The sequence below is a fragment of the Dasypus novemcinctus genome, chromosome 30, assembly GCF_030445035.2.
Source record: "Dasypus novemcinctus isolate mDasNov1 chromosome 30, mDasNov1.1.hap2, whole genome shotgun sequence".
In the NCBI taxonomy this organism is placed as follows: domain Eukaryota; kingdom Metazoa; phylum Chordata; class Mammalia; order Cingulata; family Dasypodidae; genus Dasypus; species Dasypus novemcinctus.
This window is the reverse complement of record NC_080702.1, coordinates 45,142,664-45,214,752: the sequence shown is the minus strand read 5'-3', so window position 1 is coordinate 45,214,752 and position 72,089 is coordinate 45,142,664. Positions and strand designations below refer to the sequence as shown.

Genomic DNA, 72,089 nt, shown 5'->3' with positions numbered 1-72,089 from the left:
ATCAATGACAGTATCTTTCATTACTAGAGTCACATTAATTCTATAGTAAAATATCAGTAAGTCCACTCTAATCCAACTATTTCTTCCGTCCTGTGGAGCCTGGGATGGTGATGTCCACTGCATCTCTAAATTGCGAGGGCTTAAGTCCCACATAGTTGATGGATGAGATTCTTCTCCCTTCAGTTGCAGATTCTCTTTGTTCCCTGGTTTGGTGTTTGACCAAAATCTTGTTTGCTTTTAGATTTGGAGATTACAAATACAGCTCTTGTAAACATTCATGTGTAGGCTTTTGTGTGAACTCCAGCTTTTATATCACCCACATATATACTAAAAAGCACAATTGCTGGATTGTATGATAAGACAAAGTTGTTTTACAAGAATCTGCTGAACAATCTTCTGGCAGAAACATTTTGCATTCTCACTAGTAATGAATGGGAGATATACTGCTCCACATACTCAACAGCAATTGGTATTGTCAGTGTTTAGGATTTTATCTCTTCTAATAAGCATGTGAGGATATATCATTGTGGTTTTAATTTTGCAATTCCCTCATGACAAATGATGTTTAACTTTTTAAAGATGTTAATTTACTATTTATTGATTCATTTATTTATTTATTTAAATTTTTAAATCTTTAAAGTAGGTTTAGTTCACATAAATGTTACATAAAAATATAGGGTGTTTCCATATGCACCATCCCTTCTCCCTCCCACTCTTTCCCATATTAACAGCATCTTTCATTAGTGTGGTACATTTGCTACAACTGATGAACACATATTGAAGCATTGCTACTAACAACCGGCTGTAGGTTATATTATAGTTAACAGTCTGTCCTGCACAATTTTAGGTAATGACAAAATATATAATGACTTGTAGATGCCCATGCAATGTCACACGGGATATTCCCAGCATTCTGAAAATGCCCCTATGTTACACCTATTCTTCTCACTCCCTTCACTCAGAATCTCTTGTGGCCATCACCTTTAAATCAAAGATAAACCTAATTCCATTGTTAGAATAATAATGTCTTTAATAAGAAAATAATGTCTATTTTATCCGTTGTTCATTCCCCAATCTTGAGGATTTTGTGGTGGTGATTCCCACACTCTTTCTAATTGAGAAAGGGTTCAGATCCCATTGCTCAGGTGGATTGAACTATCTTGCTTGCAATTGCAGACACTTTAGTTCCTTGGGATCAACATTGTCCATTATTACTTCTTTGTTAGTTGTCCTTGGTAGTTCCAGTGAACTGGAGAGTAGGTGCTGAAACTCAACTTAGATTCAGGTCTCAACTGGCACATGAACAGCCCAAAGATTTAAGACTCTGGTACATATGTTTAACAAGTTTAGTATGAAAACTTGCCTCTTCTGCAAATAAAATGTACAGAAGAGCCACATGTTGGGAATTTACAAATGAGCCTAACTCTTTAATGCTGGGCAACAACAATTCCAAAGTAAGTCTCACTGACAGAATGTGAAATTCGTGGCATTCTCTGTACGTTTATAGTGTCTGGATGTCTCTTCATAAGTGTAAACTCTGGAACGACCTCCAAACATACTTTGAAATCTCTTAGTCATAAAAAATAATCTGTATCTAATATTTCCCCTTTTGGTCAAGGTCTTTTTCCAGATTCATTGCTGGCTGGTATTTTATAATAATACCTAGGTGTCAGTGAGTTTGAATTTTTTTGTATGCTTATTTGGGACGAGTATATCTTCTTATATTAGGAATCTTTGGGAATATTATATCTTCATATGTTAGGATTCTGTCCAAATATTTTGCCCATTTTTTAGTTCAGCATTTGCTTTCTTTGTGGTGTAACTAGTAATTTGTGCATTTGCATACAAATCATTTATCAGAGATGTTTTAAAAATATTTTTCCAAATATGTAAATTTCCTTTACAACCCTTTATTGATGTCTTCACAGAGCAGAAATTTTACATTTGAATTAAAACTTATAAGTTTTAATATCTCATGGATCATGCTTTTGTTGCTATATCTAATTCTCATTACCATACTACAGCCCCCTAGATTCTCTTTAAGATATAGTTTTGCACTTTTACAATGTATTCACCTTAAACTGATACGATTCATTTTTATTTAATTTTTGTGAAATGAATACAATCAGTGCCAAAGTTCCTTATTTGTTTGGCATGAGTGTTTCCTATTGTTCTAGCAGCACTTCTTAAAAAAAAACACACTTTCTACATCAAGTTATCCTTGTCCTCGGTAAAACATCAACAGACTGCTTTGTGTTAGTTCATTCGTCCACTTTTTCAACTAGATTTTTTAAAAATTATTTTGTTTCTATAGTGAGTGTCATAACCAGGTAATATGGTTCCTAAAATTTTGTTCTTCTTTACGGTTTAGTCACTGGGTACAATAAGACTGGTCATAATGTTTGCCATTTAAAATAAATTCTGAGAGAATTTATCATGGAAAATATTGCTTGTCAAAGTGTTTTCTATTGTGGACAAGGATTTCTAGTCATTAAAATTATCATGAAAAGCAGAAACCTATGTTTTCCCTGACATTTTCAGATAAGGGTACTAGATCTATATAAAGTCTATAAAAATAATAACTTAATGTATATACAATAAAATCATACAATTTATTATATTTTTCTGATCACTGCTTGTGGCAAAAATTGCATTGCTCTGATATCTATTCCAGGAAATTCATCATGTACATGGAAACAAATAACCAAACATATGTTTTAGAATTTATTCTCCTGGGACTCTCAGAAGAAACAGACATGCTGTCCCTCCTCTTTGGGCTGTTCCTGTCCATGTACTTGGTCATCCTCATTGGAAACCTACTCATCATTGTGGTCATCATTTTGGACTCCCAGCTCCACACACCTATGTATTTCTTCCTTTGCAACCTGTCATTTACAGATATCTGTTTCACCTCCACCACAGTACCAAAGATGCTTCTGAACATCCAAAAAGGCAGCAAAATCATAACTTTTGAAAACTGTCTTAGTCAGTTGTATTTTTTCATACTTTTTGCACAATTAGATGACTGCTTCTTGACTGCAATGGCCTATGACCGCTTCGTGGCCATCTGTCACCCCCTGCACTACATGGTCATCATGAACCCCCGACTATGTGTCCTTCTGCTGCTGGCATCTTGGTTTTTGAGTGTTTTGAACTCTGTTTTACATGGCTTAATGGTTTTGCAATTGTCTTTTTGTGCAGAGTTGGAAATTCCCCACTTTTTTTGTGAACTTAATCAGGTAGTCCAACTTGCTTGTTCTGATACCTTCTTAAATGACCTAGTGCTGTATTTTGATGCTGGATTTATGGGTGTTATTCCACTCATTGGGATTCTTTTCTCTTACTCTAAGATTGTATCCTCCATTTTGAGAATTTCAACAGCCGAGGGCAAGTATAAAGCTTTTTCTACTTGTGGGTCTCACCTCTCAGTAGTGACTTTGTTTTATGGTACAGGTCTTGGAGTTTGTCTTAATTCTGCTGCTACCAAAAACTCCAGGGCAAATGCAGTAGCCTCAGTGATGTACACGGTGGTCACTCCCATGCTGAACCCTTTTATCTACAGTCTTAGAAACAAGGACATAAAGCAGGCCTTAAAAAAGATGATAAATATTCCCTCTATAAAAGGATACTTTGCCTCAAGTTTACAAAAGTGGTCATGATTAACAGAGATCAAACACTAGGAGTTCTTAACCTAGGTACTTTTTAAGCGTTTAGAGAAATAATCTGTTATTTGCCTAATAAAATAATTCTACTTCTTTAATTTTTATATATCAAGGTCACCTGTTTCTTTTGTATTATTTTACTTAATGTGTTCTCTCATTGAATTCACTGGAATCAATATTGAAGTTAGAAACTGCTGCCTGGATTGTCACCAGTAAAATATTTCATACAGGTTATTCTGTACATTTAAAATTATAGTAGTTGCTGGAGGCATGAAGGTGTATTTCAGTCATTGCCAAATGAAAGAAACCTCGTGCATTTTATGGTTTTAATGAAAAATAAACTCTCTTAGCTTTGTACCAGCTACCAAGGCTTTTGCTCATAGATTCAGGAAGGGGGTCACATCCTGAACTGGGGACATCATCTGACTGGTTTAAAATAATCCAATTCCATCTCCAGTATGAAGCTCTCTCTACCACATTCCAAAATCATAAGTTAAGTGAGGTTGTAATCTACAACACAATCTCTGATTTTCAAACAGTAATTGTCTCAGTAATTTCTATCATTCTTTCAGTGACATAAGGTTGCCTTTTAAGAGTTATTTCCATAGTTAATGGTGTTATCTGGAAATTTCTTTCAACACTCCCTACAATAATAGTAAACATTTACAGATAAAAAAAGCAATATGTGTGTTTTCCCCATTTCCTACCATAACTTATTCTACTATTAAACACAGATAATAGTACATAATTTCAGATTATTATGTAGACAAACTCTTTTCTTTCTGAGGGATACTAAGGTAAATGGTTCATTCATCAACTGATTTTTGTGACATCACTACAAATTTCAGACCAGTTTGGAATTAGTGATTTCTCGGAGCTAATGGTCATTTTTGAAAATATTAATAATTGCTTATGTACTTGTATTCACTTCAGTTTCTTTGGGAAAGCTGTGAATTCATTTTCAATTGTAATTTATTAATGTACAGGTTCAGACTTTGATGTTAGTCGTACACACATCAGAATTGCATTTTTCAGGGAAAGATATTTCAGTCATGCAGTCTTATAAAATGTCTGTTTTGATTACACCATAAACTGAGAATTTAAAATCCTCAGCTTGTGTTTACTTTCTGGAATTCTCTCTAGTGCAAGTAAGAGCCCATCTTATTCTACATTACTTGACTTACGATTCTTAGTAAAATCACTTATCACATAAAACAGTCAGTTTGCAAAATTATTCCTTTGGCACTGTCTTTAGATATTACTGCAAAAAATATTTTGTGAATCTTTTTATCCAAGCTATACATACACAATTGTGTACATTTATCCCATGGAAATAGTGCCATTGGTGTTCTCACTCCCAACAATTTGATGTAACAATTTCTAGATTGCTACCATGCAAGACTGTTCTTTGGCAACCAGTTCTTGTATAAAATAGTTTACACTAAAGGCTTATGCTCAAAAAGAATTTCTCTTTCCAAATAAAAGCTTTGAAAAATTTTTACTTAGTCCATTGTTCATTATAATAATTAGACATTACTATTCTATTATAGCCTAAACTTACGATTCTAAGAATGGAAGAACTTTTATCATTGATATAAAGGCAATGGTCACCAGTGGTTCTGAAGGGATGGAGAGGGGAGAATAGGAATAATATGGGGACATTTGGAGACATGGGCATTGTACTTCATGATATTGCAATGATGGAAGTAGGCCATTATCCATTTTGTCATAAACTATAAAAGTGTTTGTGACAGAATGTAACCTATGAATTATATTTCATGGTTAGTATCAATGCTTCAATGTGTTTTTATCAATTGTAACAAATATACAACAATAATGAAACATGTTAATTTGATAAAATGTGGGTGGATGAGGTCATGGAGCATATGGAAATCCCCTGTATTTTTCATATAACAGTTATGTAATCTAAAGTTTCTTTTAAAAAAAAATAATCAAAAATATTTTTAAAAATAATTTTTAGAAAAAACATTTTAAGCATACATATTAATTTTATTGAGGAAGCTAGAATTATGTCTTCCAATAATGGAAGCTATAGAAAACACTGAAAAGCAGGCCAGCTGAGAAAGGTGACACTTCTGTTACTATCAGGAATACTGTATAATTAGGAAGAGTTCACTGAAATTGTTGGCTCAACAAACATGCTCCATTCCTAATATCAGGTAGAAGGCTCATGCCATTAGTATTGTTTAATAAGCATCATAACTGCTAGTTCCCCATATTCTGGAAGACAGGAACACATGCCAGAAAGAGGGAGAAAGTCTGCTAAAAGCCATGTACTCTACTGAACTCACACCAAACTATGAAGACTCAATTGTGGATGCTAGAGGTGGGGCAAGGTGGTGTCAGAGTTAAAGCCCCCATATCATTTCTTGTACAAAAAAATATGGCAAACTGGGGACAAAATCATGCCTGTGTGGACTGTTTTGGGAACCCACAAAGCAAGAAGCTGCTGGACATTGATCTGGAGAGATCACATCAAGAAGAGTGATAGCTCAAGTTAAAACCATGGGTTTCTGCCCCTCCACAGGGCAAGAAGCCACAGCTTTTCCCAAAACTAAACAGTCATACAGCTGGAAGTGATCAACTATGAGAGTGGGAGGCTTCTGGTGAAGGGTGGATAGGGGCCCTATGAGTGTGGGTTCAGTTGTCTGGATCTCCCTTTTTGAGCTTTGAGGAGCATACAAGTTGGCTTGATGAGAAACCAGGAAAAGGGGATATGCGAATCTGCTGAGGCAGTACAAATTACCTAAATTCTGTGGTTACATCTAAGAGAATGTGGAGACAAGCAATTAACTTATCCTTTGCAACACACATAAGGGAGAGGGACAGTAGGATGTGATTTGCAGGCTATCAAGAGCATATTTAGGGTCCCGAGATAGGTGTGGGTACTCTCCCTCAAGGAGACAGAGAGTCATTATTTTCAGTGGTGATTTGAGCCACCAGGGTCCCATTTGAATTTTGGAGGGGATCTCTCATATGCGTTTCCTGCTTCCCTGGGAAAGAGGGAAGTGAGAAAGGGAAAAAGGGATAAAGACAGATTTCTGAACAGTTTATTCAATCCCAAAGAATCTATAATGGCCCTAGAAAGGGGTGTTTTGAGACAGGGGAAACTTAGATAATATCTTTGTATTAGCTTCCTTTGGGTCTCATATTTTCCCTAAATAAGAGCTTAAGAGGCGTGTTAAGATGACATTTGAGTCAGTACACCATCGTCATCTCTCTTACAAAGTACCGCTAGTGTGGTGATGGAATCCTGCTGAAGAAGGTTGTTTCATGAATTTGTAGGGTGGGAGGTGTCTGAACATTGATCTGGACAGACTGCAGCAGAATTGGAGCTTTCTCAAAGTAGAACTGCGAGTTTATAACACTGATCTCAGAAGCCATGTGTAGGTAAATCCCTACCCCCTAGGTCAAAGAGCCATGGCATTCACTGAGAACTTTAGTTTTGGGGTAGATTTTCTAAGCCCCATGCTCTCCAAAAGAATGAACCCCAAGCTTGTATACCCTGAGCCCCTGTGGCTCATTTCCAGACCTATATACCATGAGTCTACATTCTCCTGGGCCTCTGTTTCCTGAGTCCAGCACTCCCAGAAATCCAGTATTACCCTACCCCTCCGGTCTCAGACTATCTCTGGGAGTGGGTGAGTTTATGTGGGAAGTGCAGAGGGGCCAAAGGAGTGCAGGTTCAATTTTCTGGTCCCCCCCCCCACTGCTTTTTTTTGAGTTTGGAGGAGCATATCAGCTGACTTGGGGAGAGTCTAGGAAGAGAGGAGAGGCGAATCTGGTGAGACAGACCAATTTATCTAAATGCTCTGGCATAGGAAACATGGTCTGGGAGAAGGTAGAGTCAGAAATTTAACTAGCCCCCTTGTAGGACACCTAAGGCAGAGGGGTAGTGCAATGTGTTTTACAGGCTTCCAATAGCATATTTAGGGTTCCTGGCAAGGGATGAGTGCTCTCTAAAGAAATTAAAAGACATTATTTTCTCAGGTGAGTTGGTTCACAGGACTCATTTGAATTTCCCACAGGAGCCCTTAAACAGCCTTCCTGCTGCCTTGCAAAAGAAGGACATGAAGAAGGGAAAAAGGGGGAAGGTCAGACTCCCAAGCAGTTTATTCAATTGCAAAAAGAATTCTTCACCTGAGGCCTTAGCGTGTCTTTTATGTTGGTTTGTTTTCTTGTTTTTCCTTCCTCTTTATCCCCCCCACCACACACACACTGCCCTTTCCTTTTTCTTTATTTTTCTCCCTTCTCTTTTTCTTCCTCCGATTTTTTTTCTTCTCTCTTTCTATTTTTTTTTTATATTTTTGTTGCTGGCAAAATTTCTTATTTGCTGTGCTTCCTCATCCTCAGTTTCCTCAGTACTCTTGTGTGTACTGATTTTGGTTACCAAAACTACTTTCCTTTACATCATTCTCTCCTCCATTATTTATTGTTTCTCTTACATTCCACCTCTCTCTATTTAGCCACCAATATTTTGATTTTTTATCTCTAATACCTCTAATCTCTTTTCTATTGTTTATTCATTCTTTAAATTATTGTGCTTTCTTTTCTTTTTCCCTCTCTCCTGACTACACAATATTTTAATTCATATTATATTCCTCCCCATGTTCAGTTTACTATCTCATTAAAGGTACTCCACTTTTTTACAGTTATAACTATACACAACTTACATGAGTTCAATATTCATTCTCCTAGATCTCATATGGTTCTTCTACTAAAATTCATTATCAACACTGCTATTATATTTTTCTTTTCTTACCCCTTTTGCTTTCCCTGGAGCTAATATTTTCCTTCAGTGGAACTTTGCCAACAAAAAGGAAAGAGAAAGATGAAAAAAAGTGACAAAGGGTACACTTAATGGGTAAACAAAAACAACTAATTACACCCTAAGACTAGATGTAGAAGATAATCAGCAGAATAAAACCAACAAGATAAAATGATAACCAGGCAGCAACAAAAAATACAGACAATACCAATAATCAGGAAATCATGGTCTAATCCAATGTACTAACTAAAAACCAGGAGGAGAATTGGAGCATTGAACAAGTAATTAAAACTCTCAAAACATTTATCTTGCACCAATTCAATGCAGTGAAGTTAGAGATTAAGCATATTAAGAAAACACTTGGAGAGCATACAGAAGATATTTTGATCATGCACAAAAAGATCATGGATATGACTGAGATCAATAGCAAAATCCAAGAAATCAAAAATACAATCTCAGCAAATAATAGCAGATTTGAAGAGGTAGAGGAAAGAATAGTGATGTGGAAGACAGTACATCTGAAATAAAATAGTTGAATTAAGCTATAAAAAGATAGAAAAAAATCCAGCAGGGACTTAGAGACATGAATGACAATGCAAAAGTCACAAATATACACATTATAGGCATCTCAGAAGAAGACAAGGGAAAGGAGACAGATGAGATGTTGGAGGAAATAATGGCTGAGAACTTCCGAAACCTATTGAGGGAGAGGCTTGTACTTGTCCAGGAAGCAAAATGCATCCCAAACAACATAAATCCCAAAAAACCTAACCCAAGATATATACTTGTCGAACTATCCAATGCACAAGACAAATAGAAAGTACTAAAAGCAGCAAGAGGAAAGTGAACCAACACATACAAGGGAGGCTTCCTAAGATTAAGTGCTAATATCTCATCTGAAACCATGGAGGCAAGAGAGCACTGATTTGACATAGGCAAGGCATTAAGGAAAAGAATTTCCAACCAAGAATACTCTATCCAGCAAAGCTAGCATTCAAAAATGATGGAGATTTCAAAATATTCACTGATAAACAGAAACTAAATGAGTATGCCAACAAGAAACCATCCTTTAAGCAATACTAAAGGGAATTTTGCAGGAGGAAAGGAAAAAACCAGAGAGACAAACTTGAAGGAGAGTGTAAGAACAATTAAAATTACAAAAAGAGAAACAAACAACATATGACAAACACAAATCCAAATAAAATATGGCTATTATAAGTAATTTCTTGAAAGCAATAGCAATAAATATCAAAGGATTAAACTCTCCTGTTAAGAGAAACAGATTGGAAGATTCAATAAGGGAATATGACCCATCTATATGTTGTCTACAAGAAACTCATTTTAGACTCTAGGATTCAAGGAGATTGAAAGTGAATGGCTTGAAAACAATCTTACAGGCTGCCAAAACCAAAAAGTGGCAGGTGTAGCTATATTAATATCAGGCAAAATAGACTTGAAATGCAAAAATATTATGAGAGAAAAGATGGACTCTACATTTTAGTGAAAGGGATAACTTTTTAAGAAGAAAAAATAATCATAAACATTTATGTCCCTAACAAGGGTGACTCCAATACATGAGGCAAACACTGGAGAAATGAAGTGAAGGAATAGATGCCTCTACAATTATAGTGGGGGACTTTAACACACCACTATCACCATTGGACAGAACATCTCAAAATACAATAAAGAAACAAAGACTTTGAATAATATGTTAAAGGATCTGGAGCTAATAAACATATACAGAAGATTGCACCCAAATACAGCAGTATATATAATTTTCTCAAGTTCACATGAATCATTCTTCAAGATAGACCACATGCTAGGCCACAAAGAAAATCTCAATGAATAAAGAAATATCAAAATCATACAATGTAATTTCTCTGACCACAAAGGAATGAAGCTGGAAACCTGTAAGGACTAAGGACCCAGATTTGGAAGTTAAGCAACACACTATTATATGGAAGTAAAACAACACACTATTATACAAACAGTGGGTCAAGAAGGACATCTCACCTGAAATCAATAACTACCCTGAAACTAATGAAAATGATAACACAACATATCAAAACTTATAGGATGCAGGAAAGCTGTACTGAGAGGGAATATCTTAGCCATAAATTCATACATCAAAAAAAGAAAGAGCTAAAATTGAAGAACTAACTGAACAATTGGAGGAATTAGTAAAAGCACAACAAACTAATTCCAAAGAAAGAAGAAAGAAAGAAATGACAAAGATCAGAGCAGGACTAAATGAAATAGAAAATAGGAAAGCACTAAAAAAATTAGCAAAATGAAGAGCTGGTTCTTTGAGAAGATCAAAAAAATTGACAAACCAGTCGACAGACTTACGAAGGAAAAAAGAGAGAAGTGCAAATACACAAAATAAGAAATGAGGAGGGTGATGTCACCACTGACCCTACTGAAATAAAGGCTATCATAAGAGGATAGTTTGTTGAAAAACTGTATACCAACAAGAAAAACAATTTAGAGGAAATGGACAAATCCCTAGTAATACATACGGAGCCTACATTGAAAAAAGAAGAAAACAATGATCTCAACAAACCAATCACAATTAAAAAGATAGAATCAATCATTAAAACCTCTTAAATAAGAAGAGCCCTGGGCTAGAAGTATTCATAGGTGAATTCTACTGAACATTCTAGAAAGAAATAACACCTATTTTGTTTAAACTCTTCAGAAAAATAAAAATAGAACATTGCCTAATTCATTTTTTGATGCCAACGTTACATTAACACTAAAGCCAAAACGAAGACACCACAAGTAAGGAAAATTACAGACAATCTCTCTTATGAACCTAGATGCAAAAACCCTCAACAAAATATTTGCTAATCATATTCAATAGCAAATTAAACAAATTATACACCACAAACAAGTGGGTTTCATTCCTGGTATGCAAGGAAGTTTCAACATAAGAAAATTGATTAATGTAATACACCACCTAAACGGAATGAAGGGAAAAAAATTACATGATTATATCTATAGATGCAGAAAAAGCATTTGAAAAAAATACAGCACCCTTTCTAACTCTAAAAGATAGGAATAGAAGGAAACTTTCTGAACATGATAAAGGGTATATATGAAAAACCCACAGCTAACATCATTTTCAATGGTGAAATCCTAAAATCTTTCCCTTTAAGATCAAGAACAAGACAAAGATGTTCACTATCATCCCTTCTGTTTAACATTGTGTTAGAAGTATTTCCTCGAGCATTGAGGTAAGACCCAGATATAAAGGGATAAAAATAGGAAAGGAAGAAGTCAGATATCACTCTTTGCAGATGACATGATCCTATTCATAAAAAACCCTGAGAAGTCTACAATAGAGCTTTGAGAATTTATAAATGAGTTCAGTAAAGTCACAGGGTATATTAGTAGCATTTCTGTACACCAAGAGTGAGCAATCTGAGAAGGAAATCAAGAAACAAAAATGATTTACAATAGTAAATAAAAAAATTGAATATGTAGAAATAAATTTAACCAAAAATGTAAAAGACTTATACATAGAAAACTACAGAAAACTTTTCAAGGAAATAAAAGAATCCCTAAATGAATGGAAGAATATTCCCTGTTTATGGATAGGAAGACTAAATATTATTAAGATGTCTATCCTACCAGAACTGATATACAGATTCTATGCAATCCCAATAAAAATTAGCACAGCACTCTTTAATGAACTAGAAAAAACTAGCTATGAAATTTATTTGGCAAGGAAAGAACCCCTGAATAGCCAAAGACATATTGAAAAAGAAAAATGAATCTGAAGGAATTACACTACCTGACTTCCACACATATTACAAAGCTACAGTATTGACATGGCATGGTATTGGCACAAGGATAGACCCACTGACCAATGGAACTGAATTGAGAATTCTAATAAATATCCTCATATATACAGTCATCTGACATTCGACAAGTTCACCAACACCACTCAATTGGGAGAAAATGACCTCTTCAACAAATGCTGCCTAGAGAATTGTATATGCATAAAAAAAAAAAGGAAAAAGGATTACCATGTCACACCTTATACAAATATCAACTCAAGATGGATCAAAGACCTATTTTTAAGAGCCAAGATCATAAAGATCTTGGAAAACAATGTAGGGAAGCACATATAGGAACTTGTAATAGGAAATGCTTCATGAATTTCACACACAAAGCACGAGCAGCAAAAGAACAAATATATAAATGGGACTTCCCCAAATTTAAAGTGTTTTACACCTCAAAGGATTGTCAGGAAAGTGAAAAGAGAGCCTACACAATGAGAGAAAATATTTGGTAACCATATGTCTGACAGGAGACTTATATCCTGCATATATAAAGAATTCCTATATCTTGAAAATTAAAAGACAAACAACCCATTTAAAAAAATGGGAAAAAGATTTGAACAGATGCTTCTCCAAAGAAGGAATACAAATGGCTAAAAAACACATGAAAAACTGCTCAAAATCACTAGCTATTAGGGAAATGCAAATCAAAACTACAATGACATACCATCTTACTCTTATAAGAGAGGCAGCTATCAAAACAAAAAACAAACAAACAAACAAACAAACAAAAAAAAAAAGGTGACAAGATCTGAAGAAGATATGGAGGAATGGGAACAATCATTCACTGCTGGTGAGAATACAGAAGAATCCAGCCATTCTGGAGGACAGTTTGGCAGTTTCTCATAAAACAAGTTATAGATTTGCCATATGACCAAGCAATTCCACTGCTGAGTATATACCAAGAAGAGTTAAAAACAAGGACACAAACCGATATATGCACATCAATATTTATAGAAGTATTATTCACTATTGCCGAAGGTTGAACTCAACCCACATACCCATCAACAGAAGAATGGATAAACAAAATGTGGTATATACATACAATGAATGAAAAAGAAAAGATGTAGACACTGATAAAGAAATCAAAATGCCTTGCCACTGTACATACAAGGCAATAACTATTAAAATGATGAAGGGCTTTATTTATTAGAAATAAAGCTTTAAAATATGTTTCATTTTATTAAAACACCAAATTACTTTTACTTTATTATAGTATTTCTAAATTACAATGTATTCTCTTTCTAAACTTTAAACCCATCACTATATTTCAATTTCAATGTTATTGAATTTGGCAATATATTAGGATTTATTGTTGAATAAGTTTTGGACCACAGAGAGGTTCAACTATGGCAGGGGAGGAATTCTGGTTTGGGCTGTTATTGATGGGGGCACATGGGTGGGTGGGAGTTCATGAGGGCATTTATAAATGGGACATAAATATGATATATATTGGGTACTTTTACAGTAGTTACAGTTACAATCACAAAGTGTTTAACTCTTAATTTCTAATACCTTTGTTTTGTTTTCTGTCTGTTATCCAATCTTGAAACTATTGCCTTTCTTTTCTCTTTCCCTCTCTCATGAAAACACTAGCTTTTTAATTCATACCATATCCCTCTCATATTCAGTCGACTACCTCATTATAGGTACTCTAACTACTGCTATAACTCTACACAACTTACATGAATCTAATATCTGTCCTCCCAGATCTCATATTGTTGCTCTTTTAACATGTATCACCAATACTACTTTACACTTTTTCCTTGCTTACACAATTGCCTTTCCCTGGCCCTAATACTTTCCTTTAAAGTGAACACAACAAGACATAAGAAATTAGAATAAGAAGAACAAAGTGACAAAGAGATGCTATAACACTTACGAAAAAAAAAAGCTAATTAATCCCCAAGACTAGACAAAGAAGCTAAGGAACTCATTAAACACGTCAAGATAAAATGATGACCAGAGAGCAACAAATATCTGCAAACCAAACCAGTAATCAGGAAAATATGGCTGAATCCAATAACAAACTAAAAATCAGGAAGGGGAGCAGAATATCACACAAGTAATTAAAGATCTCAGAACATATATCACCAACAAATTCAATGAAGTAAAGGAAGAGGTTAACAACATGAAGACAACACTTGGAGGGGAAATTGCGGACATACATGAAAAGATAACAGATATGATGGGAATGAACACCACAGTTCAATAAATCAAAAATACACTCGCAGCCAATATCAGAAGACTAGAAGAGGCAGAGCAGATGATTAGTGATGTGGAAGACAGTACATCGGAAATCAAACAGATAGTAGAATTGATCGATAAAAAGATAGAAAAAATCCAGCTAGGACTTAGGGACCTGAATGACAATGCAAAACGCTCAAACATATGTATTATGGCATCCCAGAAGGAGAAGAGAAGGGAAAGAGGTCGGAAGGAGTGTTGCAGGAAATAATGGCTGAAAACTTCCCAAATCTACTGAAAGAGAGAGATGTACATATCCAAGAAGCACAGTGCACCCCAATCGTCATAAACTCCAACAGGCCCACCCCAAGACATATACTTGTCAAATTATCCAATGTTCAAGACAAAGAGAAAATTCTAAAAGCAGCAAGGGAAAAGAAAACCATCACATACAAGGGAAGTTCCATAAGATTAAGTGCTGATTTCTCATCTGAAACCATGGAGGCAAGAAGGCAGTGGTATGGTATATTCAAGGTACTAAAAGAAAATTTTCCAACCAAGAATACTCTATCCAGCTAAACTAGCATTCAACAATGATGGAGAGTTCAAAATATTCACAGATAAACAGAAACTGAAAAAGTATGCCAACAAGAAACCTCTCCTTCAAGAAATTCTAAAGGGAGTTCTGCAGGAAGAAAAGAAAAAACAGGACAGGCAGAGTTGGAGGAGAGTGTAAGAGCAACAAAAAAGACAAAAAGAGAAGGAGGAAAAAAGCAAACAAAATATGACAAACACAAGTCCAATCAAAATATGGCTAACACAAATAATTCCTTGAAAGTAATAACACTGAATGTCAATGGATTAAACTCACCTATCAAAAGATTCAGACTGGGACATTGGATAAATAAATATGAACCATCTATATGCTGTCTACAAGAGACAGATCTTAGACCCAGAGACTCCTGGAGGTTGAAAGTGAATGGCTGGAAAACAATCATAGAAGCAAACAATAAGCAAAAAAAAAAGGTAGGAGTAGCTATATTAATATCAGACAAAATAGACTTTAAATGTGAAACAGTTGTGAGAGACAAAGAAGGATACTACATTTTAGTGAAAGGGGCATTCAGTCAAGAAGATTGAATAATCATAAATATTTATGCTCCTAACAAGAGCACCTCTAAATACATGAGGCAAACGCTGGAAAAACTAAGTGAAAGAATAGATGCATCTACAAATATAGTGGGGGATTTTAATACACCACTATCAACTTTAGACAGAACATCTCAAAAGAGAATCACTAAAGAAACAAAACATTTGAACAGTATATTAGAGGAGCTGGATCTAATAGATATATATAGATCATTACACCCAAGCACAGCAGGATATACATTTTTCTCAAGCACACATGGATCATTCTCCAAGATAGACCATATGCTAGGCCACAAAGAAAGGCTTTATGAATTCAGAAAGATCGAAATCATACAAAATAATATCTATGAACACAGTGGAGTGAAGCTGGAAATTTGCAAGGGCCAGAAGCCCAGATTTCAAACCATGATTTGGAAATTAAAACAGCACACTCTTAGAAAACAGTGGGTCAAAGAGGAAATCTCAAAAGAAATCAATGACTACCTTGAAACAAATGATAATGATAACACAACATACCAAAATTTATGGGATGCAGCAAAAGCAAAACTGAGAGGGAAAATTATAGCCAAAAATTCATATATCAAAAAAGAAGAAAGAGCAAAAATTGAAGTACTAACTGCACATTTGGAGGAATTAGAAAAAAAACAACAAAGTAATTCCACAGGAAGAAGGAAGGAAATAACAAAGATAAGAGCAGAACTAAAAGAAATAGAAAATAAGAAAGCACTTGAAAAGATAAACAAGACCAAGAGATGGTTTTTTGAGAAGATCAATAAAATTGACAAACCTTTAGTGAGACTAAGAAAGAAAAAGAGAGAAGACGCAAATACACAAAATAAGAAATGAGAAAGGAGATATCACCACTGAACCCACAGAAATAAAGACTATCATAAGAGGATACTTTGAAAAATTATATTCCAATAAAAATGACAATTCAGAGGAAATGGACAAATTCCTAGAAAGACATATGCAGCCTATATTGATGAAAGAAGAAATTGAGGATCTCAACAAACTAATCATAATTAAAGAGATAGAATCAGTCATTAAAAACTTCCCAACTAAGAAGAGTCCAGGATCAGATGACTTCACAGGTGAATTCTACAAAACATTCAGGAAAGAACTAACACCAATCCTGCTGAAACTATTCAAAAAATCAAAACAGAAGGAACATTGCCTAACTCCTTCTATGACGCCAACATTACCCTAGTACCAAAGCCAAACAATGACACCACAAGAAAGGAAAATTACAGACCAATTTCTCTATTGAACCGAGTAGCAGAAATACTTAACAAAATACTTGCTAATCATATTCAACAACACATTAAACGAATTATACACCATGACCAAATGGGATTTATTCCAGGTATGCAGGGATGGTTCAACATAAGAAAATCAAACAATGTAATACACCGTATAAACAGACTGAAGGAAAAAATCACATGATTATATCTATAGATTCAGAAAAAGCATTTGACAAAATACAGCATGCTCTTTTGATAAAAACACTCCAAAAGAACTTTATACAAGGAAATTTTTTGAACATGATAAAGAGTATACATGAAAAACCCACAGCCAACATCATTTACAATGGAGAAATCCTAAAATCCTTTGCTCTAAAGGCAGGAACAAGACAAGATTGCCCACTGTCTCCCCTTCTATTTAACATTTGTCTTAGAAGTACTTGCTCAAGTACTGAGGCAAGAACCAGATATAAAAGGCATTCAAATTGGAAAGGAAGAAGTCAAAATATCATTATTTGCAGGTGACATGATCTTATACATAGAAAACTCTGAGAGGTCTACAACAAAGCTTCTAGAACTCATAAATGAGTTTAGTAAAGTCGCAGGTTATAAGACCAATGCACAAAAATCAGTAGCATTTCTGTACACCAATAATGACCTAGATCAGGAGAAATTCAAGAAACAAATACCATTCACAATAGTAAATTAAAAAATTAAGTATTTAGGAATAAATTTAACTAAAGATGTAAAAAACATGTACACTGATCTATGCAAGACTGTTCAAGGAAATTAAGGAAAACCTAAATAAATGGAAGAATATTCCCTGTTCATGGATAGGAAGACTGAATATTATTAAGATGTCTATTGTACCAAAACTGATCTACACATTCAATGCAATCCCAATAAAAATCAACACAGCCTTCTTTAAGGAACTAGAAAAACTATGAAATTTATTTGGAAAGGAAAGAGGCCCTGAGTAGCCAAAGACATATTGAGAAAGAAAAACGAAATTGGAGGAATCACACGACCTGACTTCAAAACATACTACAAAGCTACAGTAGTGAAAACAGCAGGGTATTAGCATAAAGAGAGACACACAGACCAAAGGAATTGAATTGAAAGTTCTGATATAGAATCTCATATATGTAGCCATATAATATTCGATAAAGCCACCAAACCTTCTCAACTGGGAGAGAATAGCCTATTCAACAAATGGTGCTTGGAGAACTGGATATCCATATGTAGAAGAATGAAAGAGGATTACCATCTCACACCTTATACAAATCAACTCAAGATGGATTAAAGACCTAATTATGAGAACCAAGACCATAAAGACCTTGGAAAGCAGTGTAGTGAAACATCTACATTGTAATAGGAAATGGTTTCCTGAACTTCACACCAAAAGCACGAGCAGCAAAAGAACAAAGAGATAAATGGGACTTCCTCAAAATTAAAGCCTTCTGCACCTCAAAGGATTTTGTCAAGAAAGTAAAAAGGGAACTCACACAATGGGAGAAAATATTTGGCAACCATATATATGATAAGAGACTTATAACATGCATACATAAAGAACTCCTATATCTTGAAAATAAAAAGACAAACAACCCATTTAAAAAAATGGGAAAAAGATTTAAACAGACACTTCTCCAAAGAAGAAATACAAATGGCTAAAAAGCGTGTGAAAAAATGCTCCAAATTGCTAGCTAACAGGGAAATGCAAATCAAAACTACAAAGAGATACCATCTTACTTCCATAAGATTGGCAGCTATGACAAAAACAGAAGAATACAAATGCTGGAGAGGATGTGAAGAAAGGGGAACACTCATCCACTGCTGGTGGAAATGCAGAAGGATCCAAGCATTCTGGAGGACAGTTTGGTGGTTTCTCAAGAAACTAACCATAGATTTGCCATATGACCCAGCAATTCCACTGCTGGGTATATAACCAGCAGAACTGAAAACAAGGACACAAACCGATATATGCACACCAATGTTCATAGCAGCATTGTTCACTATCGCCAAAAGTTGGAATCAACCCAAATGCCCATCAACAGATGAGTGGATCAATAAAATGTGGAATATACATACAATGGAATACTACTCCGCTGTAAGAACAAATACACTAAAAACACATATGATAACATGGATGAATCTTGAGAACCTTATGTTGAGTGAAGCAACCCAGGCACTGAAGGACAAATACTACATGACCTCAATGATATGAAATAAGCAAGCTCCCTCAGAGAGCTAAAGACTGGAAGATAGGCTTACAGGAAATCAGGGGGTGGAGGAAGGATGTGAGCTGACGTCTGTAGGGGTGGAATCTATGATGAGCTGGCGGTAAGTATGAGCATAAAGAAGAGATAAAATGGGAGCAAGGGGTTGCCTTTGGGTGGGGCTTTGCGGGTTTGAGGGGAGCTGGGGATGGGCAGATGGATAATATTGCCCAAGAAATTGGGGGGAGGAAGAGGCAACATATGTACATAGGAGAATGTCAGGTGTTGGTTGAGAGTAAAATGCTGAGAACACAATATCAAAATATAATTAGGAGTGTTACCTGTTTAGGATGCTCGGAGGGGATAGTCTGAAGTGGGACTGACTCATGGGGAACGTCTGAATGCTCATTTTGCCAGGGTGGGTTTTACCATGGGTAGAGATCCAAGTAGTGAGAGTGGGGGGGACCTACATCCTGGGGAGGACTAATGTCAGCAAATAGAGGGAACTGTATCTCTCGAGAGAAAGGGTGGCTCCCTGGACATTAGGGCAGTTGAGCAAGTCAGGCCCTGAACACTGTTGCAAATATCTCTGGATGTGGCTCCTCAGGAAATGGAGATTGGCTGTCGCTGTGGGCCCCAAGGGAAAGGGAAAAAGGATGCTGAATGGATGGAACCAAGGTAAATGTGGGGCAAGATAGGAGTTTCACGAGAGTACACAAGGATGGATATAAAACATGTAATATTACACCAAAAACATATAGGGGATGACAGACTAATAATATAAACCATAATGTAAAACATAGGATAACTAAAAAATTTAGAAAACTCTATAGCCTAAAATATGGACCACAATGTAAGCATGGATGTCACCTTGTTTGAAAGCTATTGTCTCAGAGTCTGTACATCAGTTTCAGTAAATATGATATGAATAAATTAAAAGATTATTGCTGTAGAAGGGAAAAGGTTTTATGGTGGATGTGTGGGAGTACTGTATATTGTATATATGAATTACTGTGATATAAGGCTCTTGTGAAGAGAAGCTCAATAATTACAGGCAAAAGAAAAGAAAAAGATAGGATGTAGAATTTTTCCAAAGCAATATGTTTTCTATATCTAATCCTTAAACTCATCGCTTTATTCCATTTTACTAGTAAGGGAAAGTGACATTATATTTGGCTTCTCTTTTCAGGAAGTTTTGGGTCACAGAGTGGTTCAACAATGGCAGTGGAGTAATACTGGTATGGGATGTTATTGACAGGTGATATATGGTTGACAGGGAGTTATACAGGGCATGTGTCCAGGGTGCATGGAAATGTTTGGATATACTCATAGTGGAAACAATTAAAAACAACAGCTGGGGAGGTACTGGGTTTCTGGCCGGGAGGGGATCCTGTCGTGGTCCCTAGGGGAGCAGTGGCAGTCCCCCAGGTGCAACGGTAAGGACCAGGAAGGAATGAGGGTCCAAAAGTGAGCCCCTGATACTAATGACTATGCTTGTGAGCCTATACACCTGAAATAAGAACAAGGCCCAGAGTAGCACAGTGCCTAAGAGTTCCCTCCTGACAGCCTCCGTGTTACTCAAATGTGGCTAGTCTCAAAGCCAAACTCAGCATGTAAATATAATGCCTTCCCCCCAGCATGGAACATGACACTGGGGATGAGCCTCCCTTGCACCGAGGGACCACTACCAAGTACCAGCTGATGATGTAACTAGAAAATGACCTTAAATTAAAGGTTCAACGTGGACCAGCAGAATTTCCCTGTCTACATATTATAACAGGAGTTAAAAATGCTGTTTGACCTAAAGTAAGGGGGAAATGGAAAAGATAAATGAGTTCATATGGCTATGAGTTTCTAAAAAAGATTCTGGAGGTTGTCAGAAGGATTGCCCTTATGCACACCTGAGCAGAGTCTCAGAGAGAGATAAAGTAGATACAACCCCAGATATTGGTCCTTTTGAGGGCTAAAGAGACCCACGGGTTCTATGGTCATGGCAGATGGGGTTCACTGCCATGCCAGTTGGCCCTTCTTTGGAGCTGGTGTTTCTGCATGATGGAGCTGGACTCAGATGGGTTCTCTTTTCACAAGCCTTTCATGCTTCTTTACTGGAATTTTAGTTGGTGCTGGGGCTTAAGATATATCTAGGGGATTTGAATCTCTGGACTGACAATATGATAGCCAGGCCCTGAGCCTCAACAGACTTCAGCTCCTACACTTGGATTTATTGGACTTACCCCACTCACCTAACATGGAGTTGAAGAATGTCAACCACCACACCATGGAGCCTAGTGCTTACAATTGAAAGCAGGAGGATTGCATCCAATATCCATGTGGAATCTAAACCCCTTCTTGACATAGATGTGGAATGGACACAACCAAGCCAAGGTCCACAGGAAGGAGGAATACAGTAAGGATCAGAGTGGACTTAATGATATCCTATTCATGAACTATTGTGGTTAATAATCGAGAAATGTGGCATTGGTGTGGAAAAAGTGGCCATGGTGGCTGCAGGGTGCGGGAATGGGAGGAAGAGAAGAGATGTGGAGGCATTCTTGGGACTTGGAGTTGTCCTGGGTGGTGCCCCAGGAATAATTGCCAAATATTGTATGTCCTCCCATGGCCCACTGGATGGAACGTGGGAAAGTGTGGGCTGTGGTGTGGAACAGGGACATGGGGTGCAGCAATGCCCGGAAATGTACATACCAGACGCAATGGATGTGATATGATGATGGGGGAGAGTGTTATTGTGGGGGGAGTGGTGGGTTGGGGGTGGTGGGGGCAAATGGAGACCTCATTTTTTTTAATGTAATATCTTTTAAAAAATGAATAAATTGAGTAGAATTTGGGAAAATAAAAGGGAAGGGGGAAATGGAAAGGTCAAATTATTTTATCCAGGTATGAGTCTCCTCAAAAGAGTCAAGAGGTCATCAGAGGAGTAATGCTTATGCACGTCTCAGCAGGGTTCCAGAGACAGCCAAAGTAGATACAAGACCAGGTACTGGCTCTTCTGAGGACTACAGAAACCAATATCTTCTATGGTCATGGCTGATGGAGTTCAGTGCTATTCCAGTTGGCCCTACTTTGAAGTTTTTGTTCCTGAGTGTGATGGAGTTGGAATCAGATGTGATCTTTGTACACAAACCTCTCCTGTTACTTTTACCAGACCTATGGTTGGCACTGGGATTGGTGTATACTCAGGGGACATGAATCTCTGGGTTGTAAATGTGATACCTAGGCACTGAGCCTCAATGGACTTGAAACTGCTAACCTCTGATTTATTGTACTTACCTCAGCCAGCAAACTGGGATGTGAAGAAGGTCAACCACCACACCAGAAGGCCAAGCCTGCCTACATCTGCAAACAGGAAAATTGCATCTCTCATCCTTGTGAAACCTAAGCCCCCTGTTGATGTAGAGGTGTTGACATAACCATACCAGAGTCCACAGGATGGAGGAATTGAGTATGGATTAGAGTGGATTTACTGATATTCTACTCTAGAAATATTGTGATTAGTAATGGAAGAAAATGTGTCATTGATGTGGAGAAAGTGGCCACCGTAGCTGCTGAGTGTAGGGAGAGGGAAGAAGAGATATGATGTGGGGGCATTTTCAGGACTTGGAGTTGTTCAGACTGGTACTGCCGGGACAGTTGCAGGACATTTTATGTCCTGCCATGGCCCACTGTGTGGACTGGGGAAGAGTGGAAAGTAAAATGTAAACAATTATCCATGTCGTGAGGTATTGCTCAAAAATGTTTTCAACAAATCCAATGACTGTCGCATGATGATAAAAGAGGTTGTGATATGGGAGGAGTGGGTTCAGGGGGGTGGGGCTTATATGGGGACCTTATATTTTTTAATGTAACATTTAAAAAAAGAGAAAAAATAATTAAATTTGTATAATTTGTTATGGAATCTATAGAAACTAATAAAATTATTTTACTGTAAAAATATGAGTACCTACAACTCAAGTGGAGGAATTGCATCCATCGTCCATGTGGAATCTAAGCCCTTCTTGATCTAGAGGTGGAGAGGACATCACCATCCCAGAGTCCACAGAATGGAGGAATAAATTATGGTCTACAATGAACTCATTGATACTCTACTATACAACTATTGTCATCAGTAATAGAAGAAATTTTAGCATCAAGGTGGAGAAAATGACCACAGTAGTTGCTGAGGGCAGAGAAAGGGTAGAAGAGATGTGTAGTTGGGCCATTTTTGGGATCTTAATTTGTACTAAATGATATTGCAGGGTGAGATGCTGGACTTTATATATCCTGCCATAACCCACTAAATGTACTGGGGGAGAGTGAGAACTACAGGGAAAACTACTATCTATGTAGTGCAGCAGTGCACCAAAATGTGTTCATTGAGTGTGATGATTGTGCCACAATGATATGGGAGGTTGTGCAGGAAGAGTGGGGTGGGGGGGTTGGGGTGCTTGCAGGAACCTCATATTTTTTAATGTAATATTTTTTTGGTGATGAACGTGTTTTCAAAAAAGTGCAAGTTACAAAAATGATGTGATCGGTGTGGGGAGTGGATTATATGAACCCTCCTATGTTTGTTTGTTTGCTTTTTGTTTTTTACTTTAACATTCCTTGTGGTCTATTAACTTTAATTTTTAAAAAAATAGAGTTTAAGGAAGAAGTCTTTTTTTTTTTTTTGACAGTTTGTTTGACTCCTCGCTTGAGGCCTTGTGTTTTTTCTTTCTTGTGATTGCTAAGACCAGCTCAGCAATGGCTTTGCAGGAAGTGAAGGTGATGCAGAACTGAAGAAATAAAAGGACAGAATGAAAGACACAAGATAGAAATTACAGATGGGACCAGGAGACTCAACAGCTTCTGGAACTGAGAGCCACGACCCTATTTTCCACATCATATTTATTAGAAATTCCAAAGTAGTAGTTATCTTTGTTTACTTTCAAGCCTGTTTGTTATTATAGCTGCAGCATCTGCAATAATAGGGAACAGGCCATTCAAAGTTCAAATGACTCCATACACAAATAATTTTCATGCTGACCAGACAGCATTCCATCTCGTCAAGGCCAGTGTTCCTAAACCCATATTTCCTATCTGCGTTATGGAAACATTTCAACATCAAGCCAGGTTCCCACATTCAAATTGAAACTATTTTCACACATTTTCTGTTTTATCTTTTCGCAAACAGTGGAGAGAAATTTGACAATTTCTTCCTGCTTACCCCAGAGGACTTGTTGCATTTATCTGAATACTAAACACAAAAGAAATAAAGAGACAAATAAGCAACATTCCTCCTAAAATACCTCCCAACCTTTCACCCAAGCCATAATTTCTAGTGACTGTAGTAAATTGGCAATTACAGCCATCATTCAAGAAACAGATAAGAATTTCAAATCATCATTTTGAATACTCATTATACCATTATACTCATTATACTCATTATTGCAATTGGTGAATATCTAATATCAAGTTGTCTTGATGTCCAAGTAAGTGGCTTTTTAATTTTTCCCATGAGATATGACTATTAATATACACATGTGGAATTATCCAGAATTTTGAAGCATTCCAATTACATTTGATTTTCAATTGCATATTTATATTTTGTAACTCCTCTCCAAGGAATAGTACAGCATTTTCCAAATCTAATAAACTAGAATTGATTTCTTTATTGATTTTGTTTTGACTTCCACATGATAGATTTACATTATGATGCCAGACTCAGGCTAAGAAAGATTCTGTAGTTTGGATACTTTGATGTAACGCCACTCCAGAAACTGTAGTAAGGGCAGTAATGCCCATAAAAGCTGCTATTAGTACTCCAATAAATATTTTAGTGTGCTTAAGCACTTTTTGTAAGACTAATAACAAAACATGCATATCAGGCGAAGCTTCCCATGGTCACCTTAATTGGTATCCAAATGCCTAGCTGTCTTCTAAGATTAATAAAACTGTGATTAATGTTGAATGAAGATGAATTAAGGCAAATATATAGTTTACATGAATTATCTTCCCACTGGACTTCTTGGCTTGTCTGATTTAGGTAAAAAACTTCTGGTTATGTAAACATATGGATTGTAAACATAGGACTGAATTTGGAAAAAGAAATTGTCAGAAGGGTAAAATGATAAAGAATAATTCTTGATATATTGATTGCAGCCTTCCTATATATCAATGGACCCTAAACTGAAGGGAATTTTCCCTAATGTTACTTGAGCTGATCCATGGCCTAATACTGGAAATGGTGGGACCATCCTCTTGCCACCCCAATTTGGGTTATTTTGCAGAAGTAATAATAACAGTAGTAAAATTATACTTATTCACCTTCCAACTCAGTGCTTCATAAGTAGAACAAGTCTCATCCATACTACAATTCTGAACAGTGTACCACTTAGGGGACCAGTCAGTTACAATTCTAAAGGAACCATTAATTATCAGTACACTACTAGATACTAAAAAATCTTCCAAATAAAGGGGATCACTTTGTGCATCCCTCAAAGAAAGGTATCTACATATGGGTTTGTCTGGAATGTTGAGGCCAGTATTATTATAATGTTTAAATTTAAAACACAATCTTGATATAGGATGTAATTGAACTCTAGAAATATTCCCATGTTTAGGGGTGACTGACAAACATGCTTGATGTGTTAAATTTAGGCCCTGGTCAGTAGGGCCAACACATAGGACAGCTCAATGAATCCTAGGGTCCCATTAAAATTAGTGTCCTCCTCTTGTGAATGTAATGGCAAGCAGGAGTCTTCTGGTCCAAGGATCCAGGAAGAATCACTATCATAAATCTGAGGAAGGGTTTCCATCCAAGATATGGGATGAAGTAAAGGGGGGTTAAGACTATATGTAAGTATAATTAGTTTCAGCAGCTGCTATAGGCAAAACACTTACAGTTGCTGTTACTATGGTGATCAAAACTACCAGCAAATTAGGAGCAGTAACTAGCATTTTCTCCTTTTCCAGCTACTGTTTCACTTCTTGACACAGATGTTTAATTTGCCCCCAGGTGTGAGGTGAATCTGCTCTAGTCTTCCGAGTGGGACCCAGTCATGTACTATACAGCATTAATCTCTCCATCTGCATGACCCTAGGTTCTGGGTCCCACAGGAACTTTCATTGTCTATTGGAGTTCATGATACGGTTTTATTCAATGAGCTGGTACCCACACAGGATGTTCTCTATCTCCTGGGGAAACACAGGCATACCCTCAGCACCAAGTAAACAGCTTCCCTGTTGACCATTCATTGGTCAGTAGATCACTCCACCAAATTACAGGTTTTTCAGAGAGCGTCTGTGTTTGAGTTTTAGAGTTATTTTGGAAATGCCTTTCAGCTGCTGTCCTTTCCAGGATGGTTCCACAGTTAAGAAAATTAAGAGTGAGTAGTGCTTTATGTAACTGTACCTGTGGTGTTTCTGTTTCTCCCCCTTTTTGTTTTTGTAACATGAGTTTAAGGTTGATTTACTTGCTCAAAGATAGCTTTCCATTGAGGGGTATAAGGAAGTATTATAATATGTGAAATACTCAAAGTATCTGGAAATCTTTTAAGGGAGACAGTGGTATAAGCAAGAGAATTATCTACTTTTAGAGACTGAGGAAGTCCTATTATAATAAAGCCAGCTAACACATGCTGTCTTACATGCCAAGCTGTTTTTTCAGTCTGAGCTGTAGCCCAAATGAATCCTGAACAAGTGTCTACAGGGCATGGACATAACAGAATTTTCCAAAGGAGGAGATATGAGTTCCATTCATTTGCCACAGTGAGTTAGCAGTTAAACCACAGGGATTTTCTCAAAATTCCAGTTGCTTTAGATTATTTAGAATTTGACAGGATGGACACATTTGAACAACTTCCCTAGCTTGTGTCCATGTTAAAGGAAAATAAACTTTGAGACTGGTTGCATTTAAATGAGTTAGATTATGAAAGTGAATAGCTTCTTGTAAAACAGGAATGACTAATTTAACCAAGTTTTGTTTTTTGTTTTTTTTTAATCTAGACCAATACACCCAGACCAAGCTCCACCAGAAAAGCCAATCCATTTTCCTGTAACCAAGTTTTGTTTTTTGTTTTTTTTTAAATCTTGACCAATACACCCAGACCAAGGTCCACCAGAAAAGCTGATCCATTTTCCTGTAACCAAGTTTTGTTTTTTGTTTTTTTTTAATCTAGACCAATACACCCAGACCAAGCTCCACCAGAAAAGCTGAGCCATTTTCCTATAACCAAGTTTTGTTTTTTGTTTTTTGTTTTAATGTAGGAATGACTAATTTATCAGCGGCATCATTGCCTTGTACTAATGGTCGAGGTATATTTGAATGAGATCAAATGTGAGTGATAAAAAAAGGACTTTCTCTATTTCTAATTCTCTGTTGAATTTTGTTAAAAAGCTTATAAAGAAACTGATTTAAGTTAGGTTTGATAAGAGCTATTTCAATCAATTGAGTAACCTGGATGATATACGTCAAGTATGAAAGGATGTTTATGGACTTTGGTATGTCTTGCAAAGCAGTGAGTACTGCTAATAATTCAGCTTGCTGAGCTAACAATCCAGGAGTAGGAATTTTCTTAGTTTTATACCTAGTACACCCAGCTCTGCCATTTCCAGACCCATCAGTAAAAATTGCAGGGGCATCAACTATTGGTTGAAACTTAGTTATGCTAGGTAAAATCCATTGAGTACTTTTAATGAATTTTAATATATGATTCTTAGGGTAATGATTATCTCTTTGTCCAATATAATTAGCAAAGGCTATTTGCCATTGTAAGTGATTTTGTAGGCAAGTCTCAACTTACTTGCATAAAAAAAGAAGGAAGATATGAGAAGGTTCCTGTTCATGAAGGGCACGAGTGCATTCATGGTCTTTAAGTTTAATCTGGGACATAAAATCCATATAAGGAGATAAAGTTTAAAAACAATGTTAGGCAAAAATATCGATTCTACAATATGATTTTGTTGTCTGAGTATTCCCTTGGGAGAGTGTAAGAAAGGCAAAATAATCAACTGTAGTGGCTATTCTGGATTAATGTGTTCAACTTGGACACTTTGAATTTTTTTCTTTATGAGTTTTAAACCTAGTTCTGCTTCTTTCATCAGAACCTAGGGGCTGTTTAATTGAAGATCCCCTTGTAATAGAGAAAAAAAGATTAGACAGTTCATGTGTGGAAATGCCCAGTTTGGGCCTCAGCCAGTTTATATCTCCAAATAATTTCTGCAAATCAAAGTTTTAATAGAATCCCTACAAATCTGAACTTTTTGAGGCCTGATTGTAATTTTGTTGACTACAGTTCCAAGATAAAAAATAGGAGTAACCTTTTGAATTTTCTCAGGGGCAAGTTTTAACCCTGCTGCAGTTAAGCTCTTCTAAGGCCTGATATATTGAAACTACAGTCTGGGAAGAGGAAGCAGCCCATTATATATCATCCATGTAATATGTAATGTAACAAGAAGGGAAAGCCAATCTGACAGGATCTAAAGCTTAAGGTACAAAATTTTGACATATGGTGGAGCTATTAAGCATTTCCTGAGGAAGATATTTCCACTGAAACCATTTCGTACCTTCTTTATTATTGAAAGAAGGCACAGAGAATGCACATTTCTTGCAGTCCTGGAAAACCAAAGGTATTGTAAAGAAGCAATCCTTTACATCAATAACAAGTGGCCAGCTATGAGGGATCATAAATGGTGTAGGCAAATCTGGCCATACTGTACTCATAGGTGGAATGACTGTATCATCAACTTGGAAGTCTCTTAAAGTCTCCATTTGCCTGATTTTTTCTTAATAGGAAACACTGGAGAGTTCCAAGGACTGGAGGAGTCTTCTATATGCCCCCTATCTAACTGTTTCTTTATAATTTATGAAGTGTCTCCATTTTTTCTTGAATTAATGGCCACTGATCAACCCAAACCAGAGAGGTTACAGTTCATTTAAGAAGAATGGGTTTGGTCAGTCCAAGGAGGCTAGACAGAACAGTGACCATTATGGAAAAGGTGAATATCTGAATCCCTCATGATTACTGTAAGCTGTAGGGTCTAATGGCTCAAAAATTCCCTGGTGATCCTTGCCCAATCCTAATGCTGGAACATGCCCTTTTTTCTCATTAATTGTTTACTTTGTTTACTATATGGATAACCTGTGGAATATATATTTCAGCCTGCCATTGTTCTAATAGATCACATCCCTAGTGAGTAATAGGTAGGTCTGCAACAAAAAGCTGCAGGGTGGCAAGTTACCCATCAGATCCCAGACAATGAAAAATTTGCACACATTGTTTTAAACCTCTGGGATTGCCAAGTCCTACAACAAAAATAGATGCATTCTGCAATGGTCAAAGAGAGGGCCAATGGTTAGAACTAATGATAGAGGGAAGCAGACTTAGCCCAATGGATAAGGCATCCACCTACCATGGGAGGTCTGAGGGTCAAACCCCGGGGCCTTCTTGACCTGTTTGGAGTGCTGATGCACACAAGGAGTGCCTTGCCACCCAGGACTGTCCCTGGCATAGTGGAGCTCCATGTACAAGGAGTGCACCCCATAAGGAGAGCCACCCAGTGTGAAAGACAGCCTGCCCAGGAATGGCGCCGCACATATGGAGAGCTGACACAGCAAGATGATGCATCAAAAAGAGACACAGATTCCCAGTGCTGCTGATAAGGATGGATGCAGTCACAAAAGAATGCACTGTGAAGGGACACAGAGAGCAGACAACTGGGGGAGGGGAGGGGAGAGAAACTTTTAAAAAATATCTTAAAAAAAAACATTGTTTCACATGTTTAAAAAAAAAGAACTAATGATAGAAATGTCCACTCCAGTATCAATAAGTCCTTTAAACAGCTTGTTCTGAATAGTTATTTCACAAACAGGATGAGATTCTAATTTTTTTTTTCCAGTTAAGATTACTCCTATCATTCCTGTACATCCAAAACCATTTTTCCCTGGGACTTTCTTACTAGCTTCTACAGGAACATAAAGAATCAACAACAATTGTGCTTTGTGATCTCCAATATCAACTTTCCAAAGAAATGAGGTAGGTATGATAACTTGAAGATCTCCTTGATAGTCATAATCAATTACTCCTCTGTGCACTCTAATTCGATTGGAGGTGAGTCTGCTCCTCCCAAGGAGAAGTCCGATCATGCCAGTTGAAAAATGTCCCTCTATTCCTGTTTTTACACAGATAGGAGTGTCCCCTTGAAGCAAGATAACAGATTCTGCTGTAGGAATATCTATGCCTACACTTCCTACTGTGGTGGGGGATAAGTCCAGGGCACTGCAGAGTACTGGGGAGTGCTGGGATTGCTTTGGTGAAACAGGAAAGCCCCCTTTTGGAACTGAGCTAGGAGTTGGCCTCCCTGGAATTTTCCCGAAATGAGAGTGCCATTCTTATGATAGTTAAACCAACATTGGCTCCACCAATGATTCCTTTACCACAGCAGGGACAAGGGCCAAATGGTTTCCTAGCAAAAATATTCTGTCTGGGTCGTGTTGTTTTTCCTCAGACCGTTTCTGACAATCTTTTCTCATGTGACCAATTTTTCCACAATTGAAACATTTTCCAGAGAACTTTTTATTGATTTTTATCCCTGCCATAGCCAGAGTCCTTATTGTAGCATGGTGGCCCTCTGTCACTTCATCCTGGCACAATTTAATATATCCAGTCAAACCCACTTTACCTTTCATAATCCCAATAGCTTTCTGACAATCCTGATTAGCATTTTCATAAGACATTAGCTGTAAAATAGCATCAGCAGCTTCTAAATTTTTGACCTTCTAAATTTATAGCCTCTTGTAATTGGGCAAAAAAGAAAGGGTAAAGCTATTTAGGTCCTTGTAATATTTTTTGAAATGACACCGGAAGCTAGCCTTTAACCTCAATGTTTTCACAGGCCCTTAAGCAACAGTGAGGGACCTGTGTAATGGCTTGATCATTCATTTGTAATTGCTGATCTACTCCCACACAATTCCCCACCCCACTAACTGATCCAAGCAAATGGGGATAGTATGGGCTCTGTTACGAGCAGCCTGAGTCTTTGCATGATCTGTCCACCAGATTTTGAATTGTAAAACCTCTCCAGGCCCATGGTGATGCATGCTAATGCAAACCAGTCAGCTGGGATCAGCCTAGAGCCTTCAGCAAGCCCCTGCACCCCACCATACATAAAAGGAGAATTTGGACCATACTGCTGCACTGCTGCTTTTAACTCTTTCAAAATTTTAAATGGGGAGCTTTCATGAGTAAACTCATAAACTACATCCAGATTTAGAGGATCCACTCTTGGAGCTACACTTTCTCCTATGGTAATGGGAAAAGTCATTTGAAGACTTCCAAGTCACCTTCCCTTCTAGCCTGTAAAATGCCTTGTTGTAAAGCTGACAACTTCAGCTGAGTATGTCCAAGTATAGGAGGGGGAGAAGTTGTCCACACATATGAATTTAGAAATTTCATTATTTGTTAATTTAATATTATCATCCTGATGTATGAAGTTACACACTGAGCAAATAGGCAAACCTGAATAGTTTGACACAGAAACACAACTTAGTTAATTAAAACTTCCATATTTTCACAAAACAAGTTTAACTGTGACTAATTATAGCCAAAATGTTTGCAATGTTTTAAGGCAATTTTCCTTTGCTTCAGAACTTTATATTTTACCTTGACTTTAGCAGACTTTGGATGAGTAAGACTAATTCTAAGTATATTTACTGAGGCTATGGAATCCTCTGGGAAACTGGTTTCTCTTATGAATTGCCATTTTTGAGAACCCCACCAGTCAAGTCAGGAGGCCTCCTTCACTTCCCAGACTCAGAGATAATAGGGCTTCAGTGGTCATTGGCCTGGAAAAGTGGATGTTCAACCCCAAGGGTCAATAATTCCACCAGTCAGCAATTTAGTCCCCACTTGGAGCCATAAGAGAAAGCAAAGTCATTAATACAAGTAGGACAGGAGACAGGATGTTTCAAGTTTGCTTTTCCCTGAGCCATAGTGGCAGAAGCTGCTATGAAATAATCATAAGCAAATGCAAAGTGTAAGGCTAGGCTTGAAGTGATGAAAAAAAAAGGGGGGGGAAGATTAGTTTAGAATTGGCACATACAACAGTAGGTTTAGAGTAAATCCACCCAGTTATAATTCAGTTTTATCCTTTTCCTGTTTTTTAATGTAAAGGCATTTATAAATAATCTTAACTCTGAGTTACTTTCTAGTAAGATTTTACCTCACTATCCATTATGTTTTTACCTTGGGATGAATTGGGTACCTTTATTAACTAAGTCACAAGAATTTTATTAGTAAAATCTTTGTGAAGTTTCTCTGCTTTTCTAGCAGTTGAATTAATTTCACTTGTGATTTACACATTAAATCCACTAGCAAGACAATATTAACCATCAGAGACCCATTTTCAGATTACCTTTCACTGTTATCCAATTTCTAGTAGATGAACCCCAAATCTGATATCCTAGGCACAAACAAAGTTAAATCAATTTCAAAGTTGAACACAAGGTTATACACAAAATTAAAACATGAGAGAATTTTATATCTTTAGCATCTCTAGGAACTCTGATGTCAATTGATGGCACATGGGATTTTTACATTTTCAGAAGAGGTTTAGGAACTGGTTTGGATCTTGATCTCTATTCACAATTTTTATAGGCACAAGTGAGTGTAAACTGTGAAGTTTGAGGTTTACGTCCTCATTTCTTTACGGAGACATGATATGAGGTTTCTGGGCCTCAGATTTATCTGTTCTCTTTTCTTCCATTGGTTTAACTGGAATTCAGGGCTCTGTACAGAGGTGGATCATGGCTATACTGTGACCAAGTGGAACAGCAGTAGGCTGATTCCTAAGAGACTCCTATGGGGAGTTTTCTGGTAGTATAGAGACTGAATCTATTATTGTAGGAAGAATGAAGAAGCACCCTTTAGTTGATCATTCTGACAATCCAGAGTCCTAGTCTGACTAATATTCAGTGCTCCACATAATTTGGAGCTGTGGTCTTGTCTCAGCATCCTGAGAATATCAATTTTTAGAAATTATCTGGCCCACAAGCATTCTTCTGATATCCCTTGGGAAGGGAACTCCCACAGCATCCATTTTGGCTCTGTCCATTGCCTGACTACTTCATTCCTCTAGATAGCTGGGTGTGATCAGATAGGAGTACTGCTTGCAAAGATGTGGGTCCAGTTGGAGGGGTAAGCACTTGGCTTTCCAACTTTCCATGCACCCTCTTGGGGAGTGGGTGGGAGAAGGTAATGGCAGGCAGGACAGAGGACAAAGACCATCTGCTAAAATGGCATGAAAAATCTTCACAGAGTCCTGTGCTCTCTCAGGGAATCTCTGTCTTGGCAATACCATTATTTAAGCCACTGACTTATGACTTAGTTATCCTAGCTGGGGTCAGATTTGACAAGCCTGTGTAGTGTGTAGTATGAAGGAAGATGTGGAGAATTCCTGAGCCCAGGAATTCTTCCCTCCTGGGAATATAAACTTTGAGATCTCATAGGTAAACCCATTTAAAATAGAGAACCAAAGGAAGGTATTAAACAGCCTGTAGGCCATGGTTTCTCAAACCAATAAACTCCTGGCTGGCTCACCAAATATGTTACAGGTTTTATCTAGGTCCTTGGCTATGCTGGAGAAATGAATTTCAAGAGCCTGCTGGTTGAGTTAGGTCAGTAATTTATTCAGAAAGATAGAGAAGGAAGAGAAACGGGAGAAAATAACAGAGCAATGGTCCCAGGTAGTGTGAAAGGGGGTGGGAATGCCTAAAGAGGGATGATTTACAAGCTACAATTCCTCATTATAGATTATAAATGCCCAGGTTTACTTGCAAGGCCATGTGGAAGAGTAAAAATGACAAGAGCAGGGCACAGAGGGAAGGAATGGGTCCAGAGGAAAGAGGGTGGGGTGAGAGTGCTCCGTCCTCATGGACTACTTTTTAATTTATTCATTATTCCACCCCTTTGCTAATGGCAGGGGAGGAGTTCCAAATGTTTGTTGTTTTGATTAATTAACCCACCCATCAATCACTGAGTGAAGACCCAATGATAAAGTCCTTGGGGAATATCTAGGGCTTTCCCTGGATCTACAAGAATTCTTTGTTTGGATGACAGAACCATGGGAGTGGGGGTCTTTGAGCACCCATCTTGGGGGTTACTGATGTCCACTTGTACTCTCTGCCAGGTTCCACATTCATCTATTAATTCCCAATATTACTGCCTGCTGTAGGTGGGCGGCTCTCAAATGGTAAATCCATTCTAGCATTCCAATCTCCCTAGGCCTTTGAAATCCCCATTCTACTATACCAGGGCAAATTGGGAATCTCAACCTCAGACATACTAGGCTTTCTTTTGGCCCATGTTTCATTCAGCCATCTAAACAAAGTGTTAGATCTCTTTATAGCACCTCAATCTACAGTGTTGAATCCAGAATTTCTGCTTAGTGGCACCATATCAATAAATTCATGCTGATCCAAATTTATATTCCTTCCATCATTATCCTACATTCTTAGAATCCATTCCCACACATATTCCCCTGATTTCTGTCTATATAAGTTGGAAAACTCATGCAATTCTTTCTGATCATACCTTAATTCCTCTTGGTTCACATTTTGTATTTCACCTTTAGCAGCTGGTTGTGATTTTAGTCTGTGATAGGTCTCAAATACAAGAGAGGTAGTTGGGGTGAATAAGAAGAAGGAATGCCTTACTAACAACTGACCTCACGGCATTCCCTTGCATTTTCTTTTGGTAAGACAGAATTAATCTCTTCAGGCAAGGGTTGAAATGCAGTTTCTTCCTGGCAGACTGGAGGCTCAGCCATGCATACTGTAGTTTGACTGGTAAGTACCTCAGGGTTGGGGGGAGGTCCAGACTCCTGGAAGCAGGCCAGAAGCTGGGCAGGGCAGGCTTCAGATGGGCTGGTACCCACCTCAGAGTGGGAAGTTATTTCAGATTCCCTGGGGCAGACTGGAGACTGGATGATAGTTTGACAAGGTTTGGCCTGGACAGGGCAGTCCATGACAGGCTTATCAGATAAAGTCTCAACGGAATTCAAGGTTCCAGTATTTCCATCAATATAATCATCATCCCGTATGTCTCCATCTCAACTATCTGTTTTCCATTCATTTCCAATCAATACCTTCACTTTACCTGCAGAAATCCTGTGGGGCTGGGATTTTAGTTTCCTTTGTAACTCCACTACTCGTACAATGAGAGTCTGAGTTTGGTTCCTAGATATTTTGAACCTGTGACTACAGGAAACATTATTTTCTTTCAGAGCACACATAGAAACTTTTGCACCATCCATTCCATCTTTAAGTTTCAAATGTGAAGCCTTAAACTTATCTCTTTCTTTTGTAACAGTATCCAGAGTATCTAGGAGTAGCCAGCCAACATCATTATATTGTTTGACTCCACAAAACTCTGTTTGGGTTTTGAAAGCACCCTCACCCTGATCTTTGCTTCTCACAAGCATGGAAGTATGGGAATTCAGGGATACTATTTTGTGTATGTTGATGGCCAACTCGCACCATGGTCTGTTAGCAGCCTCTTCATTAATTGAAAGGGAGTTGTCAGTACCTTTGAGTTCAATTAGAGTAGAGAGTCAATTGCAAAACTCCCAGGACCAACTCAGACACTCCTTGTTTAAGACTATTTCTTTAAGAACCACTCCTGGTGCTCAGCTGTATTATTCTGTGTTTTCTAGGGAAGCCAAATCAACAAGAGATATCTGTTAGTAGTATGTAATTTTATAAGAGTCTCTCACACAGCAATGGGTATGCACAAGTTCTGTAAGCAGGCTGCTACCAGGGGTTGCAATGAAAGTCCAGTGAAGGTTCTTGATGAGTTCTGGGAAATGTTGCCTGTCCAAAGATGAGATGTAATATTTTCTCTCAATGCTGGAATCACTTCCCCTTTTAAGACATTCAACTGATTGGATAAAGAATCACTCACTGCAGATGGCAATCTCCATGATTGATATAATTATAAACTGCTGTCTATGTTTACCACAACAGTAAAGTCCATGGTGACTAAAGTCCATATATACCCTTGTATTACATTTAGCCAAGTGCTTGCTTCACCAGACAACTGGGCACAATTACCTAGCCAATTTGACAAAAGAACCTAAATATCACAATTGGAAAGGGTGAGAAGGGTTTGTTGTTGGGTATATGGGAGTCCCCTATATTGTTTGTGTGACTTTACTGTGATCTAAAACTTTTTTGAAGACAAATTTAAAAATTAATAGAAAAGGAATGTAGGCATTTAGGAAGGAATGAAAGAGATTGCATTGCCATTGTACATACTGGATAACAGCTATTACAGTGAACACAGACAAAATGTCAAAAGTAGCATTTTATAATATTTTTCATTTTTTAATACCCCAATTCATTTTTTGCTTTATTTTGGTTTTTCTAAATTAGTACGTATTCTATTTCTAATTTTTAAATCTATCATTAATATTTCATTTTCCTACTAATTGAATTTGTCAAGATACTAGGCTTCATTTTTTAAGAAGTTTTTGACCACAGAGGGGTTCAAAAATGGCAGGGGAGGAGCACTGGTGTTGGGTGTTATTGATGGGGGAAACTTGATTGGGAGGGAGTCCTCCAGGACATGTATATAGGGTATATAAAAATGCTCAGATATCCATTGGGTGTTTTTATAGTACTTACAGTTGCAAATGACAACTGAGGGAGTGCTGAGTTCCTAGCCAGGGGAGGTCTGTCACATTCCTCAGTGGAACTGCATCAATTCCCAAAGTGCAAAGGCAAAGAACAGTGAAGAAGGATACTCCAGTGATGAGCCCTTGATACTGATGACCATTCTTGTGATCCTGCGTGCCTGAAATTTCAACAAGGCCTAGAGCTACAGGATGCCAAAGAGTTACATTCTGAGAGCCTACATGGTGCTCAAATGTGGCCACTCTCTAAGCCAAACTCAGCATGTAAATGCATTACCTTCCCCCCAGTGTTGGACATGACACCTGGGGATGAGTATCGATGGAACTGAGGGATTACTACCAATTACTAACTCTTGATACACCTAGAAAAAATCCTTGAATAAAAGGGGGAATTGGTAAAGTCAAAGGAGCTTATGTGGATAAGAGTCTTCCAAAAAGAGTTGCGAGGTCATTGGGGGGATTATACTTATGCATGACTCAGCAGGATCCAAGAGACAGCCAAAGTAGATACAACCCAGTTACTGGTGCTCCTGAAGGCTATGGAGACACACAAGATCTACGCTCATGGCAGATGACTCTAGTGTTCAGTGCCTTGTGAATGGGCTCTACTTTGGAACTTGTGTTCCTGAGCGTGATGGAGTTGGACTCAGGTATGACCTATCTACATGTGTCTCTTCTTTCACTTTTACTGTACCTGTGGTTGGTGCTGGGGTTGGAGTATACTCAGGAGACTGGAATCCCTGGACTGGCCGAATGTCAGCTGGGCACTGAACCTCAGCACAGTTGAAACTCCTACTTTCCATTTTGTTGGATTTACCCATTCAGCTAAGAGTGGGGTGAAGATGGTCAAACACCATACCAGGGGACCAAGAGTGTCTACAACTCCAAGGAGGATAATTACATCCCCTATGTGGGATTTAAGAACACTCTTGATAAAGAGATGGAGTGGACATAAACCATCCCAGTTTCCTCAGAATACAGGATTAAAATAAGGATTAGAGGGGACTGAGATTAGTAATAGAAGAATCTGTAACATTGATGTGGAGAAAGTAGCCACAGTAGTTGTTGAGGGCAGGGAGAGAGAAGAAGAAATGTGATGTGAGGACATTTTTGAGACTTAGAGTTCTCCTAAGTTATATTGCAGGGACAGATGCTGGAAATTATTTATCCTGCCATAACCCACTGAATGTAATGGGGGAGAGTGTGAACTACAATGTAAAATATTTTTCCATGTGGTGCAGTAGTGCTACAAAATGTATTCATCAAATGCAAGAAATATGCCATAATGGTAAAAGAGGTTGTTGATGTTGGGGAAGTGGGGGCTGTGGGGAATGGGGTATATGGGAATGTGTTATATTTTTTAATGTAACCTTTTTTGTGATCTAAATATCTTCAAAAAATAAAACTAAAAATAAAATAAAGCTAGTTGCTTAAAAAAAATGAAGACTTACATGACAGTTTTCTTACTATAATTTTTGGTGACTCCTCTGCATATTTAACCTTGAGAATAAATGCCGGAGTTAAGAAAAAAATAATCAACCTGCAAATATTACTTGTGTTTTATATACCAGCAAAGAACATTTAAAATGGATATTTAAAAAGATATATTTAATACAGTCTCTAAAAGAGCAAAATGCCTAGGATTAATTTTAACTATAGGGGTTCTACAATGAAAACTCCAAAAAAAATGTTGCTCGAAGTTTGAAAAGATCTAAGTAGAGGATGAGACATTCCGTGTTCATGGATAGGAAGATTTAAGATTATTAATGTGTCAGAATTACTGAAAGTATTCTAGATCTTCAATGTAATCCTCATCTAATTCTCAGGAGCCTTTTTAGCAGAAATGGAAAAGCTAATCTTGATTTTTATGGAAATAAACTTCAGGAGGACTCCAGTACAACCTTATGGTTTTGTAATTATTTATTTCCTTGCCACTTGCGTTGCATAGTTTGTGAGCTGTTTGAGCAGAAGCAAAATATCTAACACTATTCTTTATTCACAGCACATAGTTTAGTTTTTACCATATGGTATTGCTGAATAAATATTTATTGAATGACTGAGAAAACAAATGTTTAAGTGTACTGAACATTATTGCTAACTATGGGGTGAAAAGCAGTGAGACAAGAAGGAATCCTGTAGAGAGAGGGAAGCCCCATGTATGAAAGCCAACTCCAGAGGAGAGAGATGGCGACATAAGATATTTTAGTGTACTCAGATTCTCTCTCCAGAATCAGTGATAGAGAAATCATTTGGAGACTGTTTACAATTTTAGAGCTCGTGTCTAAAGAGAGTTGATCTTCTCCTAGGAAGGAAGGTGTCCTCTGGAATAAACGATCAACATGGAGCTCCAAAGCTGTCTCCCAAGTGTAAAAATCAGCACAAGTTTCCATTGTGTTTTTCTTTTATGTCTCCAAAAAACTAAATATCTCAGTGATAAGCAAGACAAAGGCATACTTGATTAATGAGGCTTATGGGGATAGAGTCCCTTAAGTCATGGAAACTCTAAATTCTTCCCCTACCATCTCTCAAGTGTACTTTAATAATCTCTGGTGAAGAGAAAATGCAATTTTGTCTTCTAGATACTTCAGGAGTGGTTCAATCTCACTTTTCTTTCAGAGAGCAGAACTTGCAATTCCATCGATCATTCAAGAAATAACTGCATTGATGGACTCAGACTCTGCCTTGATAATTTCTGAGTGAGTCACACAATCTTATCAGGTGCCGGAGGAATGTATTGGGACTCCAGTGACATCCTTTTATTGGTAGAAAACTTTAGGGGAATCAACGTAGTATGCATGTAAAGAAATTTAAAATACCAAGTCCTGCAATCTTAAAAAGCCTGATTGTGGAGACAGATAACAGGTACATCAAACTATCTTCTCTCCACAATATAACTCCTCTTGTGTTAGCACTCACTCATGGGACTTCCCTCCTTTGGCATGTTTTTCCTTGTTTCACTGCTGCTTCTTTGTCTACAATTCTTGCTTGCATATGTTTAACCATGTTCATCCATTTTTTTTTTCTTTTAGTCAATCAGTAAACATTTAGTTATCAAATAGTCCATGGTAAGCACTAAGTATTAATTTTGGAATAAGGAAATGCATAAGATATTGTTCCTTATCTAAAACAGATACATACAAGAGAAAGAGAAGTGAGGGCATGCAGGATCCTGTGGTGGTCCTGAAATCCTACTAAAGTGGATCCAAAAGTTTGGACATAACCTGTGGAGGGTAGGAAGTGTTTCAAGATGCAGCTAATGGTTGCAATGAGCCTTGAAGCAAGAATTTGCGTAATTTCAAGAGGAGAAAATTTTGTACGCAAAGCAAGAAGAGAAGAGGGACTCAAATATTGGATCAATATAACCCTAATTTATGAGTTTTAAAAAATAGGACTGTGGTTAACAAGAGAAATATGAGAGTCTTTTCTCATGGACCACAACAAATATATAACACTAATATAAGGTGTTAATAATTGGGTGGGTTGGGGGAAAATACATCCAATGTAAGATATAGGCTGCAGTTAGTAGTAATACCTTGAGGATACACTTTCGTAGTTTGTAACAAATATTTCACAACAATGCAAGGTGTTGGTGGTAGGGTGATGTATGGGTACCTTATATGATGATATACATATTTGTTTTTATAAATTCACAAATTTTATAATACTCTTATTGTTTATGTATGTCATGTATGAATGATATATGTTGATAAAAGTTTATTTTAAAAATAAAAAGAAAATAGTACTTTTATCTGATGAACATTGAGGGGCAGATCATGAAAAGTGCAGCATGAACCTGGTCTGGATGGCAGCAGCCAGATAAAGGACAACCTTGAGGTTTTCCACAAGGTGGATATTTATGTTTGACGTTATTGGAGAGACAGTGAGAGTTTTAAGAGGTGAAGTTCATGAAAAGGCATGCCATGACAAAAGCTCTCTGTGTCAATGTTACTATCCCTGTTGTCAAATCCCCAGAGAGTTGGTGAGAAACAGAAATAGCACAGTGGAAGTGGGAAGGGCATGGGGGGAATGAGTCTGTGTAGGGTTAAATTACAATAAATAAAAATATTTGTTTCTATACTAGTCAACATGCTAAATATTTTTATTAATTATTTTATAAAATCCGGTTACTCTACAAAATCATTTTTCACTATTCTGATTTAATGGAGGAAGAATGTGTGACTTATACCAATGCGATATTATTGTACAAGGTTTGTAATTGTATCTGGCTTGAAGCTTAGAGTGTGATTTTCCTAGAATTTTGCATTTCACTAATAATTTCTTTCTTAATAAACTTAATATCATAGAACAGTTTACATTTACAGAACATTTTCAAGGATAGTAGAGAGTGTTTGCAAGAATGTCTCCTCCTTTCTCTTGTTGTTAACGTCTCCCATTGAAAACACCACATGACATTTATTTGTAATAAATTTCTAGGGCTGACGTGTCACCACATGACATTTATTTGTAATAAATTTCTAGGCCTTCTCAGACTCCTCATATTGATGGCCTCCATAGTTTTGAAGTGTGCAAGTCAAGCATTTTGTAAAGTCTTTCTCACCTGGAAATTTTCTGATGTTCTTGTCCTGTTGGACTGAGTTTATGGGATTTGGAGGAAGACACCGGAGCAAAAATCACATCACACCCAAGATAAATACGATAAACATGGCTTATCATTGTTATTGTTTATATGCCCAAGAGTGTTTTCAGATCCCCTGAGTATAAAGTTCCTCAGTGTTCTGCCTTTCCATATATTACTTTTGGAAAGTAATCATTATGTGTAACATACTTTCAGGGGTGGGATTTTTGCTCCACTGCTTTCAGAGAGCAATAGCTGCATGAATTATTGGAATTCACCTGCATAGAATTTATATCTCTTTTCTGTTTAATCACTAATTTATTTAAATCAAAATTGACTCATAACATCTATTTTATTTTTTTTATTGCTCTCTCCTTCCCCCCTCCCCTGCTCCAGTTGTCTGTTCTCTGTGTCCATTTGCTGTGCGTTCTTCTTTTCATTGGCTTCTATTGTTATCAGCAGCACAGGAAACTGTGTCTCTTTGTTGTTGTGTCATCTTGTTTTGTCAGCTCTCCGTGTGTGTGGCACCATTCCTGGGCAGGCTGAACTTCTTTGGCACTGGGTGGCTGTCCTTACGGGGCACACTCCTTGCACGTGGGGCTCCCCTACATGGGGGACACCCCTGCATGCCACAACACTCCTTGCGCACATCAGCACTGCATGTGGGTCAGCTCCACATGAGTCAAGGAGGACTAGGGCTTGAACCAAAGACTACACATGTGGTAGACAGATGCCCTATCCACTGGGCCAAGTTCTCTTCCCCGACATTTATTTTAGACTTTGGTTTGTGTGTTACTTTATTTTGTTGTTCAAGCTGTTCCAATTTTGGCTGTGTCAGCTGTGCCCTGTATTTATTTGATATTATCCTCATTTATTTTATTCTTTGGGTTGTAATACTGTGCTATTTTATTTTTTTGTTCTGTTTGTTCCAATTTTGGCCATGGGAGCTCTTTCAGCAGTGCTTTGTGTCTATTTGACATTATCCCCATTGTTGAATATTTTATTTCAGTGCTACAAGATGTACCCAACCCTTTTTGTGTATTTCTTGTCAAAGTCCTGCAGTCAAAAGTTTCTCCAAGAACACTCATATTATACAATGGCGGTAATATCCAAAGTCTGGACATTATACGTGCCTTTTTCCTGGACCCTCTCCATGGAGATTATAAGGAAATATATGTGTGTACAGTACCATGTATATATGCACATATCTGTAAATATTACTACATGCAAACTTCTGTATCTATATTCACTTCCACATGAGTTTACACTACTGTTGCTAACTATAAACCATTAACACAGACAGTAGAGTGTCCTCCTGTTTATTTTTAAACTCCCATACAACAGTGTGAAACATATTCCCCCGTCCACCTTCCATTTTCTTCATTGCTTGATACCATAGAAATGTATAGAATTAGAAGAATGTGTAAACCATACTCTGGTGGGCAACAACTTTATCAAATAGAATCTTATGTACAATGTCTGTTGAATTCATTTGACAGACTCCATTCATGCCCAATATTAATATTTTAGCATATTCCCCACTTAACTTTCAGTGAGGGCGTTTCGTGCATTTGTCAAACAGGTCATTTTTGATCATTTTCTATACCACACATTGAATTTTCATTTGCATCCATTTATGTTCCCTCTTTGTGATGTCAAGTTCAATGGGTTTTGATAAATACATGAAGTCATGTGCCTATAATTACAGTTATAATATACAACAGTTTCATTGTTCTAAAAATTTCCCTGTGCTTTACCTCTTCAACTCTCCTGACCCATTCCTATGCCCTTGGCAACTAGCAATCATTCTATTGCCACTGTTGTTTTGCCTTCCCTAAAGGGTCATAAAATATATTGATACCATATGCAAGTAGCGGTTTAAACTGGTTTCATTAGCAACATCCATTTGAGATTATTACTTGTCTTTTGTAGCATCTTTTAACATATACTTATTTGCCTAATATGTATCTTCTTGGTCAGGATTCTGTTCTGATTCTTTGCCCATTTTTTTTAGGAGGTATTGGGCATTGAACCCATGTACCCATGTACCCATGTACGTGGGAAGCAGATGCTCATCCAGTGAGTTACATATACTCATCAATGAGAGTTTAATTTTTTCATGGTTTATTGGTTGATTTTTAAGAAGGTGATGGGAATTGGACTCGGTGCTCAACCACTTGAATTGCATTCACTCCCAGCTTATTTTATAAGTATTTTTATTAAAGAAGAAGTGAAGTTACAAAACAATCATGCTCATAGGCAGAATCCCCATGCAACAATACTTCAGCAAAATACCACACCATTGCGGAAAATTTGTTACAGATTATGAAATTTATCATTAGACTACTAGACTATTATCAAATAGCATATTTGGTATATCTCTTCCATACCCCACACACACTTAACACATACATCTTTCACATTAATGTAATGCAAGCATATTAAGGTATGGTTGTTAATAATTTTTAATTGGGTTTTTGCCTTCCTAATATTGGATATCAAGAATTCTTTGTACTTTTGAATAAAAATAATTTATTTGATAAATGTTTTGCAATATTTCCCCAAGTCTGTTGACTTTCCTTTCACTCCCTTATCAATGTCTTTCACAGATCAGAAGTCATCATTATAATAAAGTACAGCTTACAAATTTTATTCTGTCATGGGACATGCTTTGAGTGCTATACCTAAACACTCATCACCAAAACCTGGACACTTAATTTTCTTGCATGCTTTATTCTGAAAGTTTACACATTACATCATACATGTTAATGTATGAGTCATATTGAGTTAACTTTTGTGAAATGTACATAATCTGTAATTAATTTCTGCTTTTGTTTGACATATATATTTCCCATTTTTCCAAAACCATTTGTTGAAAAGACAACAATTTCTCCACTGAATTGAGCTTTCTCTTTTGTTATAGTACATTTGATGGCATTTGCATGGCTCTATTTCTGAGTTCTATAACACTAGATTATGTGTCTATTTTATAAAGGCAACACAGTTTGGTTAATTTTTTAATAAGTCTCAAAATCAGTTAGTGTGGTCCTACAATTCTGTTCTTCCTCAGTATAATACTGGCTTTCTAGGTTTTAGTCTTTCAATAAAATTTTAGAATTAGTTGGTCAGTATTCTCAAAATAACTTGCTTGCATTTAGAACTGGTTTGAGCTGAATGTACAGATCAGGTTGGAAAGAAATGGCATCATAGCAATATTGCGTATTACAAATGCTAAAGCAGAATAGCTCTAATTATTTAATTAGTTATTTAAAACTCTCAATTGTAGTGAACTATACACAACTCAAAATTTCAATTTTACCTATTTTAAATGTACAACTGGTAATATTAATTACCCAGAATATTTTACTGCCATCACCAGTATCTAGTACCTCAACATTTCAAAGCAGGGCACAAAAGAGCTAATCAAAATTTTTGTTGAAAAAAATAAATTCTACAGAATTTGTGGTGAAAAGTGTTGCCATGAGAAAATACTTGAATTGTCAACAAGGACAGACAGCTTGTCAGAAATAGCATCCAGGACAAACAGGAGGTAGCTCAGGAGGTGGCGGGTGTAGCTCAGTGTTGAGCACATGCTTTGCATATATGAAGTCCCTAGTTCAATCCTTGTTAGAAAGTTTAAAACAAAAGAGTAAATGGAGCCTTTTTTTCCTCATTATTTCCATATTAAGTACACTAGTTGTATCTATATAATAATTCATTTAATGTATTTACAGACTATAAAATTTATGTTAATTTGGTGATAGCTGTTTGTGTCTAAATTTGCATTTCTCTGGTCTCTTCCAGGAGTTGCATTGTATATATGGGAACAGAAAACCAAACACGTGTTTCAGAATTCATCCTCTTGGGCCTGTCTGAAGATGCAGAAATGCAGCCCTTCCTCTTTGGGCTGTTCCTGTCCATGTACATGGTCACTGTCTTTGCAAACCTGCTCATCATCATGGCAATCATCTCAGAATCCCACCTCCATACACCCATGTATTTCTTCCTCTCCAACTTGTCTTTTACAGATATCTGTTTCACCACCACCACTGTGCCAAAGATGCTGCTGAATATCCAGAAAGAAAGCAAAACCATAACGTATGAAAACTGTCTCACCCAAATGTATTTTTTCATGCTATTTTCAGGATTAGACATCTCCCTCTTGACTGTGATGGCCTATGACCGCTTCGTGGCCATCTGTCACCCCCTGCAATACATGGTCATCATGAACGCCCAGGTCTGTGGCCTCCTGCTACTGGCATCCTGGTTAGTGAGTGTTTTGGTCTCCCTTTTATATGACTTAATGGTTTTGCGACTATCTTTTTGTACAGAGTTGGAAATCCCCCATTTTTTTTGTGAACTTAATCAGGTGGTCCAACTTGCTTGTTCTGACACCTTCCTCAATGACCTAGTGATGTATTTTGCAATTGGGTTTCTGGGTTTTGTTCCACTCACTGGGAGCCTTTACACTTACTCTAAGATTATATCTTCCATTTTGAGAATTTCAACAGCTGAAGGTAAATATAAAGCATTTTCTACTTGTGGGTCTCACCTCGCAGTAGTGACCTTGTTTTATGGTACAATTTTTGGAGTGTATCTTAGCTCTGCTGCTACCCAAAACTCCAGGGCAAATGCAGTAGCCTCAGTGATGTACACGGTGGTCACTCCCATGCTGAACCCCTTTATCTATAGTCTTAGAAACAAGGACATAAAGCAGGCCTTTAAAAAGCTTTCCATGTGAGAAACATTCTCTCTATAAAATATTATTTTGCCTCATGTTTAGAAATTTTCTCACAATTAACTGAGATCAAACCCTTGGAGATTTCAATCTAGATAATTTTATCAGTGTGTAGAAAAAAATTGGTCAGAGGCCTAATTTCTAGGATTCTCTGTCTTTAATTTTTTACTTTAAAACACCTCTTTATAATGCAATTGCCTTTAAATCATTTGATTTCTCTGTCCTTTTCCCTAGTACAATATTGAAGACATAATTTTTTCCTTGAAATTTCAGCAGTTAAAATTTTAATCCAGGTACATATATAATTATAGTAGTTGTTGGAATAATGAATGAATACTTCAGTCTCTGCCAGTTGAAAGCCATTACTCCTTTCCTATATGGATTTGGTGAAAAAATAATCTGTCATATCAAAGACTTATAATTGTTGCAAGTTTGTGTTAACTGACTGAAAATGATCATACCTAAACTTGAGGTATCATCTGATAAATTTAGTAATAATACACATTACACCCCACATATGTAACTTTCTCCTGCACATTCAACTTAAGATAGATGAGACTGTAATAGACATTACAACCCCTGATTATTCAAACATTGATGATGTCCCTAATCTCTGATTCTTCCACAGATGCAAGGTTACTGTTTGACAATTTTTTGATAGGGAGAATATTTCAGGAAATTTCTCTTGGGTTTTCCTACAATAATAGTCTTCATTTACAAACCATAAAAAACAAAGGAAAATGAAATAAAAAGTCAATAAAATTGGAAGGATATTCTGTTTTAATTGACTAGAAGATAAATATTATGAAAACATCAACTAAGCAAACTTATTTATATTTTCAACACACTCACAGTTAAAATCCAAACAGCATATTTTACAGTATTATAAAAGTGAATTGCCAAATTTATTTGGAAGGTACAGGGGCCCCAAACAGTCATAATAAACATCCAAGAAAAAAAGTGTGAGTTCAAAGGTTTTATTCTTCCTGGCATTGTAGTGTATTAACAAGCTACTTATAGTCAAAACAGCATGTTATTGGCATAGTGATGGACATTATTGATCATGGGAATCAAACTGATCATTCATAAACAGGCGTCACACCTACAGACAACTGAGTCTTGATAAACCTACCAAGTCCACTTTACTGGGACATTGTAGTCTCTTCAACTAATGGCCTTGGAGAACTGGATATACTTAAACAAAAGAAGGAAAGAGGACCATTTTCATACTTCCCAAGAATCATCTCCAAATACATTAAAGATCTCAGCATGAAGGTTAGGAAAATTCCTAGAAGATAAGGTACTGTAACTTTTTCAATACTGTGTGGCATGTGGGATTCTCTTAAACCTTACATTGACAGCATGAACAACAAGGGAAAAAAACCCTAGATAAATGGGACCGATTCAAAATTAAAAATGTCTGTACCTGAAAGTACTTTGAGAGGACCATAAAAAGTCAGCCTATAAAATGGAAGATAATGTTTGGAAATTGCACATCCAGCAAGTGTTTAATATCCATGATATATAGAGATCCTACAATTCAGCAATACAAAGACAAATGGATACAATTAAAAAGTGTATGAAAAGCTTGAAGAGACATTTTTCTGGAGAAGAAATACAAATGGTGAAAAACCATGTGAAAATGTTCAATAACACTAGTTATCAGGGAAATTGAAATCAAAGCTACAATGAGATCTCATTTCACACTTAATAGAATGGCCGCAGTTTGAAAAAAAGAAGAAGGAAACAACAAGTGTTGGAGAAAAGGTGGGGTGATAGGCGTGCTTATTCACAACTTGTGGAAATATAGAATTTCACAGCTACTGTGGAAGTCTGTTTGGAAGATTCTAAGGAAGTTAGATAGAAATCTACAACATCACATGCAATACCCTTCCTAGGTGTATATCAGGAAGAACGGAGGGTAGGGACACGAACAGACAGCTACACAATAATATTCACAAAGGCATTATTCAAATTTGTCAAAAGTAGGAGTGTATTGGCTAATGAAAGGATAAACTATTGGATGTGCATGAGATTGATATTATTCAGCTGTTAGAAAAAATGAAATCATGAAAAATATGACACCATGGATGAACCTGAATGACACTATTTTGAGTGAGGCAAGCCAGACACAAAAAAACATATATTGGGTGATTCAAAATTATGAATGAATATAATGATCAAACTCATGGAGTTAATAACTGGAATAAAGGTCACAAAAAAAATAGTGTGAGATTAGAGAATGGGAAGCTGAGTTTTAATCTGTACAGAATTGCTAAAAAGTATATTTGTAAATATTTGAAAATGCATAGGAATGGTGAAAGAACATCATAGTGCTTGTAATTATCAACTCTATTATTTGAGTATAATAATGGCTAAAATGGAAAGCCAATGGTTGTGTATATCACAAAGCAGAAAGCTAAGTAAGGAAACATGGAACTGTATAGCATGGCAAACACTCTTGTGAAAAATAAGTACTATCAATAGTGCACATATGAACATGTTTATCTAGGAATCAGAAAAAATATATATGTTAATGTTATAAGATGTTGATATCAGGGTGATATGTGGGCAAAAATATATGTAAAATATTTTATGGATTGTAATGTGTAGTAATAGATTAATAATCATCCTTCAAGTGAGGCATGGGGAGGTGGTGTGTGGGATGTGTGGGAACTTCTTGTATTTTTTAATGTGGAATTTTTTGTGATCTATGTATCTTTAAAAAAAGACAGTTTAATAAATAAATGAAAAAAATAAAGCATGTGCAGTAAATGAAAGAAATTAAATAAAATAATTTATATTGTTAGACTTTGTCTACACAAAATGCAAATGCAAATAAATTATAGAGAAGAAAATAGATTAGCAAATATATATGGAAGGAGAAGGGTAGCAAGATTGACAGGTGACTAAAAGGGGAAGCAAATTTTGTCTGTTTTTGTTGTTTATTCTTTCCTTTTTTGAAGTAATGAACATGCTCTTATATTGATTGAAGTGATGAATGCACAATTCTGTAATGCTGGAGATTTGGACCCAAAGGGTATAGGGAATGAAAGAAATAGCGAAAGAGAGAGTGAAAGAAAGAGCAAAAGAAAGAGTGCTGGGATCAGGGGGTCTGTGAGTAGTCACTCCTCAGACAAATTTATTTTCTACATGTGGCATTATATATACTCAAACTATTGAGATAACAAGCAGTGTAACTACCCATTAACAAGACTCGTAAATTAAAGAACTTATCTCTAAGTACAAAGATTTAGTATTCCTTTCAGACTACAAAGTGTGTTTACTCTTATTTCTCCCTGCCCAGACAGCTCTGTCCTGCTGACTCAAAGGCTTAATTGCTGCATTCCTATGTTAAAAGCGTAGCCATGGAAACAGCATGTCTCCCTTTGTGAGACCACTATGCCTCAGTTTCCAACACTGTAATTATACCAAATGCCATTAATGATACACTTTAGATGGATTATATGGTTTATGAATATCATTTAATAAATTCATTAAAAAAGTAAAATGAATATTTTATCCACAGCTAACTATGACTTTTTCAAGTATTATTCCCAGATATTAGGAAATATTATCATGGTTTTTATGGAGACCTACTGTTTTATTTGTGAACTTGAAAAAGGCTAATATTTCGTTCAATACCAACCCCAGAGACATCCTTTTGACTGGCAAACCAGAATGGCATTTTGGGATTAATAATTGCTCTGAGCTTGTGTCTAACTTAGGAAAAAATGTGATCTGGTTATTTATTTAAAATTTTTTTATTGAAGTATATCATTCATACATGAACACACATGAAAAATATGTGTATGGTAAAGATTGTGAACTTACAAAATAAACATACATAACATCACACATGGGTCTCATATATCATCCCTTCATCAACTTTTTGCATTGTTTTGAAACATTTGTTACAAAATATGCAAGAGCATCATCAAAATATTACTACCAACTAGAGACCTCATCTTACATTTGGTGTATTTTTCCCCCAACCCATACTATTTTTTTAAAAATATATTTTTGTTACAGAAATAGTGAACTGGCAAAACAATCATATAGATATGTAGATTTCCCATAAAATTCCACACCCTAATTGGTGGTATTTGTTTGACGATATTGCCTCATAATCTGGTAATTTATTTTAAATCACTTCATATTCTTTGACAAAGCTGTGAATTCAACGTATTTTGAAATTTATCAACCCACAGGTTCAGACTCTAATTATTGAGTCATTTCCACATTTGATTGTAGTTTTTAGAGAAAACAGATTTGACTCATACAGTCCTAGAAGATTTCTGGTTTTTGATCTTGCCTTAATCTGAGAATTAAAAACTAACAACTAGGGAAGCAGACTTGGCCCAGTGGTTAGGGTGTCCGTCTACCACATGGAAGGTTTGCAGTTCAAACCCCAGGCCTCCTTGACCGATGTGGAAGTGGCCCATGTGCAGTGCTGATGTGCACAAGATGTGCCCTGCCATGCAGGGGTGTCCCCCACATAGGGAAGCTCCATGCATAAGGAGTGCACCCTGTAAGGGGAGCTGCCCAGCATGAAAGAAAGTGCAGCCTGCCCAGGAATGGTGCCGCACACATGGAGAGCAGACACAACAAGATGAGACAACAAAATGAAACACAGATTCCCATGCTGATGACAACAACAGAAGCGGACAAAGAAGAACATGTGGTGAATGGACACAGAGAACAGACAACTGAGACGGGGGTGGGTGGAAAGGGGAGAGAAATAAATAAATAAATCTTTAAAAAATAACTCACAACTTATAATCTTTCCAGTACAATTAAAGGAAGACATGTGGTCCAATTTTCTTGGATTATGATTGTGAATAGAATAATTTAACACATAAACCAGTCAGCTTGACAAAATTTTCCCAAGGCAGTGTTTTTAGGGGAGAATTCCAGCAGTGTACTGTGAGTCAGGATTGCCCATGTTATATGTGTACTTGTGATGTCCATTTATCCAATGGAAATAGTGTTATTCTTATTCTCATGTGCTATAACATGTATATCAATTCCCAGATTCCTAGCCTGGATATCTGTGTTTATTTAACCTGTTCTTTATCAAATAATTTCTTGTATGGATTATTTTATTCAGGTAGAACCTCTTTTTCAAAAAAAATCTTAGAATGTTGCAAACAAACTTAGGAAGTGTGTACTCTGAATATTTTTGAGAATTCTACATTTATATCTTGCAAGTAACTGGAAATAGAAAACACTGAAAAACAGGCCAACCAAGAAAGGTGATACTTCTGTTATCATCAGGAACATTGTATAATCGAGAAGATTCCATTGAAATGGTTGATTTGACAAATATGCTGTATTTTCTGTAATCCAGGCAGTAGGGCACTCTTGCTGTAAGTGTTGGTTAAATAGGCAAAGCACATGCTAGTTCACCTTCCTCTGGATTATGGGAGTGTAAAACAGAAGAAAGGAGAATTGGTTGCTAAGAACCAGTCCACACTACTCACTGCACGCCATGTCCTGTAGAACTGATGGTGAATGCCAAACATAATCTTTGTGTTTATTTTAGGAGAGAGGGCAATTGTAGCTCTGTTAAGACTCACAAGACCTTCTCCTGATTCCTAATACAACTACCTGATAAAATGATTTTTAAGAAAAGATGTTTGTAGAGCATGTTCATACTGAGTGATGCAGACCATTTCAACCCTGCCTTATCCTACTAGACCTCGACTTACTTTATCATTGACCTCAAATATGATGAAGTAAAAATTTCAATCAGTGTGTTATGAGATCAACTTTCAATTTTTGATGATGAAAAATATCTCCTTGACATTGCTAGCTTCATGTCCATGTTTGAGGAGTCTTTTTTTCTTTACTGTGTACAGGAATGTGTTGCATTTACTATACTATTTTATTGTATCAACTTTTTGATTTGTTTGAAAATTTCCAGGGCTGCCTACGAATATGATCCTTTGATCCCTCTGTAAAGAATATATTTCCTTGTTCAAAACTGCATCATTAATTTCAAAGAGCAGGTATTTGTTAATCTATTTATTTACTTTAAAATCCAGTTGTTTTAACTCTTTTTTGTTCAGTGCTTTCTTCTATATATTTGTTCAAATATGACTATGCACAAGAGTTTAAAACTTGTCTAATCCCTCTTGAAATGGAGTGTTCTCATTCAGGCCATTATTTATTACTGCACAAATACTCATGTCCTTGCATATACTGCTGGATACCAGACAACAAATATTAATGGTAGTTTCCTTTTAATGTAGGTATTTGCAAATAACTTGAATTGCAAGGTGATCATGGATGCTGTATTTAAACAGCTGTAGGAACGCTCAAAATAAGGATTAGTAATCTTTCTGAATGACCCAGTTCTGTTCACATTTATTATTGTATCAGTGAGCTGTTGATGTACAACAAGCCGTCCCATAAGTAGATGGCTAAGATAATGCTTTTAGTATTGCATGGCTGCGAAGTGCTGGAGTTGATTGATCTCAGCAGGTACCTCATGAGTGTGTGATCAGCTTTGTGTCACCTGAAGTGGCACTGATCTTGTCTTGCTTCTCTTATGTACTGGGGACTTTGCTGGCCCTATGGAAGCCCACCTGGCCTCAACTGAGTTTCCTCACCTTCCATCTATATGTTTTTTTATCCTTTAGCAAACCATCTGTGGAATTGTTCATATGACAGACTTAGTGCTCCAGGTACAGAAGAAGAATTACGACAAGGCCTCTTGAGGCACTTCCCTTTCACCATATACTCTTGACCAAAGGAAAGAGAGTGCTTTAAGTACTTCCCAGAATCAAAGTTAGATGAAGAGATCTACAGAGTCACAATGAAAAGAGATGGAATCTGAGAAAGGTGGATTTTAATTTGCCAAGTGGCTGTGATAGGAACCTCAGGCTTGTTGGCAGAAACAATAAGCATTTTTCCACCTCAACTTTGAATCTAGAAGTCCAAAATCAAGGTCTCTGCAGGAAGAGTTTCCTCCCAGGACCTGTAGCAACAATCCTTAGGGCTGCCTCATGTGCATCTCTGCCTCTGCCACATGGCCATCTGCCTCATCTCTGGTTTCTTCTTTTTTCTACTTAAGTTGACTCTGTCTGTGTTCATTTACTTATAAAGAACCTAAAATTATGGATTATAGCCCACTGTGATATAATTTGGCCTCATGCAAATAGAGTCTGTGTAGATCATATTTTGAAATGAGACCCTACATAGAATAATTGTAACATCTTCAAGGGTCCTATTTACAAGTGATTTCAGGTACAGAGGCCTGGAGGTTAGGAGTTTAACTTATCTTTTGTGGGGGACATCATTCACTCTGAAAAATAGAGAAAATTTGTGCAATCACTGAAACCATATTATTGTACATGTCTGTAGAGCAAATGTTTGGTCTGAAGCCCCCAGTCAGAGTAGTATAGCCAGGGCTATTTGCAAAGAAGAAAGCAGGGAGAGCTGTGGGGAGTTTATACATATTGAGTTTATTCCATGCTCTTTCCCTGCCTCTGCTCTCTCTTCTGCTCCTGCTCCTTTAACCTATCTTTGTTCTTTCCACTCTTCTGTTTACATGAGAGCTGCTTTTATGTCAGTACTATCAGAAAATGGGATTGGCTCTTACAGTGTAATACCTCTCATATTACATATACTGATTAGCTGGTGCATAGGTCAGTTGGGATGAAGTCGATCCAGGAAGCAGTTATGCTGTGTCACTGCATATCTGATGTATCAAAGAAGTATCCAGAACACTTAGACCACTTAACTATTAGGCTCTAGTACCCCCTACATTCCACCCATTAAATGGCTGGCATCTTAGAGGCTTATCACCACAAGGCTGCACCCCTGACCCAAAGGCCACTGCAACAATATAAGGCACAGCAAAACATAACCTAGGAAATTACAAAACCAATGCCAAATAACACAGCTCATTTCTAAATGGATCCAAAATGTTCAGTTTGATTATTGACTACAGTATGATGACAAAGAAAACATTGGTCCATCCTGCTGTTCTCTGGGAATCATTGGCATGTTGTTCAATGCACTGGGTTACTATTTCCCTTAAGGTTTCATGCTCATCTGAACCCCTGCCCCCCCAGGCATTATAGATAGAATTATCCACTGGGGGGTGGGTATTTTCCATATTTCTGTGGAGTGGTGCTTCTGGTTGTCTTCATATTGTTTCCCACTCTGGTGTGGACAGGTCAGTTGTCTGAAGACATGTTCAATTAGCCTCAGTCACCAGGGCAATGGTCCATGGAATGCCTCCTGCTCCTTCTGCTGGCAGGTCAGTGCATATGTAGCACTGGGTTATGTTGTGAACATGGGCATAGGTATGAGATCCTGACAGTACAGTATTGGCTGTTGTCACCCTAAGCGGAAAGACAGTACAGCTAAAGTTACCATGAGAGGTAAATCACATCCTTCAGGCTATATACATGAGACCACTTCATCTGGGGCAGAATGGTGGCAGGCTCTGGTGACTGCTCTGGTCTGGATTTCCATTCCTTGTCTCCCTACACTAAACTCTACTACAAAGGGGATAGCTCCATTGGGAGCAATGGTATGGACTATATTTGCAAGAAAAAATTACCCTCAGAATGGTTCCCCTTGAGGTTTCAGGCAGTACAAGTCATACCTCAGATGGCCATTTACAAACCCATGGTGTCATGGCTAATGCCTTCTTCACACCCACTCCATATGTTAACACAATGGTTCTCCAAGTGGGGACTTCAATTACAACAGTCCATGGCCATATTCATACCACAACACTGTTTGTTTGGACCCCAAGACAGGGGGGACAGGCAATACCAATGTTCCATTTAAAACTTTAGGAAATTCAAGTGTCTGAGGTGTTCATTATTACAGGCAAGGGTAAATCACATCCCTGTAAAACCAAGTCTAGGGGTGACTGCCCCATTCAACATGGCTGCTTATTTATAAGGTGTACTGCCCACAATAGTTGGGTAGTCCACATCTGCAAGTCAGCTCCCTTGTAGACATCATGTGTAATTTGTCCTTTAATAAACCATTATACTGTTCAGTCATGCCTGCATCTTAAGTTTGATATGGAACATGCAAATGCCAATCAGTGCCTTCATTTTTGCACAGGTTTCCACTTTGGAACCTGTAAAATTGGTTCCTCTGTTACTCCACACTGCAAGAGAATGCCCATCCTGGGCACTTAAAATACTCAATGCCATAATGGTACTTTTGTGGGTGGCTATTTGGAATGGGAAGTCAAAAACTAAACCTGTTTTAGTAGCCACAATTGTGAACAGGAGCTTATATCCTTTATCAGAGGGCAAGGGTCCACTCTAATCTCCCTGCCATAACTCAAGGGGGTCTATCTCCTTACTTTACAACTCCTTCTTTCATCAGAACCTACTGTCTGCATGGATATTGTTTAGCGCATAGCTCACAGCCTGTTAATGTTTTCATTATATCTCCAGTTGTTAATGGGATGCTGTATCACCTGGCTATCTGCAGGGCGTTTGAGCCCACATGATCCATGTGTCTATGTAACCAAGTGGCCCATCCAACTGTTGTAAGGTTATAAAGTTCTTACTTGTGCTAGAATGTCTGTAGAGTCATTTCCTGGGCTTATGAGAGGTTTCTGCCCTGCAACATGAGAAAAAGTATGCTACATTCTTGTTCTTTGCAACACAAGTCTTTCCACAAATTTTTTGATCAGAGAGGTCTTTTACCGAACACCCATTCTTGCTGTTCCCACTGGGGCAGCTATAAAGTTAGTCCTTTTTACATGGCCCAACTTTGTACACATAGTAATAGTGCTGGGTTCATGCATTATAACTAGCCACACGGCTCTCATTTCAGCGTATTGGCTGCTTTGACAAAATCTGGTTTCAAATCAGATATCTTATGTATTCACTCAGCTCCCTACAGTGGCCCAAGACACCACTATGCCTTTGTTGGACCCATTTGTATACCAGGCACCAGCAGGTATAGTGTTCATTCCATCCTTGTACTGGCTATGCTTTAAAGCCTGTGGAACAGAAAGCCCTCTGGCTGAGGGGCCAATTCAACACTCTATTGTTCCTAACACTTCCTGCAACTGTACAGACAGGGGACTAGTACTCGCCATTGGCTGCTGTTTCAGATATGAACCCAACTTAGTTGCGGTCACCACTCGGGCTGAAGTGTGGTTTGCTGGCCTGGCAGGGAAGCGGCCGCAGCAGGCCAAGCCGCTGCCCCCATAATAGGGTGGCCGGTCGGACTCACCGCCACCCCTGAAGGGAGCTCGGCATGGGCGCAGAGTGCCCTCAGGTCTCCCCTTCTCGGCAGCCATGCTTCCGCGGCCGCCCCTCCTCCGGGATGGCGCCACAGGATGCCTGTGGGGCGGCACCCTTCTTCTTCTTTCTCCCTGCACAGGCGCAGGGCAGAAAATTCCAGTCTGCCCTTTTCCCCTCCCCCGACAGCAGCAACAGCCAGGCGTGGGCGGGAAACTCAAGTCTGCCCTCCACCCCAGCAACAGCAGCCACCAATCCCTAAACCCTGCCCCTTCCCCCAGCAACAGCAACAGCCAATCCCTAATCACCACCCCTCCCCCATCCAGTACCGCCCACTGACCTTTCTCCAGCAACCAATCAGAACAGGGCGTGGCTTCGACCAATCAGCCTTCCCCAGCCCCTATAAAACTGTTGCTTCTCCCTCAATAAAGTGGACTTGCGTGTTTACCTTTTCTCCGCGGTAGTTCTTCTGCCGTGCGCCCTCCAGTCCTGAGAGCCCCCGACAAGGGCCTGGCCTCCCTTGTCCTCAGTTCATCGCCTGCTTCTCCGGGCGACCCCCTCGTCGCTGGCTTCGCCGGGCGACCCCGTCAGCCGAACCGTGCAACCCCTGTGAGACCGACCCCTCGTCTGCTGCCAGACCAACCGCTCGTCCCAAGTGGGACCGACCCCTCGTCCCAAGTGGAACTGACCCCTCGTCCTAAGCTGGACCGACCCCTCGTCCGCAGCCAGACCCCACCTCTACCGACCGAGCAAGCCGCCGCACTTAGTCATTGTGGAAAACCCAGGTCTGGGGGCATTCAACTACTAAAGTACCCATTCTGCCACAGGGAGGGATGGTCATACTAGGACTCATTGTGATCCTGTAATCACTTCACAGGCCTGAAGTGTGGTATAAACTGCCCCTAACTGGTGCTCAATGAGAGAGCAACAGGGTTCTGCCCCTTTCCATAGTTGACATCAGAACCCTATGGGCATCTCACACTTCCCATGTGTTTGCCAGTGGTCCATTACAGGAGAATCACTGCCACAAAATACCAAAGACCAGAAGGGGAACACAACACACTCCCATCATGCACTGTCAGGTAGACCTGGGCTGAAGATCCACACACCATGCCCAGAACCTCATACTGGCTGTGCCAAATGTTGGGTCCTTGATCCTATGCCAGATTGAGGGATTCAAGGCCATTTGCAAAGAATAAAGCCTGTGGAGCCATGGGGAGTTTATGCATTTTGAAATATTCCATGCTCTTTTCCACCTTTCCCTGCTCTTTCTCTTTCTCGTTTTCCTTTAAGCTTCCTTTGTTCTCTCCACTCCTCTGTTTACATGGGAGCTGCTTTTACATTACCCTGATCAGAATATATGATTGGCTCTTACACCGGAATACCTATCATGTTGCATATACTGAGCAGTTGGCATATGGGTCATTTGGGATGGGATCAAGTTCAGTCCCTGGAAGCTGAGTGCAGTTATTCTGTCATTGTGTCCCAGATATGGCCAAGAAGTATCCAGTATGATTAGGTCATTTAACCATTGGGCTTCAGATCCCCCTGCACGAGGTTTGTTTTGTGGAACTTTTTTCAATTACATTGTCAAACTTTTGAAGTTTTCATTTCTTGAGACTAGAATGCATATGTGTTCATCTGCTTTTGAGAAACAGATTCAAAGTAAATGAATCTAATAATCAAGGTTAACATTACAACTTGGAGGTGATCACTTCTAACAATTTAGAGTATACTGTTGCATTTTTTTACCTTATAGAATAACTGTAGGCTATTTTAAATTCTCCATCCCACAGCAGAAGACCAATTATTTATTTGTAGCAGTATACGACTGTTAATTTTTCCCACCCAGTAGCATTTTTTTAATACTTTTTAAAAAAAGAACTTTTAAATCCTTTAGTGAAGATGACATCTTTTAATTTCACTTTCATGCAATAATAGTATGATGAATTTTTTTCCTGTTATAACCTCATGTACAACTCCTAAGTGATTTGTCAATATCTAATATTGTTTTTGCTTATAAAATTAATAATCTTTCTGCTTTTAATAATTAGGAGATTTGAGTGAATGGTTTTGTTCATTTTGTTTTTACTGCATGGTATTTTTCTTTTGAGTTTTTCAATATGATCTCCCAATTTTTCTTCTTTTCCTCTCCTATTTCTGACAGACTTTATATTCAGAAAATTCTATTTTTTAAGATTGTATCTATGCACAAATTTAAGTATCAATATGTTCATCTGTACTTTCTTCTAACAACTAGTATTTTCTCTTATTTCATATTCATTTGAAATTTACTTGATTATTGAAAGATACAGTCTAACCTTATGTTATTCTAAATAGTTAATAAGTCATTGAACACTTTTTCATAATGGTAAAAAAACTTGTCTAATGTAAATAAGAACTAAATATATTAAAGTTAATGTGACATGAATTAATACATCCTAAATCATAGTGAACATCAAATTAAATTAAAAATTCTAGGGTTATTCCATTTAAAATAATAAATTAAAAGAGCAATGATCATTTATGCAATGAGTCCACAACGCTGTAACCTAAACATCCCAACATCCTGAAGTGAAAGAATGGTTGGGAATAAAAAATGTAATGTTATTATAAATCAGCTAATTTAAGTTACTTTAAGAAAAAGAAAGCAGGTAAAAACAGAGTGAAGTAAGAGTGCTATTTTTCTTTCATTGTTCAAGATATTTCAATATACAGCGTAAAATTCGAAGAAGCAACTCAAGTAAGAGAAGGCAGGAACCACAAGGACGTAAGTGGAAGTCTGTGCCAAGCAGAGAGAATTTCTAGGACTAAGACCCATGTGAATGACTTGTTTCAAATGTTCAGGGTGAACCAGGAAGTCAGTGTTTCAAGGAAATGAGTAAGAGGACAGAGAAGAGAGATTAATTTATTGAAGGTTTAAGAAAGTTTGGAATTGCTCCTGCTGAAACTTCAAACCCAGGGTGTCCATTATCCATATGGTAAACCTCCCACATTTCATTAATTTGGCTTCACACCTATCTCACCAAATGGAATGGAACTATTCCTAGTGGCACTGTGGAATGGTGTCCAGGCTCTGTTTTATAGGAGAGAGCTCTTATATTATTTGAGCTCAGATACCCCTGCTGGTGCAAGCCTGTGCCCATAACACCAAACTTCTTAAACTTGAAAATAAGTACTTATCCCCACTCCCCAGAGTCAGTTTTCAGGCCCCATCACAAATTTGGCTTGATCAGAGCCATAAGTGCCCAAGTCCCTGAGTGGGCAGGGACTCACAATCTTTTAAAAATGTTATTTTATGAAATAAACTGTTGTAGTCGGTGAGTCTCTGAAACTGAGGTGTGCTTTGCAATGCCTTGAACGAAGTACTGCTGTGTGACTTTTGAACAATTTTGCAGTAAAAGCCTTATCTTGAAAAAATACATATTGACAATTAAAAGTTTTAGTATATCCATTCCATCCCTTAAAATAGAAACAAACTTTTTAAGTGACTATACAATATGAGAGTATATGTCTCATGAAATGATGTTAACAGGAATTATCTACCTCCATTGGATTGGATATTTCTCATAAATAAATGCACTTGCTTAAATGTACTTCATCTTAAATGTAAAAAACAAAACAAAACATAAAACACTGCCTCAATCACTGTACATTCTGCCTCTGCTAATACCTGCTTCCCTATTGCCACTTAACCACAAATTTCCTTGGCTAGATATTGAACTTTTCCTGGAACTGTTTTACACTGTCTTTCTTCTCTCTTTTAAATGGGTTTCCATTCCCATCTCTTACTCATCCACAATGTGTCCTGCTTTACAGAATCAAATAGATAAACCTTTTTTAACACAATAATTTTAAAAAAATTCATTAACTAAGCAAGCTGGAAAACAATTGCAAAGATCTCTTAGCACTGGACAAGGCTGGATTTTTTCCCAGATGAGCTCAATTACAAGCTCTTGGCTTCCATACACCCTGATTTTTTTCCTTTAGGATCCACTGGTCTCTTTGACTGTCCTGGATACACTCTGTAACTTGGTCTTTCAGCAGAAGTAAAAATTCCTACCTGGGTGGTTGTTGATGGAGAATAAAGCTCTATTCCTACACAAGACAGGAAGAGAGAGTCAGGCATCAGGCCTGGAAACAGAATCAGAAGCCCAAAACACATCCATGTGATGTCCAGCCTGAGAGGTTACAAGATAACAGAATGCAGCAGAGGAGAAACTTATAGCTTTCCTTTATCTGCTTATTAGGCATACTGTTGCTCCAACCCCTGAGAGGAATAGGGTCCATGTCAGTTAGCCCTACTTTGGAGTTTGTGTTTCTATGTGTTGGAGCTGGACGCAGATGTGATCTTTGTCCACAAGTCTCTCCTGTTACTTTACTGGAAATGTAGTTGGTCCTGGGTTTTACTGTATACCCAGGGGACCTGAATCTCTGGACTGACCATGTGATAGCCAGGCCCTGAGCTTCAACAGACTTGCAACTCCTACACCCTGGTTTATTGGACTTACCCCATTCAGCCGACATGGAGTTGAAGAAGGTCAACCACCACATGAGGGAGCCAAGAGTGTCTACAACTGAAAGCAGGAGAATTGCATCCAACATCCATGTGGACTCTAAGCCCCCTCTTGATATAGATGTGGAGTGGGCACAACCATTCTAAGGTGCACAGGATGGAGGAATAGAGTATTGATTAGAGTGGACTTATTGATATTCTATTCATGAAATATTGTGATTAGTATTCAAAGAAAAGGTGGCATTGGTGTTGAGAAGGTGGCAGTGGTGGCTGCTGGGGATAGAGGATGGGAGGAAGAGATGTGATGTGGGGGCACTTTCGGGATCTGGAGTTGTCCTGGGTGGTGCTGCAGGGACAGTTACCATACATAGTATGTCCTCCAATGGCCCACTGATTTGACTGTGGGATAGTGTGGGCTCTGATGTGGACCAATGACCATAGGTACAGCAGTGCTCAGAGATATTCATTATATAACTAAAATCTCAGGGATTAGAGTGATAAAAGAATACTTCATTAATGATGCTCATGGGAATTAAATCTCTAAAGGTATAGAAACTCTAAATGCTTCAGCTACAATATCCCTAGTCTTCTTTACTTATCTCTGGTGATGGAAAAACACAATTGTGTCTTCTAGAGTTCTCATGAGTGGTTCCATCTCTCTGCTATTCCTGGGAGCATGGTTTCCAACTTCATCCATCAGTTGAGGAAGAATCTGCATTGGTGAAATAAGACCCATCTCCGATAACTTCACTTTGAGTCTCAGAATCTTCACAGGTGCTGGGTAAATTTATTATGACTCTATGAACTCTTTTATTGGTAGTAATTTTAGGGCAGCAACCTGGTACCTATGTAAAGCAAGCTTAAGTATACAATGCCCTGCCTATTTTAAAAGTCTGATTCTGGAGGGAGATAATGAGTACAGAAAATAATTTTTTCCAATCTGTCTAGGCTCTCAGTCTCAACTTAGACTCAAGGAAAAATTAGTTGGCACTCATTCACTGGATTTCCTTCTTTCAGCAGCATTTTCCTTGTTTCACTATTTCTTTTTATTCTACAATTATAGGAACTATCTCTATAACCACATTCATTCAATTCTTCTTTTAGACATTCAGCATTTAGTCAGCAAATACTTCAAGGCAGGCACTAAATATCATGCTGGGATAAAAAAAATGACATGTCATTTTTCTTTGTATCAAGGAAATTACATCTCCAAAGCATAAGGCATATTCAAGTGAGTACATGCAATATCCTGAGATGTCTGGAAATCTTGGTGAAGTGGATCCAAATCTTTGGATGAACCTTGTAGAGGTTAGTGAAAACTTCACAAGGAAGCTGACAGTTGTACTGAGGATTGAAGTAGGAATTGGAGTAAGTCAGGAGGACAATTTGTTAGAACCAGAACAAGAAGAAAGGACAGGGACAACAATGTGGGATCATCCAACCTTATGGTATGGTGAGGTTTTAAAAGCACCATTCCAGGGCACATAGGATGGAGGAATAAAATATGGATTAGAATGGATTTACTGATATTCTACTATGGAACTATTGTGATTAGTAATGGAAGAATATGTAGCATTGATGTGGAAAATGTAGCACGGTAGCTGCTGAGGGCAGACAGAGCAAAGAAGAGATGTGATGTGGGGACATTTTCAAGACTTACACTTGTCCTATATGACATTGCAGGAACAGATGCTGGAAATTATATATCCTGACATAATCCACTGAATGGATGGGGGAAAGTGTAAACTACAATGTAAACTATTCTCTATGTGGTGCAGTAGTGCTCCAAATATATTCACCAAATGCAATGAATGTGCCACAGTCATCAAAGTAGTTGTTGATGTGAGAGGAGTGGGGTGAGGGGGATGTGGGGTATATGGGAACCTCATATTTTTTGAATGTAACATGTAAAATAAATAAATTAAATTTTAAAAATACTTCATTTATTTGATGATCATTGAAGTGAAAGGGAGGGAAAAGTGGAAAATGAGTCAGACAAGTTTGGCAGTAGCCACATAACAGAGAGCCTTGTGTTTTGTCTCCAATATGTATCCTCATGTTTGAAGTTTTTGGAGCATTAATGCAGCAGTTTAAGAAGATTTTGTTCATGAAAAGCCTTACCCTGTCAAAAGCTCTCTCTGGGTCATGTGAATATTTCTGTTGTCAAAACACCAGAGAGATGATGAGGACTGGAAACAGCACAGTAAACATGGAGAAGGAAATTTGGGGTTGAGTCTGAGTGAGGTTTAATCAACATTTTAAAATATTCCCTATTAAATCTAGGCATATGCAAGACATTTTATATTCATTGTTTTATTCAATTACTTTATGAAATGGCTTCATCATTCTGTTTTAATTGACAAAGAATGGCAGACTCTCAGCAGTGTGATATTGTCGTCCAAGACATGGAATTGTGTTTGGAATGACTTGGAGTTCGATACACCTAGGATTTTACATTTCATCTGTAATTTTATTTTCTAATAAATTATCATTTAGAACTTTATGAAATGTATTTAAAAATTCAAGAATAGTAGAAAGAGTCTCCAAAATTGCTCAACCCTTTTTCCTATTATTGCCAACTCCCATACAAAATAATGATTGTTGTGGGAAAATGATTTTCTAAAGTCAGTTAATGCGGGGGATGAAGGCAGGACGTTGGGAGGAATTTCCTCACATTCTCTATCTTAATCCTCTTCTGTTTGCAAAGGTTCTAAAACAGATTTAATTATAATCAAAATGGGCCAGATAGTAATAGGAGCAGAACACCTCATACAGGTAATTTTTCTAACACTTTTCTCATTTTTTCCCAGTCTCCTAATTCTAAACTCCCTATTGTTAGGCAATATTGTTCTGTAACCTGTAAGATTTCCAAAATACAAGACTCAGTGACCTTAGCTCCTTTTCCTTTTAGAAGTTGTTTCAAGAGACATACATATGGGTGATATTTTGTTGAACTTTCTCTGTTTCCAATCATAACCCTGCAAAACCACACCCGAGTGTCCTTACTTATTGAGGACTTGGAATGCTTTCTGTGCCAATCAGGGCTTTATGCCATTACACCAAATTTTAGTTTCACCCAAATGAGCCTTCCTCTGTTCGGGCCCCACACTGGGCGCCTGTTGCTGAGGACCAGCTCAGCAATAGGTTTGCTTGAAGGAAAGGTGAATCAGAACTTACAGAAATAAAGGACAAAGAGAAACATGAGAGGAAACAGGGATGGAACCAGGGGGCTCACAGCTTCAGGAACTAAGAGCCTCGACCCTAGTTTCCACATCATCTTTATTAGGAACTCCAAAGCAGGTGTTCCTCATCAGAATGGCAATGTTTACAATAACTGGGGACAAGTGCAACAAATAGGGAACAGATAAGCCAGTTTCCCACAACAAAAATTACATTTACTTGACATAAATTCTTACTTCCTTTGTGATGGGGACAACTTCTCAGACTCTCCCCAGTTTTCATGACTGGATAGTTTTGAGAAGTCTGGGACAGGTCTTTTTAAATGTTTCCCTCATTTGGAATTAGTATGATGTTCTTCTCAAACCTAGATTAGAATTATTTTTGGAAGGAAGACTCCAGAGATAAAGTGCCATTTTCATTGAATTATATCCAGGTTGCATCTTATCAACATGATTTATCACCTTCCATTATAACTTTGATCAACATTGTTTTGGGGTTCCCCTACAAAAAATTTCCTCAGTTCTCCACCTTTCCCTATATCACCTGTGAAAACAATTCGCTATGTGAAGCCCACATTCAGGAGTGAATTTATGCTCCACATCCTTGAGCAGGCAATGTCTACATAAATTATTGCAATTCTTCTGCATGGGTAGTTGCCTCTTAGTTATTTAATCAACTATTTGTTTATATCAGTATTTACATGACATTTATTTTATACTTTGGGTTGTAATACAACAATACAACATTTTTCTTGTTCTGTTTCTTTCAATTTTAGCCATAGAGGCTCTTTCCTTCATGCCCTGGGTACATTTGATATTATACCTACAATTGGGGGTTTTATTTTAGCTCTTGTTTAATTTCTTGTATTGCAAGCTATCCAGGCCCTTCTTGTACAATTCTTTTTGCAACCCTGCAATCAGTTATTACAGAGAGAAGACTCTTCTTAGAGAATTGTGTTACTGTCCAATGTTTGTGATTTATATGCACCATGCAACTGATTATACCCATGGAGACTGTGAGGAAATATATGTATGTGCACTATCCTGTGAATACACATATATCTAAATATTTCAATGTGCAAGCCTCTCTATCTCTATTCACATTCACAAGTTCATACTAATGTGTCTACCTCTAAACCATTACCACATTTTACACTCTGGCTTCCTCCCTTTGTTTATCTGTAACCTCCCATGCCACAGTGAGAAACACATTCCTTCCATCTGTTATCCATTTACTTCACTGCTTGATATCAGTGAACATATATAAAATTAGAAGAGTTGTTAACCCAAATCATGGGGGATATAACTCTACAACTAGAGTACAGCACTTACACGCAGTGTCCATTCACTTCATTTTACAGACTCCATTCTATCCAGTATTACGATTTCAGCAGCTTTTTTCCTGCATGAACTCCCAAGAGTGTATATCATACATTGTAATACAGTTAGCTTGTTTTTGAACATTTTGCATTTGATCATAGAATTCTCTTGAACTATTAAATATATATTCTTCATATATTAACATTTACTCCTTGTATTGTCATGTTCAATTTGTTTTTACTAGTGCACAATATCATTGCTTGACAATTATAGTATTGTACAGAATATTTTCACACATGTAACACTTCTTGTATGCTTCACCTTTTCAACCCTCCTCCTCTCCCCCTAAGTCCCTCACCACTATTCTATTTTCTGTTGTTCTGCCTTTTCCAGGTCATGTAATTGAATATATATATAAATGCATTTTTAAGGTAGTTTCTTTAACATGAATCATTTGAGATTCAGCCATTCTTTTGTGGCAGGATGGACTGTTTCATTTTTATCACTGAATAATATTCCTCTTTAGAGATACAGCACAGTGTGTTTATCTGCTCATCTACTGAAGTAAAACTTCATTGCTTTCAGGTTTTGGAGAGTATAAAAAAATCCTGTAAAAATTCATATGTGTTTTCAAATAAGCTCCATCTATAACTATGAGGACAATTGCTGGGTTGTATGGTAAAATTGGGTTTAGTTTTAAAAGAAATTGCTAAACTGTCTTCTGTCTGTAACATTTGGTACATTTCGTATTTTCACTAGCAATGAATGAGACTCATATTGCTTCATATCATCATGATCATTTGGTACTGTCCTTTTTTTAGGTGTTTATTTTAAAAAGCATGTGATAATATATCATTTCAGTTTTAATTTTGCATTTCATTAATGACAAATAATTTTGAGCATCTTTTGACATATGCTTATTTGACAATTATGCATGTTCTTGGTTAAGATTCTGCTTGGATATTTTGCCCATTTTTAAAAGGCTTTCTGCATTCTTATTATTTTGTGTTAAATGTTCTATTTTTAATACAAATAATTTATAGGTGTTTTGCAAATATTTTCCCCAAGTCTATTGATTCTCTTTTCATTCCCTTACCAATGACTTTCACAGAACTGATGTTTTGCATTTTGATAATGTATAACTTACACATTTTCTTTTATCATGCATAGTCCTTTGGGTGCTATAACTAAACACTCATCAACAAACCAATGACATTTGATTTTCATTTATGTTTCCTTCTAGGAATTTCATACTTCACATTTTACATATAATTTTGTCATTCACATTGATTTAATTTTGCGAAATATATACAATCTACATCTGATTTCCTTTAAGTCTGCACATTTGCTTGCCACTGTTCCAGCAAAATTTGCTAAACAGCCCATTCTTTCTCCATTGAATTGACTTTTCTCATTGTCACAGATAACCAGACTGCATTTGTGTGGCTCTATTTCTCGGCTCTCTAACATTAGTTATGTGTTTATTTCAACAAGGCAATAGTGTTTAATCACTTTATTATAGTATATCTTGATAGCAGTTAGTGTGAAGAACACTCTTGTTCTTCAGTATTATTTAGGCTACCCAGGTAGTATCCTGTAAAATATTTCCTAAAACTTCCATTATCTTCTTTAGTATTATATTAGCTTTCTATGTTTTTATCTTTCCATGTAAATTTTAGAATTAGATTGTCAATATCCTAAAAATTATTTGCTGGCATTTGGAAGTGGATCGAATTGAACATAAGAGCAGGTTGGGCTGAATGGATTGGGAGAACCTGTAAACTGCAACACAATCTGTAACGCATGCTGTGTAGCAGTGCTCCAAAATGTATTCATCAAATACAATTAATGCACTGCACTAATGAAAGAACTTGTTGATTTGGGAGGATTAGGAAGTATAGGGATTGGGGTATATGGGAAACTCTTATATTTTTTAATGGAACATTAAGTGTGATCTAGATTTCTTTTTTTAAAAAGATCAGATTGGAAAGAAATCGCATCTTTATAATACTGAGTCTATTGTAACTTAAACCAGATTATCTCTAATCATTTAATTAATTACTTTCATCTTTTTATTGTAATAATTTCTATATAACTTAATATTTCCCTTTTTATTCATTTTCAAGTATTCAATTTGGTAATATCAATTATATTCAGAATATTGTGCAAACATCACTAATATCCATTACCCCAAAGTTTTCTTCACAAGGTACAAAATGAGCAGTCAAAATGTTTACTGATTATAATCAATTCTAAAACAATGTTTAATGTAAAGTATTGCTGTGAGAAAATGTTTACAATTATGGACAAGGATAGCAAGTTAGAAATAGCATGAAGGAGATGGAGTATTTGTTTTCCCTGGTATATTCAGGTAAAGGGTTCTACATATTATCTGTCTTTCTATATATTTATCTATCAATCTATCTATCTATCTAATAAAAATCATTAACTTAATGAGTTTGCAAACTATAGAAGTTATGATAATTTGCTGCTACCTGCTTGTGGCTAAATCTTCATTTCTCTGCTCTCTTTTCCAGTAGTATCATCAGCTACATGGAACCAGAAAATCAAACACATGTTTCAGAATTTATCCTCCTGGGTCTCTCAGAAGATTCTGAAGTGCAGCCATTTCTCTTTGGACTGTTCTTAATTATGTACATGGTCACCTTCATTGGTAACCTGCTCATCATCCTGGCCATCATCTCAGACTCCCACCTCCACACACCCATGTATTTCTTCCTCTCTAACTTGTCTTTTACAGATATCTGTTTCACCTCTACCACTATCCCAAAGATGCTGCTGAACTTCGAGACAGAAAGTAAAATTATAACTTATGAAACCTGCATCATCCAGATGTATTTTTTCATGCTTTTTGGACAATTAGATAACTACCTTTTGACTTTGATGGCTTATGACCGCTTTGTGGCCATCTGTCACCCTCTGCAATACACAGTCATCATGAACCCACAGCTCTGTGGCCTCCTTCTCCTGGCATGCTGGTTATTGAGTGTTTTAGTCTCTCTTTTACATGGCTTAATGGTTTTGCAGTTGTCTTTTTGTACAGTGTTGGAAATCCCCCATTTTTTCTGTGAAATTAATCAGGTTGTCCAACTTGCTTGTTCTGACACCTTCCTCAATGAATTAGTGCTGTATTTTTCATTTGGACTTCTGGGTGTTATTCCACTCACTGGAATCTTTTTCTCTTACTCTAAGATTGTATCTTCAATTTTGAGAATTTCAACACCTGGGGGAAAGCATAAAGCTTTTTCTACATGTGGGTCTCACCTCTCAGTAGTTTCCTTGTTTTATGGTACATGTCTTGGGGTGTATCTTAGCTCTGCTGCTACCCAAAACTCAAGGGCAAATGCAGTAGCCTCAGTGATGTACACGGTGGTCACTCCCATGATGAACCCCTTTATCTATAGTCTTAGAAACAAGGACATAAAGCTTGCCTTAAAAAAGTTGACAAGCACTCTTTCTATGAAAGGATTATTTGCATCAAATTTAGAAAAATGCCCATGATTAACACAGGTGAAACACTGAGAGATCGAAATTTAGATACTCTCATTAGTGTATAGAAAAAATATGTTAACTGCCTAATTTTTAGCATTCTACTTCTTTAAATGTTATTTATCAAATCCACATCATTCTTCCATTTTTTATTTTGAATCAAATAGTGTCTCTTATTGTATTCTCTAGAATCAGTATTAAAGGCAGAAACAGTTGCCTGAATTTTCAGAAGCAAACTAGTTAAGACACATAATTTGGTATTTATAAAATTGTCAGAGATACCAGAAGGATGAAGGTGTACTGCAGTTGCTGCTAGGACAAAGCAACCACTTTTTTTAAAAGTATCAAATCAATTTTGTAGATACATATTGACAAACTTACAATTCATTCAATTTGTAAAATCAACTGTATTTGCTATAATCACATAATTGTGCATTTACCAGTTTTATCATTATTAGAGCATTTTCATTATTTCAATAATTCTAATAAAAAAGAGACAATGAAACAAGAAAATTCCTCACCTCTCAATCTCTCTATATTTCCCCCACTGCATATAGCTGATGTTTCTAGTTATTCTATCCAAACTGTATAATCAATGGTTTTCAGTATAATCTCAGTGTTGTATATTCATCATCTCAAAAATTTTAGAACAATTTCATTAAACCAAAAAGGAAGACTCCACACCACTTTTCATTCCTACCCCAGACTTACATAACCACTAATGTACATACATCTTTATAAATTGAATTATAATTACATTTTTGATAGGCTGTGTTCTTATATTCACTTTTCTCAACATATTTAATGAATTATCTTCCATTTTTTTTCTTTCATCCCCTGATAATTGAACAGTGTGTTGTTTAACTTACATATATTTAATTACTTTCCTTTTTTTCTGTCCATTATTGATTACTAGCTTCATTCTGTTATGATCAGAGAAAGTGTTTGGTATCATTTCAATCATTTTAAAAATTTTGAGACTTGTCATATGATGCAATGTATGGTCTATCTTGGAGAAGGATCCATGAGCACTTCAAAAGAATGTATATCCTGCTGTTTTGGTGTGCAATGCTCTATAGATATATGTTAAATCTACTTCATTTATCATATTATTTGCGTTCTCTGTTTCTTTATTTGTCCCCTTTCCAGATGTTCTATTCAATATTGATAGTTACGTATTAGATTCTCTAACTATTATTGTAGAGACATCTATTTCTCCCTTCAGCTTTGCCAGTGTATGCCTCATGTGTCTTTGGGCTCACAGGTTAGGTACATAAATGTTTAGAATAGTTATTTCTTCTTTGTGAAGTGCCCCTTTTATTAAGACATAATGATCTTTTTCATCCCTTACCAGAGTTTTGCATTTTAAATCTATTTTTTTTCTGCCATAAATATCAATACTCCAGCTCTTCTTTGGTAACTATTTATATGGAATATCATTTTCCATCCCTTCTCTTTTAACATGTTTGTGTTCTTGTTTCTGAGGTGAGTCTCTTGAAGACAAACTATAGATGACTTATTTTTTAATCAATCATATCAGTATGTGTCTTTTGATTGGGGAGTTCAAATTGTTAACATTCAATGTTATGACTCCAAAGGAATTACTTACTTCATCCATTTTGATCTTTGGTTTTCTGTTGTCATCTCATATGCTATAGTTTTGCTTTTTACTCTTTCAAAAATTCTTCATTTCTACACTCCTTTCTATGTCACTCATATTGTTTTTACTTTCAGGCTGCAGCACTCGCTTTAGAATCTCCTGTAATTCTGGTCTTTTGGTAACATACTCTATCAGTTTTTGTTTGTCTGTGAATAATTTGAACTCGCATTCATTTTTGAAGGACAGTTTTGCCTGATACAGAATTATTGGCTGGTAGTTTTTCTCTCTTTATAGCTTAATAGCTTAAATACATGGAACCAATTATGTTGCAGTTTGATATTATTGATGAATTCCAAAAAGAAATATTGGATTATGTTTGTAAACTGGTCTTTTCATCTGGGCATATAAGATTATATTGGCTTAAGAGTTTTACTTGATTAAGTAATTAGATAAACCTCTTGTGCCAGTAGGGCGTTGAGCCACCACCCTTGGTTGGTGTTGATTCACAGACAAAAAGCATGAGGAGGACGGAGTGGGAGGTTTTTTATGTTGGAGCTTTGAAGTTGGATTTTGATGCTGAAGTATTAATCTGGAGCCCCAGGAAGGAAGCTCAGAGAGGAAAGAGAAGCCAACCCTAGATAAAGAGAAACACTGAGCCCAGGAAAAAGAAGCCTGAGGAAGGGATGAATCCAGGAACCTGTACCTTCACAGATATTGGCAGCCATCTTACACCAACACATGGAAGTAGACAATGGTAAGAGGAGTAACTTATGCTTTATGGCCTGGTATCTGTAAACTCCTTCACCAAATAAATACCCTTTATAAAGAACAAGCAATTTCTGTTATTTTGCTTCAGCAACCCTTTGGCTGATTAATACATCTTCCATCTCTCCTCCATGTTTTTGATGAGAGGTTGGTTGTTAATCTTAGTGAGTTTCCCTTGTATATGATGCTTTACTTTTCTTTTGTTCCTTCCAAAAACTTCCCTTTATCACTGATATTTCTCATTCTGAATTGTAGGTGTCTCAGCTAGGCCTGTTCATGTTTCTTCTGTTTGCTGTGCATTTTTCTTGGATATTGATTTTTATGTCTTTCACAGGTGTGGGGAAGTTTTCAATCATTGTTTTCTTAAATATTCTTTCTTCCCCTATTTCATGCTCTTTTTCTTGAATGCCAATAATATGTATATTTTTGCATTTTGCACTGGCATTCAATACTTTTCCCTTTCTGTTCTTCTGTCTTTTCCAGGTCAGAAGTTCTGTCTACAAATTCATTAATTATGTCTTCGAGCATTTCAAATCTGTTCTTATTTCCTTCCAATACATTTTTAATATCACCCATAATGTCTTTTATACCCATAATGTTACTTAACTTTTTTGGAAGACGTTCAAATTGCTCTTTATGCACATCCGGTGTCTTCTTAACATTCTTTATCACTTTAGTCATATTTTCTTTAATTATTTAAAATGATTTAAGAGACTTGTGTGACAATTCTTGATTAACAGTCTCAAATCCTGAATTTCTTCCAAGTATTTGTTTTGTTTCTTTGGCTGGGTCATCTCTTCTTGTTTCCCTGTATGCCTCATAATTTTTTTTGCTAATGTCTAGGCATGTGGTATGTTTATAAGTTTACTCTAATGGCCAATTTATCATTCTTGCCTATTA

General features: G+C 37.2%; 3 protein-coding genes across 3 annotated transcripts; all 3 read left to right on the top strand.

Annotated features, from left to right (window-relative positions):
* Nucleotides 1-2,690: 2,690 nt before the first annotated feature.
* Nucleotides 2,691-3,659, top strand: LOC101446792 (olfactory receptor 7A10-like). The gene has a single exon (XM_004475359.4). It carries the CDS (start codon nt 2,691-2,693, stop codon nt 3,657-3,659), a length of 969 nt encoding a protein of 322 aa, XP_004475416.4.
* Nucleotides 3,660-45,149: 41,490 nt separating this feature from the next.
* LOC101446343 (olfactory receptor 7A10-like) lies at nt 45,150-46,855 on the top strand. Its single transcript, XM_004475358.3, has 2 exons — nt 45,150-46,060; nt 46,828-46,855. Exons 1-2 carry the CDS (start codon nt 45,150-45,152, stop codon nt 46,853-46,855), a joined length of 939 nt encoding a protein of 312 aa, XP_004475415.3.
* A 21,012-nt stretch (nt 46,856-67,867) lies between these two features.
* LOC101445901 (olfactory receptor 7A10-like) lies at nt 67,868-68,836 on the top strand. Its single transcript, XM_012518329.3, has one exon. It carries the CDS (start codon nt 67,868-67,870, stop codon nt 68,834-68,836), a length of 969 nt encoding a protein of 322 aa, XP_012373783.1.
* The last annotated feature ends 3,253 nt before the right edge of the window (nt 68,837-72,089 follow it).

What these genes read in the sequence shown, in the direction of transcription:
- LOC101446792 (XM_004475359.4), top strand. Translation starts at nt 2,691, where the DNA reads ATGGAAACAAATAACCAAACATATGTTTTAGAATTTATTCTCCTGGGA.
- LOC101446343 (XM_004475358.3), top strand. Translation starts at nt 45,150, where the DNA reads ATGGGAACAGAAAACCAAACACGTGTTTCAGAATTCATCCTCTTGGGC. An exon ending in AAGCAGGCCTTTAAAAAGCT is followed by an intron (nt 46,061 to 46,827) that starts TTCCATGTGAGA and finishes AAAAGTCAATAA; the next exon opens with AATTGGAAGGATATTCTGTT.
- LOC101445901 (XM_012518329.3), top strand. Translation starts at nt 67,868, where the DNA reads ATGGAACCAGAAAATCAAACACATGTTTCAGAATTTATCCTCCTGGGT.